The sequence below is a fragment of the Eleutherodactylus coqui genome, chromosome 8, assembly GCF_035609145.1.
Source record: "Eleutherodactylus coqui strain aEleCoq1 chromosome 8, aEleCoq1.hap1, whole genome shotgun sequence".
NCBI lineage: Eukaryota > Metazoa > Chordata > Amphibia > Anura > Eleutherodactylidae > Eleutherodactylus > Eleutherodactylus coqui.
In genome coordinates this window covers 167,847,158-167,919,246 of record NC_089844.1, presented here as the reverse complement: position 1 = coordinate 167,919,246, position 72,089 = coordinate 167,847,158, and the positions used below count along the sequence as shown (strand labels likewise).

The following is a 72,089-nucleotide window of genomic DNA, read 5'->3' as shown; positions in this document are numbered from 1 at the left end:
CCCCCCGTTGACCCTTTCTTTGCCCCAGGCACCTTGCCCTTCGCTTCCCCCTCAGAGGAGGAAGAGATGTCTTGAAGGGCCCGGTACCTATTGGAGTGTCCAACTGGAGGCGAGCAGGCTTCTCCTTCCAGTACTTGGCCCAGGGTGGGAGAAGATCTTGAATCCCCCCTTCGCTTTCTTCTAGTGGCACCTAGCTTACGCCGTTTCTCTAACCACCTCTTTCCTTCCTCATCCACACTCTCATAGTGGGAGGAATCTGAAGAGTTGGTCTTTCCCTCCTCCCTCTGGATCCTCCTGTCCTCTTCATCCACTTCGCTGTCCCTCAAAGCCTCAGCCACGAGATTTGCTTCAGGAACAGGGGCCACCATTAATCCATCTGCTGTGGGTGCTCCTGTCAGCTCCCTGCTCCGTCTGCGTTTGTCCTGACGCCTCTGCTCAGCAGGCGTCTTTTGCTGGTTCTTCCCTGGCTCCTGAGCTCCTCCACCTCTGCTAGTCCCCTCACCCCCAGAGGCCGCACCATGGCCCCCATCCGTGGGGGATGAGACCGCATGGGCAAAGGAGCGTGGACAGCGACTGAATGGGTGACCGAGATCACCACACAGGTTACACCTAATCTCCGCACAGGAGGCGGCTAGATGACCCAGACCCCCACACAGAGCGCACTTCAAGGTCTTACAAGCGGCGCTCAAGTGTGAGGGGTCGCCGCACCTGTGGCAGAGCTTCGGCTGCCCCTGGTAAAAGGCCAGGATACGATCCCTGCCGAGGAAGGCTGCAGATGGTATGTGTGCCACTGAGTTACCTGAATGCTTCAGCTTGACCATAAACGTCCAGGCCCCAGACCAGATGCCGTGCTCATCCCGGTTCTTTCTGGGCATGTCTGTCACCTCTCCGTATCGACCGAGCCACGTCATTATATCAAAACAAGAAAGCGACTCGTTACGAGTCAAAACGGTCACCTTTTTGACTTCGTTCTGGCGAGACACCACCTGAACGGCAAAGTCTCGCCAGCCGGGCTCGCTTTTCATCAGCTCATAATTCCCCCAGAAGAGTTTTAGACCCTCTGGGCGAACGAAACTGATGTCAAACTCAGACGTGCCGAAGGGATGGATCAGGGCAAAGATGTCCACTGCCCTAAAGCCCATCTTCAGTAGAAGCTCCACTACCCTCGGGGGGCATGTATCATTGCCCCTCCAACGAAGACGGACCACATTCCTACGACCTGCGTCCTGCCCAGGTGTTGGTAGGGACCATACGGTCTCCCCCCTTTGCTCTCGGAAGGCTCCTAAGCCGTGTCTCTCTGTCCAAAGAGATAGGTTCACCTCTCTTCCTCCAACTGTGATTGAACTCTCCCCCTTCCGTAGAGCCCCCAGGAGGCGCTGTTGCAATACGCCCTCTCTAGAGCCTGGAGACAAGGAGGATCCCTCCCCTCTAGCGTCGACACTGGCATAACTCCTACCAGCTATGGTCGCCGCCGGAGGGGCGACTGAACCTGTGATACGCCCTGACTATCCCCAGAACCTGTGCCTATATTTACAGTAGGTGTCCCTGTGCTGGGAACAGTAGCTGCAGCCCGTGCCCCTGAGCGCGTCGGAGCATCAGACTCGCGGGCTGCACCAGACACATCCACACCTTTCATACCAAGACCTTTCATACTAAGACCCTCTGGACCAGACTTTGGGTTAGAAGCAGCTTTTTTATTTTGGGCCTTGGTAGACCTGGGTGGTGGCACTGCTGCCCCATCTTGCACAGCTGCAACCACCGTAATGACCCCCCCATGGTCAGCACTCTGTATTCCGGCACTATTAGTATTTTTATTTTTGCTTTTTCCTTTACTTTTGCCAGCAGCCTCCACATCACTGGGTGCCTGGGACCTAGGCTGGTGCCTAGACTGAGGGACCCCTGCAGACCGACCTGTTGCACGGGGAACCCCCAATCCCGACCCCGCAGCACCCTCCACATCACTGGCCTTACTGGCGCTGGCAGTTCCGCCACTGCCAAAATCTTTTGCCACCGTGCCTTGTCCTGTGCTGGCCGCCCTGCTGGCTGTTTCTGTCACTGCACTAACTGAAACAGGGACAGAGGACCCGGCCAGTTTAACTCCTTTATCCCTGTTCCCATGTTCAAAACCCACTGCAGAGTCAGAAACCGGGGTTCTCAGGGTGGGGGTGCCCTGATCCGACTTTGCAGCCAAACCAGTGCCCCCCGTCACATACACATATTTCTCCTGCACCAAATTCTTTTTTTCCCCTTTTTTCGTCTTGATTTTTACATCCTCCTCTGGTAAATCACCACCAAAATGAAGGCCGCTCATATTAGGGGGGGATTCCAACAGCCGTATCTGCTGCATTATTAAAGCGCCCCCATCGCTTTTATTTTCCTCCGCATCCGAATCCCCGGAGGTTTCAGGCAGCGCCACCTGCTCCGGCCGGAGGCTGCTGGTGGTTGTAGTGCCCCTCTGGGTCTGCTCTCCTGAGCAGACAGGCTGCTCCCTCAGGCTATCCTCAAAGGCATCCTCGTCAGTACTGTCACCACCGCTGTCTCCATCGCTGGAGTGATCAGCCTCCTTGTGACCGCTGTGTCCTGACGCCATTTTGGAAAATCTATCACTATTAAGTAACTTTTCCTTAAAGGGACCGCTTTGCTCGAGAATCCTGTCCCTCTCCTCCTTGCACATTTGTATGCAGTCTTTACAGTCCTGTATGGACTTGCTGATTGCATCCCTTTTTCCTTTAGCGGCGGTCTGGTCCTTCAGTGACCTGGCTGACCGCAGCTTCTCCTTCTGCAGGAGGATTTCTCTCCCCGCACGTTCATAATCCGCCATATTCGTGGCCAGACGGGAGGCCAGCTCTACCACAGACTCCCCTTTGCGACGATCGCTCCACTGTGGCTTACCTCCTTTGCCGAGCATTTGGCTGCGAGTTTGACTGCGGGTCATCATCTCGCTTCCGGCGCTGTCAGATGCGGCTGTACCAACCTGCTGGGCCATGTCACTGCGCCTGCGACCCGGACCCTCTCTCTTCGCAGCTTTACTAGCTGCTCCGGCTTTCCTGGTTGTTGCTGCTGAAACCACGTATGCCGCCAGCGCCGCTGATGGTGTTGACGCTGCCTTCACAGCACTTCCCCCCTCCGACCGAAGCCGGGGGGGGAGTTGCAGGACTCCATAGAAAAGGAAGCCCAGCTACGTGCTCTGATCCTGGGATCCAAAACAAGCTTCCAGCTGGGACTGCAACCACACCCTGGTTCTCTGAGGAGCTCCAACAAACCACACCTTACTCCAGAGTTGCACTCACTATTCTGCTGGTGGAGTCACTGTGTACCTACATTACTTATCCTGTACTGATCCTGAGTTACATCCTGTATTATACTCCAGAGCTGCACTCACTATTCTGCTGGTGGAGTCACTGTGTACATACATTACTTATCCTGTACTGATCCTGAGTTACATCCTGTATGATAGAAAAGGTACTATTTAGTGGGCACCACTTAAAAATATAGATTCAACATAGGTGCTAAGCATGCATAATCAAATATGAACTGTAACACAAAAGACAAGGATGCGTGAACAGATGGCGCACTAGTCTTTCTAGCAGGGACACAAATGAGACACAATTAGAAACATAATTGCTAAACCAAGGAATCATCCAAAAAAGCTGCTGCTGGCATAGTGCGCAAGACAATATGGAGGAGTCTAGTTTACAATGCCATTCCCATCCTTAATCATCAAAATGAAAAGTAGTGCTGCGTGTCCCTGATGGGGGTCTATCAAGTAAATAGACCCCCATCAGGGACACGCAGCAATATCTCATTTGCGCCCCTGCCTGCTGTATTCATTCATACTTCTCCATGATTAGTTGGTTCTGGGTTAATGAATTGGAATTAGTTTCTGGCTATGTATCTTGATCAGACCCTTGTCATGGAGTAGAGTGATATCAGTCTGTTTTTGTGATGCCCTCACAGATGGGCACCCTTAAAACTCAACTTTTAATAAGTTAAAACTAAAACCTCCAGGCCATAAAAAGATAGACATGTCATACAAATCAGCAAACAAAAGGTATCCCCCTGGGTCAGTAACCAGGGTTACCCAAAATGAGCCTCTACCAGCGCCCACTCATTGGGGGAACCATTAATAGATACATAAAGTCAGGCTATAGGAGTCTCCCAGTAGGAGGAGCACCCCAGGAGGTAAGGGTATAGTCTATTCTAGAGTGCCCAATATAGAGAGTCCCAAATATATCACCAGGCACTATGACAGAATACATAGGTACACCAATTATATGGAATCAGTTCTGAAGCTCTAGCAGGTAGATGAAAGGCTTCTCAATAACCCACATTCTTACGTCTTCTTCCTGCTTATCACCTGAGTGCCTAGTTGAGCCACTAAAAGAAGAACCACCCTATCAATTAGGGCAATAATCTGATACTTCCAGGAAGTTAGAAGAAACAGTTCTTTATCTTGGCACCTTCCAGTGTACACAAGTGGCCAAGATTACATCTTATCTGTCGGCGCCCTTTGCCTCTCACATTTACTTTGTGGGCACTGCCCAGTTCCCGGAAACTGCAGATACCACAGTGAAATTCCCAAGAGATAGGCAGTGATGGGTGCCATATGGTACCCGGATGCAAGAGGATCCTATATAATACAAACAATAAGAGTCACAGTCACATCCCTACAGACTGATACCAGGTAAGACGCTCATCCGATATCTCTAGGACTGGACAGGAGGGAACTATATACAGTATGTGGGGTTATACATGCCCTAGGGGGCCACACTGACCCGGGCAGCATAGGGGCCTAAATAGTAAGTATCCCAGGATATAGATTTGACATTGATTCTATAAAAATGTCAATTATTGTAGTATCAACAAAGGGGGTATTCTCGGAGGTGTGTCATTCAGTGTAGCAATGGGGGTTACTCTCAGCGGTAGATATCATTCATCATAATAACTGGGGTAGTCTCAGAGGTATATTAGTATACTAATATATATATATATATAGTAAGCTAAGCACAATGTGAATGTAGCTTTATACTAGATATATTAGTATAAAGCTACATTCACTTTGTGTTTAGCTTTTATGTCCAGGGGTCCCTATTAACATCCCAAATCCTGAAAATAGGATCAGGATTGCTCCCCTGGATGTAATCTACCACAGTCATTATTGACAGCTACTGAAATGCAGACCTCTAGGTCTCTTTTTTGGCAAGTTGATATTCATAGTCAAGCACACTATTCTTCTTGACAAAAGTGCTGGAAATTAACATAAACTTGCTGAAACTGAGATCTACTGGTCTCCGTTTCAGCCGCTGTCAAAAATGGTCAAGATAGACTATATCCAAAGGTCTTGGCCTGATCCCATTTTGGGGATTTTAGACATTAATCAGGACAAGACCCCTGGACATAGAGGCTAAAAGCAATCAGAATGTAGCCTAACAATAGGGGTATTCACAGTGCACAGTGATGCATCACTAACAGTCTAACAATGGGGGGACTGTCACTGGAACATCCCCAGTATAACAATGTAGGTACTCTCAGTGGTAGATCATTATCAGTATAATGGTAGAGGTACTCACAATGATGCATCATTATTAGAGATGAGCCAGTATACTCGCTAAGGCTAACTACTAGAGCGAGTAGTGCCTTAGTCGAGTATCGGCCCGCTTGTCTCTAAAGATTCGGCTGCCGGCGCAGGGGAAGGGGAGCGGCGGGGGAGAGCGGGGAGAAACGGAGGGGAGATCTCTCTCTCCCTCTCTCCCCCCTGCTCACCGCCGCAACTCGCCTGTCACCCGCGCCGGCATACGAATCTTTAGAGACGAGCGGGCAGATACTCAACTAAGGCACTACTCGCTCGAGTCGTTTGTCTTAGCAAGTATACTCGCTCATCTCTACTAATCATTATCTGTTTTTAACTACATTTTATGTATATCTTATCTCCTGCTTGTAGCTCTGAACCAGCGACACCTCTAGGACTGCTGCGCTCACCTCCCTGCATAATGCTGGCTCTGCTGTGCCTCTGTCTGCTCCTGGGCTCCTCAGTGGCCACTAGTGGTGAGTAACAGTCATTCCGCTTCTCCATCATTTACCTCTGCTGTACGAAGGGTTCTCCTTTAATCTTCTCATCCTGCAGTGAAGTCCCGTAAGTTTTCCTTTGTGGGCGAATATGGTGCAGGAGGGGGCACTGCCTTTTCGTTCTCCTCGGAGCAGCTGAACGGGCCAATAACCGGTCTGCGAGTGCGGGAGCATCCAAGTTATATCTTGGGGTAAGATACTTTATAGTTTGCTATTTCCTTTCCTTTTTATACCAACGCCGAACAGATAACAAATTTTAAAGTAAATTCCAACTGATTGAACAAGAACTGCAGAGATCATGTGTGCCGCAGTGAGTATGTCTCAGCGCAGTGAGAGGGACTTGATTGCCAGGAAGATCTGTCTGGAGGGGGGTGGGGGGCTCTATTAGTACTAGGGCTACTGTAGGGGTCACGGTTACTACTGGGGTCGATATAGAGGATACTATTAGTAATAGTGTCTCCTATATCACCCCAGTAGTAATAGTATTACTACTGGGGCCACTGTGGGGGGTCAATATTACTACTGGGGCCAATATAGGGGACACTATTACTACTGAGGCTACTCTGCATGTGGCAGCATAACTCTACCTGACTTAGGGTATGTTTACACGTTGTGGAAATGCTGCAGAATGTCTGCAACAGAAACGTCTGCTGCACATGCCGCAGCATTTCTGTATCCAAAAAACAGTCAAAATCTGTACCATTTGTGCGTATTTTGTCTGGAAATCAGCAACTGATTACATACTATGCGGCGCTCCCCTCACCTCCTCCGAAGGCTTCTCACAGTCAGCGCTCCCTGGCTTCTGATTCCCAGCAGCCTGGTCAGGTGCGCTGCTGCTGCTCAGGTGAGGCCACTACAGGCCGCTGGGAACCGGAAGCCAGGGAGCGCGGCAGCGTGAAGCCTACGGAGGAGGTGAGGGCCGCATAGTATGAAATCGGCTGCAGATACCAATGGTATGGATTTTGACAGTTTCTTGGATGCAGAAATGCTGTAGAATTTGCTCCCTGTCTTATGTGAAACCGCCCTGTACTTTTTATACTGACAGAGGTAAAATTATACATTGTGATAAGCCCCGCCCCTGACCACACCCCTTTGTCCCACTTTGACCCTGAGAAAGTCTGGTCCCATTATACTATGCAATGCAAGAAATCTGCTCTGAAATAATTTTTTTTAGTTTCAAATAGTTTTATTAATTTTTCTCACATTATTACAATATAGTAACTATAGATCTACCCCTCGCAGGGGGATTTCAAGACGAAAAGGTTTATAAAACATAACATAAGCAAGCTCAGTCAAGTATCCAGGCAAACCATGTAATATATTTTTGGGGTTAGTTCTGCTGCTATCTATGCTTTCCATAGGGCTACTGTATATCGCTCTCCCCTCCCCAACTTATCACTGGAGGGCCTCTGTGAGACCTGGAACTCCTAAGTAGACGGACCACGGCTGCCATGTTTTCAAGAACAGCTCCATCCTGTCTTCTCTGATAGCTGAAAGCTTCCCATATGCCATCATCAGCGAGATTCTAGCTTTGACCGGGCCAATCTGCAATACGGGCGATACCCATTGTGAGGCTATGTATACTCTGGTTGCCATACAGATGTTTTGAGCCAGTTTATGCTGTTGATTGTTGAAGCCTAATTGTTTATCTGCCAGCAAACATGTCGCTGGAGATTGGTCAAAGGGCTTACCGATCACTGATCATACTAGGCCAGCTACCTGTCTCCAGAGGGATGTCACCCTCGGACAGGTCCACCAGGTGTGCACAGTAGAGCCTAGTTCCTCACAGCCTCGAAAGCAGGACGATGTACGGTTCTGATCGTATTTGCTGATTATTTCAGGGACCAAGTAAGATCTGTGAAGAATCTTAATTGAAGTCTCCGCCAATGTCACCTGGTGGCTGCCCTTAGATGCAAATGTGCAACAATGATGCCAACGTGGCAAAAAAAGAGAAATATTAAGGTCTCTTTCCCATCCAATCATATCCGGAGGTTTTCTGTCGAGAGGTGGTTGGTTCATAGATGCATATAGACAGGAGATGGTCCCCGGTTGAAGGGGGGTCTATAGGCATATCCTTTCGAATGTGGTGTTATTGGATATAGATGTCGACCTAGGCAGCAATGCTCTAACAAAACTGTGGATCTGAAGTTTGAACCATCGATTGTTGGGAATGTCATACTTCTCAATGATCTGGGGAATGCTAAGGAGCGTTTGGAACTGTAGGAATCAGTGTAGGTGTGTTATACCCTTGTTTCTCCTCCACCGGAAAGCCCCCTGTTGGGTACTCAAAGGGAAATCCTGGTTAGGGATAACGGGTAAAAAGGGCGGGAAATCTGTCATCAAGGAGTATTTGAATCTAGTTTTTCTCCAGATGTCAAAAAAATGAGCTGTCAATGGGGACAGTAGTCGATAATTTCAAGACCCTGAACCCTCTATCCCTAAAGACTCTATGGAGGTCCACTGGGGCTATCAAAGAGGCCTCTAGTTTTGCCCAAATTGGTGCTCCCGAACCTGCGAATATCGGGGGTATCTGAGACAATTGGGCCGCCGTAAAATATTGGTAGTGCATAACGTTTTGCCTGATTCTTGGTCTCTTTCCCCTCCAGATAAATTTTGGATCTCTTTCAAATCTGCCGCCGGAATGTTAATGGGGAGGCATCTGAAAAGATAGAGTAGTTGTGGTAGTATTGTCATTTTGATAGCATTTATGCATCCAATCCAGGACAAGGTGGGCTGGTCCCATCTCCTCAGATCTGCCTTAACGGATTTAAATAATGGGGGGTAGTTCTACCTGTATAACGAGGCTAGATCGGGGGTTAGTTTTATACCTAAGTATGTAAGAAAGTGTGAGGGAGTGTGGAACCCAAAATTGAGGTCTATCAGCTTTTTCATCTGGTTGGGGATATTAATAGGGAGTCTCAGTCTTGTCTATATTCACCATTAAGCCTGACACCTCTGCAAAGGAGTCAAGAGATCTAATCAGGTTGGGTAAGGAGGTTAGGGGTCTAGTAAGAGATAATAAAATATCACCTGCAAAGAAGCTCAGTTTAGATTCCCTTTCCCCACATCTAAAGCCCGATATATTCGGATTTTGTCTAATTAGGCAGGCCAGAGGTTCCATCGCGAGTGCGAATAGGGGCGGGGATAGTGGGCAGCCTTGTCTTGTCCCTCTCTGGATAGGAATCGAGTCATTCTCTGAACCGGGGAGCTTCAGTCTCGCAGTCGAACGGGAGTACAGGGATCTCAAGGCCGCCACATATGGGCCTCTCACACCCATCCTATCTAAGACTGCAAATAGATATTCCCATGACAAGCTATCGAATGCTTTTTTTATGTTAAGTGCTAGGAGGAGAAGTGGGGACTTTTGAGTTTGTGAGATGTGGACTAGGTTCAAACTTTTTCTGACGTTATCTGGGGCTTGACGCGGGGGTACAAAACCAACTTGGTCCTTGTGGATCAGGGTGGGGAGGAATTTATTTAGCCGGGTGGCAAGGATGCTAGTGAATATTTTATAGTCAAGGTTTAGGAGAGAGATGGGGCGGTAGTTCTTCGGGGTGGTGTGATCTTTATTGGGTTTAGGAATTACTACTATGTGAGCGTCTAAGAGTTCTTTGGGTATGTGTTTTCCTGATAGGATGTCGTTGTACAGGCTGACTAGGGGGTCGGAAAGGGATTCTGCAGACGTTTTATAGTAGAGGGCAGTCAAACCGTTCGGCCCCGGGGCCTTGCCCAGTTTTAGTTTTTTTATTGTTTCTTCCACCTCCTCTGTCGCAACGGGCTGGTTTAGATCAGATTGTTGATTAGGATCTAGCTGAGGTAGGAATAATCCTTCCAAGAAGGATTGTGGAGCTGATGGGTGTCTTTGTGGTTTATGTTTATAAAGGGAGCTGTAGAACTCCCGGAATGTCTGGGCTATTGTGTGGGGGTTTCAGGTGCACGTCCCATTATTGGATCGTATAGAGTAGACTGTGTGGAGCCTCTCTCTTTGCCTGAGCTTGGCGGCTAGTAGTTTATCAGGTTTATTAGCCAGCCGGTAATAGTGGGCCTTCGTCCACTGGAGGGCTTTCTCAGCTTGGGATGTGTAGAGTAGGTTTAATTGGAGCTTTATGTCTCTTATTTCTTTAATTAAGGCTAGGCTTGGAAGCTGTTGATTGGCTAGCTCCAAGGTGCCTAGCCGTCTCTCTAGGTCAGTTATTTTTCCAGCTTTCTCTCGCTTAATATGTGATGCAATTTTAATGATCTGTCCCCTCATGAACGCTCTGTGTACTAGCCAAACCCAGATCGGTTGTAAATCGGGGGTGACATTAGTAGTTAAATAGGTTTTGAGTTGATTGAAATATTTTATTTTAATGAGCTTAAATGCAAAATGCAATAAAAAAAACTGAAGCAAATCTAAACTGAAACTGAAAGCAGTCATTTTTTTTCAAAACCCATGGGAAAAACTACTGATCTTTTTGTTTTTTCAGCTTTAGGGCTTGTTCACGCTCCTGCTAGCCTCACCAACTATTTCTGTTTCTCTGTTCTGTTTGTGGAACAGAGAAATGGAAATAAAAACAGTCGTAACGTTTCCTTTTTCTTCCACTATGATTTCAATGTTCTGTTGTTGAAATATTTCCGTTTAAGTCCGCGCCATAGTAAAAATACGCCGCAGGATTAAAGCTCCTGCAATCAAGCAGGAACAGGTCAGGTCCTCGGTAGTCAGTAACAGCAGAGGACCCAGAAGAGAAGGGAGAAGCATTTTTTTAACCGTTTCTGCCTTCTCTTTTGTGAGCTACATAATGCTCAATGAGCACTATATAGTGAAAACAGAAAGCAGAAGGGCAGCTTTCGCTATTTGACACAGCGATCACATGACCGCCGGGAGCCCCCTGGTATGTCAGAGCTGCAGGGTCTTAGTAGACACAGATCAGTTCTATCAGTGACTAATGTCACTACTGAGGGATGTTTTCCCCTGTAACTGGGTCTCCTATAGATGCGGCTCCTATGGATGCCCCAGCTACAGTGGAAAAGTGTGAAATAGGAAAAATGACAGTGTGAATGTCCCCGGAGGTCTGATATGACGTCATTAGGGACATAAATGTAAAAAAAAATAGTTCCAAATATTAAATTTAAAAAATTACATAATAATAAAAAAAAGTTATATATATATATATATATATATATATATATATATATATATATGTAAAGTTCCCTGGTGCAAGCACCAAGTCATGAGTGACTCCTAGGGTGGTTTGCCATTGCCTTCCTCAGTCATCTTTTACCTCCCAGCAAGCTGGGTACTCATTTTACCAACCTCAGAAGGAACCATGCAGGAATTGAACCTACAACCTTCAGGTCATTTCTGCTGCCCTAACACACGAGGCTGTCAAAGCTGCAGGCATCATGTTATAGAGCAGGAGGAGCCGAGCAGTTGGGTATATAGTTTTATGGGGAAAGATTTAGTATAACTTGTATTTTAATAATTCTGAGCTGAGCAGTCCCGTGGGCGGTCCTATCAGTGACTGACAGCTGTGTGTGTAGGACTGTACATACAGGGGAGGTTGCCAATCACTGATAGCTCCGCCCACTGGACTGTTCAGCTTAGAATGTGCAGAGATTGAAATCAATAAAATACAAGTTCTCCTGAATCTTTCCCCATCCGATATACCCATCCGCTCAGCTCCTGCTCTATAATATGATGCCTGCAGTTTGGACTCCATGTTCAAGCTGACAGTTTCCGTTTTTAATACATTTTTCCCATCTGGCGGCACCCGACAAAAGCTTACACCAGCTCCGCTGGCATGTTTCTGTTATTTTGTATGCCAGTTTTTGGCATGCATTATAGTAAATGTGATGTCACGTGTGGCTCCGCCCCCTAAATGTAGTCGTACCCAGTCTTTGCAAAAGTGGCTGGGTCTGGCATAAAAGGCCAAAAAGAAAACTGGCATACAGGGCATAATACATATGCCTCAAAGTGCTTTAAACTCAATGTATTTTCCCTGCAAAGTGCTTCTTCTAGTCATACTCTTGTCTTCTCCAGGATCCAGTTCCGGTATGGCAGCACCTGGGGACCGTATTATGGGAGTTCAGCAGGAACTCTCCATGAGGTTTTACTGCATAAGGGAGAGAACATCACACAAGTATCCGGGAAGTGGGGCTCATACGTGACCGAGCTGATCTTTGTGACCACCCAAGGAAGAATGCTCAGGTTTGGTCAACCCTCCGGCACCAGCTTCAACGATTTTCCCCTGTATGCCGGCACCGTCCTATGTGAGTGGCCGGTACTCAAGCAGCTATCTAAACAGCATTGGTTTCCATTGGGGAGTCAACATAAGTTGAGTTCATTGCAAAGAAGAGTCCAAATGATAGGACCCTCTACAATGGCTGATTTCACAATGATCTAGAGGGCCCTAGAATCCAACCTATGAATGACGACGTAGCTATGACTGCGTCCATAAATCTGTTCTACTGCAAATAAAGATGCATTAATTACTGCTTCTGTCTCTCTTTTCACTTTATATGTCTCTTCTAGAGATGAGCGAGCACCAAAATGCTTGGGTGCTCGTTGCTCGGGTCGAACTTTTCGTAATACTCGAGAGCTCGTTTCGAGTAACGAACCCCATTGAAGTCAATGGGCGACTCGAGCATTTTTGTATGGGACCAATGCTTTGCATAGGTGATGACTTGTCAAACACCAGAAAACATCAGAAAGTCATGGAAACACAACAGAAACGGATAGGGAAGGGCAGGTGCAGCATGCATGGCTGCATCTGAGGCTCACAGGTCCCACTATTAAGCCAAAATGGGGGGGGGGGGGGGAGAGCCGTGCGGTCACCCCCCTAACTATTTACTTGGGCCAAACCTTCATTAGCAAGACACACTCGCTGGCAGACCTTAGCTAAGCACCACACTACCTGGAACCAAGGACAATCACTGCCTGCGGGTGACACTGCTGCCTCTTCTCTTGGGTTACATGCTGGCATTGCTTTCTAATCCCCCCGCACGACCCTGCATCCACAGCGTTCAGCTGCCCTCATGCCACATGCTTGCTTCATAGCCACACCACCCTCATGTCCATTTATAAGTGCATACTGGATGAGGAGGAACCGGAGGCACACACTGCAGAGGGTTGGCAGGGCCAGGCAGCGATCCTCTTTGAAAGTGTGGGCGATAGCCCACAATGCTGTTGAGAAATGATGATAAATTGACGTACGATCATCATTCCAATCCTGTGCCACCTCCGTCGCAAAATTGTCAGGAGCCGCAAACGTGGGCATAAAGGGGACTTAGGTGCCAACACTTCTACACATCTCCACAATGCAGCAAGCACGTGAGCGCGGCCAAGGTCAGACTCGGTCCCAGCCTCCATCTTGTGTGACCCATGGTGCCGCGAGTTACATAGCAATGGGAAATCCATGTGTCCACACACAATTCATTCTCTGTCGGTGTCAGATAGCTCAACACCACAATGGGAAGTCTTTGAGATCCTTGGTCTCGCCTATGCTGTGGGTGCACAAAGATGGTATTACACAGGAAGAAATCAGAGTGCCCAAACATGGCAGAGTTTCACACCACCAAGGACCTCGGCCTCAGCCAACATTTGTGTCCAAGTCAGTCACTGTATTTGTGCCAGACAGGTAAAACACCGCTATGGGAAGTTTTTCTGCACCCACAGCATAGGCAAGGTCAAGCAACTGAACTATGGTATTACACATGAGGAAATCAGAGTGCCCAAACATAGCAGAGTTTCACCCCACCAAGGACCTCGGCCTCGGTCCACATTTCTGACCTAGTCAGTCAGTGTATTTGTGCCAGACAGGTAAAACACCGCGATTAGAAGTCTTTGTGCACCCACAGCGTAGGCGGACCCCAGTAACATTTCTGTAGCAAGAGTATAGGCGGACCCCTGTAACATTTCTGTAGCAAGAATATAGGCAAACCCCTCAAACCTTTCAGTAGCAATTGTTAGGCGGACCCCAGTAACATTTCTGTAGCAAAAGTATAGGCGAACCCCAATGGGTCAGAGGATGACAGGATCGAGGCCTACCTCGACAGTTGTGCTCCTGATTTCATAGATTTGGAGGAGTTGCTGGATCTCGAGGGGGACTTCACAGTTTCCGAAATAACAGCAGTAATTAAGGAACTTAAGGTGGGGAAGAGCCTGGGCCTGGATGGGTACACTTCAAAATTCTACAAACTCTTTAAAGATGAGTTATCCCCGTTAATTCTTAGGGCCTTCAATGCGATAGCCAGAGGGTGCGCATTCCCGTCCCAGGCCCTTCAGGCCCATTTGGTAGTATTACCCAAGCCAAGGAAAGACACCACGGTGTGCGAAAATTATCAACCCATTTCACTTATTAATTTAGATATAAAGCTATTTGCCAAACTATTAGCAAATAGACTACAACCGTTTATACCGAGACTGATACATCGAGATCAGGTGGGGTTTGTCCCAGGAAGAGAGGGCAGGGACAACATGATCAAATCTATGTCATTGGTGTCGAAGGCCAGGGGTGAGGGGTCCCCGCTTTGTCTCATGGCGGTTGATGCCGAGAAAACCTTTGACAGAGTAAGATGGAGGTTTCTGGAGTTTGTTCTGCAGATGGCGGGGTTGGGGACCCGAATGAGGAAATCAATAATGGCCCTCTACACAAACCCTTCAGCTCGAGTTAGGGTCACTGGATTCCCGTCGGATACGTATACCATTCAAAGTGGAACAAGACAGGGGTGCCCATTGTCATGCTTATTATATATCTTAACAATGGAAACCTTGGCCAATGCAATCAGAAAAAACAACTCCATCCATGGAGTGCAGGTATGTCACACGGATTATAAAATATCACTATTTGCGGATGACCTTCTCATCTACCTGTCATGTCCGAGGGTGGGGATCCCGGTCCTGATGCAGGAATTTGATAGATTTAGGTAAGTCAGCAACTTTAATATTAACATGCAAAAAACTGAGATCCTGAACGTTACCCTCCCAAAGTCTGAGGAGCGACTTTTACAGGGACAGTTCCCTTTCAGGTGGCAAGACACCTCCATTAAATATCTAGGAGTCAAACTCCCAGCGGATCCATCACGAGCGCTTGCCCTTGATTTCAAACTATTTTTATCAAATTTAGAAAACGTTTTAAATAAATGGAGTCCACTTTTTCTATCTTGGATTGGTAGAATCAATTTGAGTAAAATGCACACACTTCCAAGATTCCTGTATCTATGCCAGGCATTCCCCATCAAACTGCACAGACCCTTCTTGACGTTCTTGACGCACATCCGCTCCCTGATCACCAGATTTATTTGGAGAGGCCGCAGACCCAAACTAAAATATAATACACTTACTAGGGCCAAGGACTCAGGAGGTCTTGGCATGCCGGACTTTTCCATATACTATAAATCCAATATAGAAAATTGTGTGTTAAACCTTCTCAAACATCGGGATTCTAAGTTATGGGTCAAAATCGAATACGACTTAGCCCCCAGGCTTACACAGGGGGGGTTCTGGATTCCAGGGGGTCTGCTTAGGGACTTCCCTGGTTTATCTCCCCTACTTGCCCAATTGGTAGATGCTTGGGTGGGCTTTGCTGTAAAGAGCTCACTGGTGTCGGTCCCAGGTCCTCTCACGCCACTGCTGGCTAATCCTCAATTCAAAGCCTTTGCGCAAAATGGGACCTTGCTGCTTGCCCCCATGATCTCTTTTCCGCACCTGAAAGACGTGGTGGGTCAATCGGGGTTGAAATCATTAGCAGAATTCTTCGTAGAATCCCGTCCCCTACCTGAAGCGTGGATGACTTATTTACAATTGAGGGGCTCGGTGGATTCCCTGACACCCGGGTCCGGTCTGACTAAAATCCTTACTCTTTTTGAGGTTATCTGCATGTCCTCGGAATATCCCAGGCACTTAATTTCACTCCTTTACAAGATGCTGCTGGAGGTGGGGGATGGTCGCCCTGGCTATGTGCAGTCATGGGAGGAAGAAGTGGGAACACATTTCCCTTTGGTGACCTGGCAAAAGGCCTTTACCCTAACACACAAGGGGACAGCATACTCCAGGTTACAGGAACTCAACTTCAAGATCTTGGCACGTTGGTACAGGACCCCGTAGCAGATACACAAGATGTTTTCTCAGTCCTCCCCCGCATGTTGGTGCTGTCCCGGCAGCAGGGGAAGTATGCTCCATATCTGGTGGGAGTGCCCCCGCGTGGCTGCGCTGTGGGCAGACATAGTGGGGCTATATAATGTTATATGTGGCCTATCTGTGGTCCTCACCTTCGAGATGGCGGTGCTGTCCATGTTCCCGGGATCCGTTGCAAGCGTAAAGAAAGGCCTGTTGCGTTTATTTATCTAGGCGGTTCGACAGGTAATCCCGAGGTTCTGGCGTTCCAGCTTGCACCCCTCCAGGGTCCATTGGATGGAGGCTGTCAACATTTTAGCCTGGTATGAGGAGATGAGGGCAGATAAGGACATGGCCATTGAAGGCTTTTATGCAGTTTGGCAGCCTTGGTTTGACTTTAGGACAACAGCTAGAGCTGGGGAATGGGTATCCTCAGGGCCAAATACGACCTAGTCTCCCTGCCCTCCCTCTTCTCCTTTATTACTCGGGGTGCTTGACGCTCTTTGTGTGGGGTTGGTCAAGGATTGTGACCCCCTCTCTCATTACTCGGTTTATATTTCACCAGGCCAGTGTTTTGTGAAAACAGAGAGCACTGGCGAACAATTTCACATATGTGTTATAGTGATTCATCTTGGACCCCAAGCCCTCCTCCCTTTTTCTATCCTTCCCTCCCCAGGCTTCAAAGTCATGATTTCCCTTTTTTTTTTAGTTAGATAACAGTATAGGCAATGGCCAGAAAAATTGGTGTACCAAGAGTACAAGTGTGATTGTTCTCAGCAAGAGAAACGACGTAGTCTTGTAGATATGATGCCTTTTAATGGCTAACAAAAATACATGATGTAATAATAGCGAGCTTCCAAACCAACACAGGGTTCTTCTTCAGGCTTATGGATTGGATCTGAAGAGGCATGCATATTTATACATACTTATAACATACATACTTATGCCAAGGCACAGATATGGTTGTGATTGGTTCGCACTTAAAAGGAATTCTGCAACAGCAAACAAACTTTTTTTGTCTAGCCACTCACTTCTGTGGGGTGGGATAGGGCTGGAACGTCACAGGAGGAAGTTGTAATGCCTTCCCTGCATGTCTATTAGCCAGAAAATGGCGCAAATTACTCAGGGAAGGAAATATAATTGACTCGAGTACCGTGTGGTGTTCATCTCGAGTAACAAACATCTCGAACACCCTAATACTCGGACAAGTGTGCTCGCTCATCTCTAGTCTCTTCCTATACACCTAGTGAAGGGTGCCATTGTGCAGTATTGGTGCTAATATTTAACAGCTGCCAACATCAGAATATATTATTTTATACAATGTGCCTTAAAATCCTGCAATGACCACAGAATGGCGCTGTCCTAAGCTGTCAAAATAATCAATAAATAAATGACTTTAGAGAATAAAGTCAGTCCCACCAACAGCACTAAACAATCCCTTACCAGGGTCAGGCAATCAAAAAATGCAAAAGCCAGTTAAGAGCCAAAAAAACAGAAAGGCTCCAGATAAATGTCCATATGAATGATGAACTGGCAGCATAAACGGATGTATGAAGGTATAAAATCGTTTTATTACCCCATTACAAATGAATGCGACGTTTCGGCACTGTTGTGCCTTCCTCAAGCTTGAGGAAGGCACAACAGTGCCGAAACGTCACATTCATTTGTAATGGGGTAATAAAACGATTTTATACCTTCATACATCCGTTTATGCTGCCAGTTCATCATTCATATAAATAAATAACTTTACTGATAAGTTGTAGCTGTGTGTCCATGTAATGCTCTGAAACCGCACAGTCATATATTCACTGCATTAAATTATATCCTGTATCTGTTATTAGAGAAGTAGAAAACATGAAATACCAAACTGTAACAATAACAACAGCATAATTGTATAACATGGCCACGGCTGTGACGGGCTCTGCAAGCAGAATACCGCAGCGGAGTCCTTCATGGCAGCCCCCCAAAGTCCCCATATTCATCCGCTGTGAGAGTCCTGCATGACGCGCATGCGCAGTACAGCACGTGATGCGCCAACAGTGTCATATGACACGGCTGGCAGTGGGTGGGGAACGTATTCACGCTATACTTCCGCTGTGCTCCCACTCCCCCAACTCCCCACCTAACCTACCTACCACCCAAAACGTGAATATATGCAAACATATAATAAGCTCCAATTAACCAATATACATATCATACACTTTTCATCGTCACACTTCCATGGCTACTCAGTTGCCAGATTTATTGCCAATAGTACATGTATGGGACCATCTGGGATGCCAGTGTCTGAACAAAAATTTCTGAATAGTGTGTGAAGTAAGTGAAAAAATGAAAGGGCAACAAGATGGTGTTCAGTAGAGACGATGGTTTCTTTCAATAATCCTCCCTTTTGCGACTTTTTCCTCATGTCAAGCCATGCATCCCTGCACAAACCTGGTCACAGCATTATTGAACCCTGGGACAATCCAAGCAAAGCACACTACACCCCACATTACCTTTTAGACTTGTGTTGGTTTCGTGGTTCAAATGTGACATCATAGAGCTTTTGGGGGAGGCACAGGTGTTTACTTTGCTTCACACTCCCTTCTCATCAGGTGCCACTCCTCATTTTTACCTCTAGGGACCAGTTCATGCAAAAGGAACAACAAAGAGAAATCCAAACCTTATTCAATTGCAACCACCGGGATGTCTGATGTATCCAGTGGGAATAGGGCTGCTGCTCTGTTTGCTGCATCTGCCCTTCGATTCCCTAGGGTTGCCGCAGTGACTTCCTTGGTGTGAGTCTGGATCTTGATGACAGCTACCTGTTTAGAAAGAGCTAAAGCTTTGTGCAACAGAAACACTGCTTATGAGTTCTGCATTAGTTTGCCCGATGATCCAACAAAATTTCTACTGCAAGATCCATGTAAACCCGAATGAGATTCCAAACACGTTCCTCGACATTAACAGTCTTACCTTCAGCCTGGTTACACACTTCAGCGAGCACCATCAACTCTATCCTCCTGAGCAGGTTCCCAGGAAGGGAGTGGTTTTCTACAATTGCCTCATAGTTACATAGCATATGTTTCCTGCCTATTTTCAGGCACCTGAAGCCATCTACCAAAAGCTCAAAATTCACATTAGCAATCAGAGTTTCAACAACATTTTAAAGACCCCTAGTTTCACTTCCATTAATTTCAGACAATCATGAGCTTGAAACTCTGACCCTACAAACCTCATCCCCCCCTTTCCAAATTCAGCAGAAATAATGAAGCTGTATTTAGAACTATTTAGATTGTGTTGTGAGGGTGGTACCAGGATGGTCTCGTATTTAGTGAGTATAGTAGCTGCAGGATGTTTAGCTTGTGCTCTATGCAGTATTTCCATGATGGCATGAGGGACCATAGCAGTAAGGGACCCACAACACCTCTGGTACTCTGCTGCAAATAGAAGGAAGAATTATCATTACAATCTGCAACCATAAAAACTGCAGAAGTTCATTAAAGGCCTAATACCATTTGGGGTATATTCAATTACTGCTTGTATCTCTGCCAGCCTATCTGCCCCTAATATTGCAACTGGGCAGGTCTCTGACATTAAAAATCTACCAACATTTTAAATGTGATGAACCTGTTACTAATGTAATTCTATTTGTAATATACCTATCAGACTTGTCAAGTACATAATTATCTTATTTTAGCATGATAATTCTATACTATTCAAAATAAGTAAGCTAAGGGAAAGCCAACTAGCTAATCCCAGATCTAGCTAGGGGTGATGGACAGGTGTGAAAGCAGGTTAGAGTGCATTCTGCACAGTCATATAGTGTTAGGTGGTAGAAACACCAAAGATTAACCCATTATTAACAATTTAAAGTAATATACACCTAATTTCACACATTTACAACTACCGTGTTTCACCAGAAATAAGACCCTGTGTTATATTTTTTTTGCCTCAAAGAGGCACAGGGTCTTATTTTGGGGGGCTGTCTTATACCCACCTAGCAGGCACCATTTGCATCCCTCTCGCTGGTCACCAGCGCTCACTCCAGTAGGCTTCCGTGTAGTCCCCAATACAGACAGAGTATCTCTTCCTGATAACGGGGCTTGAATACTCCAGCAAGTGATTGCTCCGATTGGTTCACGGGTGTCGCCTTGGGCCAATCAAAGCCCGCGCTCAATGAACCAATCACAGCCATTCAATGATGTCATTCAATAAATAGCTGTGATTGGTTCATTGAGCGCCAGCTCTGATTGGTTCACGAGTGCTGCCTCAGCCAATCAGAGCGATCGCTTGCTGGAGGCGGGGTACTCAAGACCCATTAACAGCAATAGATGTTCCGTTGGCATTGAGGACTGCATAGAAGCCTGCAGGAGTACCGGAGGCCGGCGTGAGTGACCTGGACGGCACCTGCTAGGTGAGTATTGCTTTTTTTTAATGTAGTGTGGCTAGGGCTTAATTTCAGGGTATGGCTTATATTTCAAGCCCCTTCCCCCTTACCCGAAAATTGGAGTGGTACTTATTATTGGGGTAGGTCTTATTTTTGTGGAAACATGGTATATATACACACTTTACATGAGGTAGCAATAGCAGTGCTGTGGGGCCCCAACTCTGGGGGAAATATACTAATCAATAACAGTCTTTCACATAACCCCTATCATGAGAGCAATAAACAAACCTCCAAGTATAATCAAAAAAATCATCTCTAGTTTAGGTCTCAGTCAGACAATAACTATCATCTTTCAAAGCTAGCCCTCCCAGATAGTAAAGGTTAACAGATAGGGCTTACGGTTTCCTCTCAAAGACAAGGTAACACTACACACATAGTAATTCACTTAATTACTCTGTCATCACCAATCTTCACTGCTAGCAGTCAGGTCTTACATTTACTGGTCAGGGGATGTCATTAAAACAACACCGTATTTCCCCTTTGTGTCACACTGCAAACTCTACAGTACAAATAATAGCAAGAATAGACCTTCTATCTTTGGACAAGACACAAACACAACACTAGTGTCCTATTCTGCCCACAGGGCTACTGTCATTGACTTAGTATAGGGAGGGACAGATATAAGTGTAAGTATATGCTTCTTACCTGTGGATCCAATTAATCTGTCAGTCCCAATGAAGGAGCATGGTTTTAGTGTCCGGTGGATAAAAAAAAAATTCTGCCTTATCCTGGGTTTTGGCACCAAGTTTTGTTATTGCAATGGAGCTCTACAGGTATATTTTTGTTTTCCAAATTAAGGGTTAAAATTCAAGCAGCTTGGGGAATCACTAAAACTCCTCACACAGCGCTTGTGTAAATTCGCAAATGATTCTGTTTACTTTGTTAACCAGCCAAAGAATTTATAGTCCTTCCAAAAAAAGTCCTCTTTATTACTGATTAGTAGAGATGAGCGAACACCAAAATGTTCGGGTGTTCGTTATTCGGAACGAACTTCCCGCGATGCTCGAGGGTTCGTTTCGAACAACGAACCCCATTGAAGTCAATGGGCGACCAGAGCATTTTTGTATTTCGCCGATGCTCGCTAAGGTTTTCATGTGTGAAAATCTGGGCAATTCAACAAAGTGATGGGAACGACACAGCAACGGATAGGGCAGGCGAGGGGCTACATGTTGGGCTGCATCTCAAGTTCACAGGTCCCACTATTAAGCCACAATACCGGCAAGAGTGGGCCCCCCCCCCCTCCCAACAACTTTTACTTCTGAAAAGCCCTCATTAGCATGGCATACCTTTGCTAAGCACCACACTAGCTACAACAAAGCACAATCACTGCCTGGATGACACTCCACTGCCACTTCTCCTGGGTTACATGCTGCCCCCCCTCCCCCCCACAGCGCACACCAAAGTGTCCCTGCGCAGCCTTCAGCTGCCCTCATGCCACGCCACACTCATGTCTATTTAGAAGTGCGTCTGCCATGAGGAGGAACCGCAGGCACACACTGCAGAGGGTTGGCACGGCTAGGCAGCGACCCTCTTTAATAGGGGCGGGGCGATAGCCCACAATGCTGTACAGAAGCAATGAGAAATAGAATCCTGTGCCACCGCCATCAGGAGCTGCACACGTGGGCATAGCAATGGGGAAGCTATGTGCCACACACTATTCATTCTGTCAAGGTGTCTGCATGCCCCAGTCAGACTGGTAATATGCACCTTAACAGTAACCGCGTTGGTGGTAATGTGGTGGTGACTGCGGACCTAGTAGCACGGTTGTATTTTGTTGGTTTTCGGAATGTGGCCAGGATTAAGTGGGCCGTGGCGGGGGGATGGTGTGGGGTCTCTCTTGTTGTGTCGGTAAAGGTGAAATTCTTGGACTGCCACCAGACGAACCAATGCAAAGGCATTTGCCAAGAATGTTTTCCCTGTTGGAGGAGGAGGGGGATGTTTTTGAGGCACTACGTGTCCTCTCCACGTGTCCGTTCCATGTCAGCAATAGTAGCACTCAGGACAGGCCCCATTAACAATTCTGAAGCAGCAGTATAGCGGGAGCGCAGTCTTCGTTCCATGTAAGCAATAGTAGCACTCAGGACAGGCCCCATTAACAATTCTGAAGCAGCAGTATAGCGGGAGCGCAGTCTTCGTTCCATGTAAGCAATAGTAGCACTCAGGACAGGCCCCATTAACAATTCTGAAGCAGCAGTATAGCGGGAGCGCAGTCTTCGTTCCATGTAAGCAATAGTAGCACTCAGGACAGGCCCCATTAACAATTCTGAAGCAGCAGTATAGCGGGAGCGCAGTCTTCGTTCCATGTAAGCAATAGTAGCACTCAGGACAGGCCCCATTAACAATTCTGAAGCAGCAGTATAGCGGGAGCGCAGTCTTCGTTCCATTTCAGTAGCCTTAGTATAGCCAAGGCACAAGTTACATTTATGTAGCTAAACTGTAGGCCAACCCCACACACCTTTCTGTACCATGAGTGCAGGCGAAGAACATAGAAATTACTATGATTACACTGTAGGTGAGGGCCCCAAAAAATTGGTGTACCAACAGTACTAATGTACCTCAGTAAAAATTGGCCATGCCCAACCAAGATGGCAGGTGAATCGCTTTGGTTAATGTGGCTTAAGTGGTAACTAGGCCTGGAGGCAGCCCAGTGTAACGAAAAATTGGTTCAAGTTAAAGTTCCAACGCTTTTAAGCGCATTGAAACTTATAAAAATTGTTCTGAAAAATTATTTGAGTGAGCCTTGTGGCCCTAAGAAAAATTGCCCGTTCAGCGTGATTACGTGAGGTTTCAGGAGGAGGAGCAGGAGGAGGAGGAGGAATATTAGACACAGATTGATGAAGCAGAAATGTCCCCGTTTTGGATGGTGAGAGAGAACGTAGCTTCCATCCGCGGGTGCAGCCTACGTATTGCTTACGTATCACTGCTGTCCGCTGGTGGAGAACAGAAGTCTGGGGAAATCCAGGCTTTGTTCATCTTGATGAGTGTTAGCCTGTCGGCACTGTCGGTTGACAAGCGGCTACGCTTATCTGTGATGATTCCGCCAGCCGCACTAAACACCCTCTCCGACAAGACGCTAGCCGCAGGACAAGCAAGCACCTCCAGGGCATACAGCGCTAGTTCAGGCCACGTGTCCAGCTTCGACACCCAGTAGTTGTAGGGGGCAGAGGCGTCACCGAGGATGGTCGTGCGATCCGCTACGTACTCCCTCACCATCCTTTTACAGTGCTCCCGCCGACTCAGCCGTGACTGGGGAGCGGTGACACAGTCTTGGTGGGGAGCCATAAAGCTGGCCAGGCCCTTAAAGACTGTTGCACTGCCTGGGATGTACATGCTGCTCGATCTACGCACATCCCCTGCTACCTTGCCCTCGGTACTGCGCCTTCTGCCACTAGCGCTGTCGGCTGGGAATTTTACCATCAGCTTGTCCGCAAGGGTCCTGTGGTATAGCAACACTCTCGAACCCCTTTCCTCTTCGGGAATCAGAGTGGGCAGGTTCTCCTTATACCGTGGATCGAGCAGTGTGTACACCCAGTAATCCGACGTGGCCAGAATGCGTGCAACGCGAGGGTCACGAGAAAGGCATCCTAACATGAAGTCAGCCATGTGTGCCAGGGTACCTGTACGCAACACATGGCTGTCTTCACTAGGAAGATCACTTTCAGGATCCTCCTCCTCCTCCTCAGGCCATACACGCTGAAAGGATGACAGGCAATCAGCCGGTGTACCGTCAGCAGCGGCCCAAGCTGTCTCTTCCCCCTCCTCCTCATCCTCCTCATGCTCCTCCTCCTCCTCCTGTACGCGCTGAGAAATAGACAGGAGGGTGCCCTGACTATCCAGCGGCATACTGTCTTCCCCCGCCTCCGTTTCCGAGCGCAAAGCAGCTGCCTTTATGGTTTGCAGGGAATTTCTCAAGATGCATAGCAGAGGAATGGTGACGCTAATGATTGTAGCATCGCCGCTCACCACCTGGGCAGACTCCTCAAAATTACCAAGGACATGGCAGATGTCTGCCAACCAGGCCCACTCTTCTGAAAGGAATTGAGGAGGCTGACTCCCACTGCGCCGCCCATGTTGGAGTTGGTATTCGACTATAGCTCTACGTTGTTCATAGAGCCTGGCCAACATGTGGAGCGTAGAGTTCCACCGTGTGGGCACGTCGCACAGCAGTCGGTGCACTGGCAGCTTAAAGTGATGTTGCAGGGTGCGCAGGGTGGCAGCGTCCGTGTGGGACTTGCGGAAATGTGCGCAGAGCCGGCGCGCCTTTACGAGCAGGTCTGACAAGCGTGGGTAGCTTTTCAGAAACCGCTGAACCACCAAATTAAAGACGTGAGCCAGGCATGGCACGTGCGTGAGGCTGCCGAGCTGCAGAGCCGCCACCAGGTTACGGCCGTTGTCACACACGACCATGCCCGGTTGGAGGCTCAGCGGCGCAAGCCAGCGGTCGGTCTGCTGTGTCAGACCCTGCAGCAGTTCGTGGGCCGTGTGCCTCTTATCGCCTAAGCTGAGTAGTTTCAGCACGGCCTGCTGACGCTTGCCCACCGCTGTGCTGCCACACCGCGCGACACCGACTGCTGGCGACATGCTGCTGCTAACACATCTTGATTGCGAGACAGAGGAGGAGGAGGAGGAGGGTGCTTTAGTGGAGGAAGCATACACCTCCGCAGATACCAGCACCGAGCTGGGGCCCGCAATTCTGGGGGTGGGTAGGACGTGAGCGGTCCCAGGCTCTGACTCTGTCCCAGCCTCCACTAAATTCACCCAATGTGCCGTCAGGGAGATGTAGTGGCCCTGCCCGCCTGTGCTTGTCCACGTGTCCGTAGTTAAGTGGACCGTGGCAGTAACCGCGTTGGTGAGGGCGCGTACAATGTTGCGGGAGACGTGGTCGTGCAGGGCTGGGACGGCACATCGGGAAAAGTAGTGGCGACTGGGAACTGAGTAGCGCGGGGCCGCCGCCTCCATGATACTTTTGAAGGACTCCGTTTCCACAACCCTATACGGCAGCATCTCAAGGCTGATGAATTTTGCTATGCGGACGGTTAACGTTTGAGCGTGCGGGTGCGTGGCGGCGTACTTGCGCTTGCGCTCCAACAGTTGCGCAAGCGACGGCTGGACGGTGCGCTGAACTACACTGCTGGATGGGGCCGAGGACAGCGGAGGTGAGGGTGTGGGTGCAGGCCAGGAGACGGTAGTGCCTGTGTCCTGAGAGGGGGGTTGCATCTCAGTGGCAGGTTGGGGCACAGGGGGAGAGGCAGGGGTGCAAACCGGAGGCGCTGAACGGCCTTCGTCCCACCTTGCGGGGTGCTTGGCCATCATATGTCTGCGCATGGTGGTGGTGGTGAGGCTGTTGGTGTTGGCTCCCCGGCTGAGCTTTGCGCGACAAAGGTTGCACACCACTGTTCGTCGGTCGTCAGGCGTCTCTGTGAAAAACTGCCAGACCTTAGAGCACCTCGGCCTCTGCAGGGTGGCATGGCGCGAGGGGGCGCTTTGGGAAACACTTGGTGGATTATTCGGTCTGGCCCTGCCTCTACCCCTGGCCACCGCACTGCCTCTTGCAACCTGCCCTGCTGATGCCCTTGACTCCCCCTCTGAAGACCTGTCCTCCTGAGTAAGCGTTGCACACCAGGTGGGGTCAGTCACCTCATCGTCCTGCTGCTCTTCCTCCGAATCCTCTGTGCGCTGCTCCCTCGGACTTACTGCCCTTACTACTACCTCACTGCAAGACAACTGTGTCTGATCGTCATCGTCCTCCTCACCCACAGAAAGTTGTTGAGACAGTTGGCGGAAGTCCCCAGCCTCTTCCCCCGGACCCCGGGAACTTTCGAATGGTTGGGCATCAGTGACGATAAACTCCTCTGGTGGGAGAGGAACCGCTGCTGCCCAATCTAAGCAGGGGCCCGAGAACAGTTCCTGGGAGTGTTCCCGCTCCTGAGCAGGTGTTATTGTAGTGGAGTGAGGAGGCTGGGAGGAAGGAGGAGCAGCAGACAGAGGATTCGGATTGGCAGCAGTGGACGGCGCAGAACTGCGGGTAGACGATAGGTTGCTCGAAGCACTTTCTGCCATCCAGGACAGGACCTGCTCACACTGCTCATTTTCTAATAACCGTCTCCCGCGTGGACCCATTAATTGGGCGATGAATGTGGGGACGCCAGAAACGTGCCTCTCTCCTAATCGCGCAGCAGTCGGCTGTGACACACCGGGATCAGGAGCTCGGGCTGTGCCCACACCCTGACTTGGCCCTCCGCGTCCTCGGCCGCGTCCTCTAGGCCTACCCCTACCCCTCAGCATGCTGTATTACCAGTGATTTGATTTCACAGGCAGGAAATAAATTGGCGCAAGACTGCAGGCCAAATATAATTTTTGCCCTTTTTGGAAAACGAAAGGCCCCACTGCCTCTAGCTGGGTGCGTCTGATTTAGCAATGTTGTTCACGCAGCTCACACGTGTCCACAGCCCTTAGGACGGACAGAGGCTGGACAAATAGATTTGTTTTCAGTTTTTTTCCACCAAAAGGCAGCACTGCGTATATTCAATGAACATGAGAAGTTTAATAACTGTGCTGTGTCCCTGCTTATGTGTCACAGAACGTGAGGGTAGCAGAGTTATTATAACTCTGGCAGAGCAGGTATTTTTTTCCCAATTAAGGAAAGCAAATGGCGAAGCCAGCAGTAAAGCGTAGCTGGGTGCGTCTGATTTAGCAATGTTGTTCACGCAGCTCACACGTGTCCACAGCCCTTAGGACGGACAGAGGCTGGACAAATAGATTTGTTTTCAGTTTTTTTCCACCAAAAGGCAGCACTGCGTATATTCAATGAACATGAGAAGTTTAATAACTGTGCTGTGTCCCTGCTTATGTGTCACAGAACGTGAGGGTAGCAGAGTTATTATAACTCTGGCAGAGCAGGTATTTTTTTCCCAATTAAGGAAAGCAAATGGTGAAGCCAGCAGTAAAGCGTAGCTGGGTGCGTCTGATTTTTACAGGTTGCAGACGCAGCTCACACGTGTCCACCGGCGTTAGGCCGGACAGAGGCAGGACAAATTTAATTATTTTCCGTTTTTTGGCACCAAAAGGCAGCACTGCGTATATTCAATGAATAACAACTGTGTTGTGGCCCTGCCTATACAATTCTTTCCCTGCAGTATCAATGGAGGGTGCAATGGTCTGCAGAGGCGATTTTGAGAAGCAAAAAAAAATGCAGCACAGCTAACAGCAGCCTGGACAGTACTGCACACGGTTAAATATGGCCCTAGAAAGGACCGTTGAGGTTCTTGAAGGCTACACTCACTCCTAACACTCTCCCTGCCTATGCAGCACTTCTGTCCCTAATGCCAGGTGCAACGGTCTGCAGAGGCGATTTTGAGAAAAAAAAAATTGCCACTGCTAACAGCAGCCAACACACAGCTATCAGTGGCCCTAATAAGGACCTTTGGGGGGTCTTGAAGCCTACACTAACTACCAATTCTTTCCCTACAGCAGCTCCGGTACAAACAGCACTGTCCCTCATCTAACTCACACCGCATCTGAGGCGAGCCGCGGGAGGGGCCGACTTTTATGTTCGGGTGACACCTGATCTTCCCAGCCACTCACAGCAGGGGGGTGGTATAGGGCTTGAACGTCACAGGGGGAAGTTGTAATGCCTTCCCTGTCTTTCAATTGGCCAGAAAAGCGCGCTAACGTCTCAGGGAAGGAAGTGAAAGTAACCAGAACACCGCATGGTGTTCGTCACGAATAACGAACATCCCGAACACCCTAATATTCGCACGAATATCAAGCTCGGAAGAACGCGTTCGCTCATCTCTACTGATTAGTGAACTTAGCATGTGCAGTGATGTTGGTCTCTGGGCAGACCTCTTCTCTCTAGTCATGCGCTGTCTGAGATCGTTATTTGGTAAACTATAAGTATTCCTTAGCTTAGTAAAAATTTATATATGTATAGAAGATCAAATAAAGTAAAACAAATAATAAAGGGTTTTATTTACTAACACATTTCTACGACAAAATCCGTATTTAGTCAGCTGTGGCTACAGATTTGAGTGAGCGAAGATCAGTTGCAGCTTTTTTCTTCTCCTTCAGGCCTTGCAATCTTCTGAACAAAAAAATCTAAATAGTGTGTCAAGTAACTTAGAAAATGGATGGGAAACAAGGTGGTGTCCAACAGACAATATGGTTTCTTTGACAGTAAGGATCATCCCCATAGTAGCAATTCTAGGCCCATGCAAAAGAAAAGTGAGCTAGTGCTGAATGGCATGCTTGTTGATCGGCACTCAGTATACTGGGGCAAGAATTGGCCCATGTGAAAGGAAACTTACTATTTCACAGCTCCTGATATCACATCTATGCTGCTGTATAATGTCCTTATTGTTGCTGCTGCTTTTCTGTATGTAAATGGGAGATGGAATACTGCCTCCACACCATTTATTGCAAGGTGGCTACCCTACCCTGTACATGTTAGAGATAGGGGAGTACAATTTTCTCTTCTTTATGTGTTCTGTGTATGGGAGAGACAGAGTTAGGGGAGCAGGATCTGCTTTTCTCTGTTGTGTATGGGAGAAATAGTGAAAAGGGAGCAGTATCTCTACAGTATATGGAAGACATGGAGATAAGAGAACAGGATTTCCTCTTTTCTATGTGTGTACAGTGTATGGGAGGGATACGGGAGCAGGATCTCCTGTATGTGTGCAGTGTATGGAAGACATAAAGATAAGAGAGCAGGATCTCCTCTTCTCTATGTGTGTGCAGTGTATGACAAAGATAGTGAAGCAGTGTGAAGAAGCTTTATTGGTAGAACTAAATGAACATTAGCATTGCCCAAACAAGTGATTGAGGGATAGAAATTAGGATTTTGGGGACAGGTACACATTCGGGGTGGGGGTATAGAAGTCTATGGTTAATCATGCTTCCTTCGGTCTATGGCAGGCACGAACATATTGTGCCATGCCATAAAATATTTTATTAAGGACTTATTCACACGAGCGTATAGCGGCCGCCGTTTTCACGTCCGGCGATATACGCTACCATCTGATGCATTGGAATCCAATACATCAGATCACATGGGGGTGTATTTCCACGGTGTAAAATTGACCATCCAGGTCAATATAACGCTATGAGCTTTTACGCCGGCCAGGAAAAATCGTCCAGGAACTATCTTTCTGTCTGGAATATGTCGGCGGCTGCATAGACTCCTATGGGAGCCAATGACAAATGCCGGAGAAGGGAGGTGGGAGGGGGTTTAGCAGCGTGACTGCTAAACTCCCACTCCCTTCCCTCCTCCTCTCCACCCCTTGATGGCTGTTTGCAATGGGAGGGGTGGTATGGGGGCAGAGCTAGCTGTTAAGCTCCTATCCCGTCCTGCCTCCTCCCCTTGCCGAGAGCCAGCTAGGGAGAGGGAATGAGAAGACAGTTTTTGCCACTGGAGCTGGATGAGGGATTGTTGTTAATGAATGACTTATAGTTTTCAGTTGTACGATTGTGGTGTACATTGGATTTTCTGATAATACAGTTTTATATCATTGATCATTATGGATGCGGTGAAACCAATTATGTAGTTTTATTTATCTAGGATTTTAAAAAAGGAGCAAAAATACATTCTAGGATTTAAATATGCTGAACTATAGATCAGGATAGAAGTCAGGCTTAATGGAAGGTTGAGGAGGTGAATACTTTGCCCAAGCTTTATTGTACATCATTTAACCTCCTGCTTCCTGACCTGACAGGAAGAGGTGCAGGGACATGTATCTTCTACTAATTACTGCCCTCCCTGCCAAAATTGTTAGGTGGTGTCATGTCCACCCAGGACGTGATGGATCTGTAACCCGCAGATCTCAAACATAAACACACAAACTGCGTCAAAACAATAATAAACATGGGAACTCTTTCCCTATCTAAATAATCTCAGGGATGAAGACCCGGCAATTCGCCCTGACAAGGACGTATCTGACCTCGTACCTCCGTCCTTAGATAACCCTACGTAGGACAAGAAAATAGCATAAGAAACACAGAAGAAAAGAAACACAAACTTAGCTTTGTGATACAGCAGGCAAATGACTGAGATCACAATCAGAGCTAGACTGAAGATTCAATGGCAGTTCAGTCCAGCCTCAGCCAGACTAAATAGCCGTGACAATTAACCTCAGGTGCGGCTAAGCATGTCTCACCTAATAGCAAACCCAGCAGGGCCAGAAGATGGAGAGCCACCTGCAAAACCAGCATGGTAGCAATCCCTAAACTGCTGCAACAGGTGGGATGGATGGATGGATGGATGGATGGATGGATGGATGGATGGATGGATGGATAGATAGATAGATAGATAGATAGATAGATAGATAGATAGATAGATAGATAGATAGATAGATAGATAGATATTATGCACTTTAGAATTTATTGTACCCTGAATGATCTCAAGGGGTCCACACTCAAAGAGCAGAGCAGCCCCAAAATATGGTGCCTTCTCCACCAGAGCCTGCAATCATGATGCCCTCTCTAGCAGAGCTTCCAACCAGGATGCCCCCCTTCACCATAGCCCCAAACCATGATACCCATAGACCATAATGCCCCTTCACCATAGTGTCAAACCATGATGTCCAAAACCATGATACTCCCTCCAGCATAGCCCTAAACCATGATGCCCCTCCACCATACTCCCAAACCATGATATCCAAAACCATGATGCTCCCTCCAGCATATCGCCAAACCATGATGCTCCCTCCACCATATCGCCAAACCATCCCACAAAATGCAGCAACCAGCAGCACACAGTATAACCCAACTTGGGTAGGACAATAAGGAAGACCAGTAATGCAAGAGCTGTAAGAAAAGGGAGTCCAGATCCTCCCTCCCCAAAGGTATATACATGTATATGGCGGAATAAAGACCTTTTTTCATTTCATCTTTTTGGCACTTGTATATGCTGCTGTGAAAACCTTCTTTAGATATCGCCAAACCATAATGCCCCCTTTACCATAGTTTCAAACCATGATGCCTCCCCCACCATAACCCCCAAACCATGATACCCCTCCACCATATTACCAAACCATGATGCCTCCTCCACTATAGCCTCAAACCATGATGCCCCCTACCCCACATCACTAAACTATAATGCCCCTCCACCATAGCCCCAAACCACTATGCCCCCTACACCACATTACTAAACCATAATGCTCCTCCACCATAGCCCCAAACCACTATGCCCCCACCACCACATCACTAAACCATGATTCCTCCACCACCATAGCCCCAAACCACTATGCCCACTAAACCACATCACTAAATTATAATGCCCCTCCACCATAGCCCCAAACCACTATGCCCCCTCCACCACATCACTAAACCATAATGCCCTTCCACCATAGCCCCAAACCACTATGCCCCTACACCACATCACTAAACTATAATGCCCCTCCACCATAGCCCCAAACCACTATGCCCCCACCACCACATCACTAAACCATAATGCCCCTCGACCATAGCCCCAAACCACTATGCCCCCACCACGACATCACTAAACCATGATGCCTCCACCACCATAGCCCCAAACCACTATGCCCCCTCCACCACATCCCTAAACCATGATGCCTCCTCCACCATAGCCCCAAACCATGATGCCTCCTCCAACATAGCTCCAAACTATGATTCCCCTCTACCATTGCCCCAAACCATGATGCCTCCTGCACCATCCCTCATAGTTGGGGTGGTGCAGGGGGCATCATGTTCTTTCTCTAGCATTGTGCATTTGTGATAAAAAGTTATGCTTTTGTCTCATCCGTCCATAGAACTTTTCGCAGAAGCATTGTGGAACATCCAGATGGTCTTCGGAAACATGAGACCGACCGCAGTCATGCATGACAGGTTTAGATACAGCAACTCAGCAGACACTATCAGACTTGATAGAATTAAATACACGGCTCAGCAGCTTAGTGTTCTGTAACGTTGCCCGCTCTCACATATTATCAGTCGGTCTGTACGCACCTGTCCTGTTCACACGTCACAGATTACGTGTCTTGAGAACATGGCTCAGCTCCAGTGTACAGCACCCGCCTCTTGTCCTCTGACCCATCATGCAGATACGCCGCTGTGATGATAACTGTACTGATGCTGTAATGGTTACTGCCCTGTAGATCCAGTGATCTCTGCTCCCCGGCACCAGTCTGCAGCTTTGGGTCATTTCACAGCCCCATGCATTATCACTGCGCCCAGCATCTCCAAATATAGGATTTTATATCAGCCATAATTACGGTGGCCTGGTCCGGGTCTCAGATCTGCTTCTCTTGAGGAAAATTACTGAAAGCACTGAAATCAAACACCAAGTCCTGCAGTAACCAGTTACCAAAATGGCGCTGCTGCACCTGATAGTAAGCGACGAAGCAACACATAATCAGTGCCAGGACTGGATTACATATCAGCATCTCAGCCCCAGAACAGGTCGGATATGGAGGGCTCACAGTCTATCTCTCTATCAGGAATTTGAAAAGTCTTCAGATTTTGTTGTGTTGTGGTCTTGAGCAAATGTTTTTTTTAAATCAAGTGTTTCCCCTTCTTTCTGCACGCACCTCCCCATGATGACAAAGTTACAACAGGATCTTAGAAATCTTTGTAATTTTTAAGAAAAGAAGAAACTAACATTTTGCACTGATATAAGTATTCGTGCCCTTTGGTATGACACTTGAAATTTAGCTTTGGGGTCTGTCATTTCTCTTGATCATCCCTGAGATGTTTCTATATCTTAATTGGAGTCACCTGGGGTAAAATTAGTTGATTGTGTGCCAAAGGTTGTGATAGTTTCACAGGGACATGAAACACTGGACTTGTGTATGGCTGGAGGCCTAGTCCTTGTCACGGTGTTGCCAAGTGGTAATGTTTGTAGAAGTATATATCACGTCGTGACATCATCATTCCCACACTGTTATTCTATACAGCGGAGTAATAAACACAGAGACTGATGTCTCGTACCTCGGGTCCTCGGGAACAGTTGATATCCAGTAAAACGTTACTTGGAATGAACTTTGCAAAACAGGCAGTTACAGGTACAATTCACTCACATTAAATTACAGGCAGAAGCTCAGAGGTTGGGAGGATAGCACAGGAACTATACGGCCCTGTAGTCCACGTTATCTATATGTCACCGGTCCTGGAAATTAAATATACTCCGGAGAAGATAGAAGGTAGGGAACACTCCACATACACTCTGGTGGCAGAAATTACTTAAAGAGATAGCTTAGCCTAGATGCACCTTGAACATCATCCTCGTGGTTGTCAAAATTACGTACCTCCGTGTGGTGATCCTAATAGTGGACGGCCACACAGGAAAAATAATGCCTGTAGTGTGAGCGGGTACCTGTTTTAGTGAAACTGGGAATTGATATGCTCTCTCTCTCTCTGGAAGGGACTCACTCCTTTCACATCCATTCTCTATGTGCCATGGGATGTCGTTCTTCCTCCTCCATCTTCACCAACATGGAAGCTGATGGTGCTTCCATGTGGCTCTGTGTTAGCATCCAAGATGAAGACCGAAGCCGCTTCCTGCTCTCAGACATTCACACTTATAACCTCACTTGTATCACATGACACAGTAGGAAAGATACATTCAGCAGCAGAGCTGATAGGCAATGATTTTGCAAGGATGTTGTTCTCGGAAACCTCCCTGTCTATATAAGGTCTCACTGCTCATAATGCATATCAGAGCCAAAACCAAGCCATGAGGAGGACAGAACTGCTTGTAGAGTCCAGAGACAGGATTGTGTGGAGGCTCAGATCTAGAGAAGCTACAAAAACATTTTCAATGCACTGAAAGTACCTAAGAACGCAGCAGCCTCCATAATTCTTACATGGAAGAAATTTAGAACAACCATGACTCTTCCTAGAGCCGCTGACCCACCGAACTAAGTCATTGGGGAAGAAGGGCCTTGGTAAGAGAGGTGAGCAAGAACCCAACGGTCACTCTGGCCGAGCTCCAAAGATCCTGTGTGCAGATTGGAAAAACTTCCAGAAGGTCAACCATCACTGCAGCCTCCACCAATTTGGGCTTTATGGCGGAGTGGCCAGAAAGAAGACTTCTCAGTAAGACACATAAAAGCCACCCAGAGTTACCAAAAAGCATCTAAAAGGACCTCAGACTGGGGAACAAGAGTCTCTGGTCCGATGACACCAAGATGGAAGTTTTTGGCCTCAATTCTTAGTGTTCTGTCTGCAGGAAACCAGGTGCCGCTCATCACCTGCCCAATACCATTCCTACGGGGAAGCCTGGTGGGGGCAGCATCATGCTGGGAAAGTAGAGACCGGTCAGGGCTGGTGGAAACCAGGCACCGCTCATCACCTGCACAATATCATCCCAACAGGGAAGCCTGGTGGTGGTAGCATCATGCCGGGGGAGGAGGACTGGTCCGGGCTAGAGGAAACGAGGCACCGCTCATTACTGACCCAGTACCATCCCTACAAGAAAGCCTGGTGCTGGAACATCATGCTGGAGAGACGGGAGACCGGTCAGGGTGGGTGGAAACCAGGCACCGCTCATCACCTGGCCAATACCATCCCTATAGTGAAGCCTGGCGGTGAAGCATCATGCTGGGGGAGGGGAGACCAGTCAGGGTGGATGGAAACCAGGTGCCGCTCATCCCCTGCCTAATACCATCCCTACAGTGAAGCCTGGTGGTGGAGCATCATGCTGAAAGGGGGTGTGGGGGACCGGTCAGGGTGGATAGAAACCAGGCGCCGCTCATTACTGGCTCAATACCATCCATACAGTGAAGGCTGGTGGTAGAGCATCAAGCTGGGGGAGGTCAAACTGGTCAGGGCTGGTGGAAACCAGGCGCTGCTCATCACCTGCCCAATACCATCCCTACAGTGAGGCCTGGTGGTGGAGCATCATGCTGGGAGAGGGGAGACCGGTCAGGGCTGGTGGAAAACTGAATAGAACAAAGTACAGAGATAATGAAAACCTGATCCAGAGTACAAGGGGCCTCAGACCGGGCAGAAGGGTCACCTTCCAACAAGACAAATACCCTAAGACCCCAACCAAGACAACACAGGAGGAGCTTAGGGACAACTCTGTGAATGTCCTTGAGTGGCCCGGCCAGAGCTCTGAACGCAATGGGAGATCTCTGGAGAGACCTGAACATGGTTGTCCACAGCCAGCCCTCATCCAACCTGACAGTGGGCAGAAAATCCCCAAATCCAGGTGTGCAACCCTTGTGGCATCATAACAAGATGACTGGAGGCTGGAATCACTGCCAAAGGGGCTTCACCTACGGAGTACGGGATGTGAATACTTACGGCATTGCTAAATGGTGGTTTTTAAATTTTAAAAAATGTATAAAGCTTTCCCCCATTCTGTTGTCACTTTCTCATTATGGGGTACCGAGTGCAGAATGATGGGGAACACAAGGCCACAACGTAACATTAAAAAAGAAGGGTATACTCATATAAACGAGTGCAATGTAGGTCTGGGAAAAACGGACTGTTTTACCAGTGATTTCAGTGCAATTTTAATGCATGATGCATTTATTTAGGTAAAAACATACGATTTGCATCGGATATTCATTTATCTCACTCTTAAAAAAAAAAAAATCAAATGTGGTTCTAATAGCAAATTCTTTAAAAATAGATCACAGTCCCCAACATAGGACATGCAGGGATTTTTTAACTCAATTGAACAAAACTCGCTAGGAAAAATGGTCTGTGTGAATACACCCTTGTAATGGCCAACTAAAACCTGCACATGGGGACATCTAGTGGCTGTTCTATGAACTGCCGCTATATATTTCTGCCATAATCACATATACCATACATACCATGTATGATACTGTCTCACAGAAATAAACAGCTGTACATCCTATCCTATGATACACAGTATGATACAGCCTGATGAACTGTATCTAATCCTGACCAGTCTCTGGTGCGTTAGAGTCTTTTGCATATAAGAAACAAGAAAACATGAAAAATATGACAAAGAACACAGAGCCGTGTCTCTTACGTAAAGAGTTCTTTCAGTAGACAAATATAATCTTGGACTTCCTAAATGTTTGGGAACATACATCCCCCCAGTCTCAGACTCTGTAGACCAGCCCGAGGGAGACAGCAAATTTTCCCATGAGGTGATCCCTATGGACGCCCCCTGAGGGCGAACTGTCGGGATCACGGCGCTGTCTCTGCACCTTCTTAGATGATGTGACTGGCATGTCCGGCAAGTCTGGCATCTGTACTTCTGTAAGTCCGGTCAGCGGCGGCCTTAACTCTTTCCAGAGGAGAAGATGCTCTCTGGCACTGAAGTGCACTTTTACCCCCGGGTCCTCAAAATCCCGTATCAGGGGATGCAACAGCGGGGTATCAGTACGCGGGCCAGCTGGTTATCCTTGTGGACCACTATCCACAGGAGCAGGATAGTGGCCACAGCAGCGGTACTCGCCTGGGTCTTTGTGGATCTATGGGCGGGATGGCCGGTAGTGGTGTGGCCTCCTCCACAGGCTTCTGTGGTCTACATGGCTGTAGTGTCCCCGGAGGGATGAATCTCATTTTGAGTGGCAGTCCCGGTGTGATTTCTTTCATTACCTCCAGGAGGTCTGGCTCATCACCCCAATAGTGGCGGGGTTCAGGTAGTGGGTAACCCGATGTCACCCCACGAATCATACAGCTGTTTGCATCTGTAGCCGAAGCCATGTTTCTCACTCTCTGGCCAATAATGCTTTGGGCCCAGGAGTCTGCAGCTGCAGTTATCTCCTCCCATTTTGGGCATCAGCAAGTCCATGAAGCAGGGGTAGTCCCCCTCTACTTTGCTTCAAGCCAGGGCGTTGTCAGTTTGGCGCCAAGTAACTTTGTGGAAGTTACTTGGTGGGACTGTGTCACAGAGGAGAGCATGAAAATATAATGGCCGTCATCATGGGTGGCCTTATTGGAACTTGTATAGTAGCCCATTAACTTAGTTAGGCACATCAAGTCAAATCCTGTTCATGGGACGCCAAAAATTGCCACAACGATGTTCGGGGGTCCCGTACGCCCCCCCCCCCCCCCTGCCCCGCGGTCATAGCTGCCTTCTGAAAGGCCCAAGGGCTGCCTTGAGAGACTGCCTATCTGGCTTGATTGGCTGCCTGTGAGAATGAGGTATGACGTAATGCTATAGCATTACATCATACGGCAGGAGCGATCAAAGTATCGCATGTTGTAGTCCCCAGGGGGGCTTAAAAGAAAAGTAAAAAAAAGATCAATAAAGTTTTATTAATTGTAAAAAAAGAAAAATAATAATAAAAGTTTAAATCGCCCCCCTTTTGCCATATCTATAATAAAAAAATCAAAATAAAAAAGGAAAATACATATTTGGTATAGCCGTGTCCGTAAAAGTCTGATCTATCAAAGTAGCACATTATCTTCCCCGCACGGTGAACGTCGTCCGAAAAAAATAAATAAATAAAGAACACCAGAAATGCATTTTTTCAGTCACCCTGTCTCCCAGAAAAAACGCAATAAAAAGCGATCAAAAAGTCATATGCATTCCGGATTGGTACTAACGGAAACTACAGGACATCCCACAAAAAATGAGCCCTCAGTCAACTACGTCGACGGAAAAATAAAAAAGTGCACACAAGATGATGGCAGAAAATAATTGAAAAAAATTAATATGGCGTTTGCCATATTTGCAAAAAAAAGAACGCCAGAAATGCGCTTTTTTGGTCACCCTGTCTCCAAGAAAAAAATGTAACAAAAGGCAATCAAAATGTCATTTGTATACAAGAATGGTACCAATGGAAACGTCAGGACGTACCGCACAAAATAAGCCCTCAAACAAGTATGTCGACAGAAAAATAAATAAGTTATTGTGCGCAGAAAATAGAGAGAAAATAATAAAAAAAATAAAATACCTTTAAAAAAATACAAGTAGTACAGAAAAAAAAACTATATAAGTTTGGTATCGTAGTAATCATACGGACCCATAGAATAAAGTTATGTCATTTTTGCTGCAGTTTGTGCGCTGTGGAAACAGGACGCACCGAAAGATGGCGGAATGTCGTTTCTTTTCAATTTCTCTCCACTTAGTATTTTTTTTCAGTACATTATATAGTACTAATTAAAAAATACAACTCGTCTCGCAAAAAACAAGCCCTCACCTAACGTGGATGTATAAATAAAGGAGTTACGATTTTTTAAAAGGGGGGAGGAAAAAACGAAAATGGGTAAAAAGCAAAATAGCTCCATCACTAAGGGGTTAAGTTAATTGCAATTCTGCAAATTCTTCCCATTACTTTATCACGCTTTGCTATGTTTTTAATAGAGATGAGCAAGCATACTCGCTAATTGCAATTGCTCGATCGAGCATTGCCCTTAGCAAGTACCTGCCCACTCGGGAGCGAAGATTCGTCTGCCGGCGGCGGGGATCGGGAAGGAACGGAGGGGAGATCTCTCTCTACCTCTCTCCCCCGCTCCCGCCTGCTCAAGGCCGCAACTCACCTGTCAGCCGCGCCGGCAGCCAAACCTTTTCTTCCGAGCGGGCAGGTACTCGCTATGGGCAATGCTCGATTGAGTAATTGTCCTCAACGCGTATGCTCGCTCATCTCTAGTTTTTAACTTTTATTTTAAAAACCATCTGCAGTATCTAGTCCTAGCATGCGTGATACTTCGATGAAGTCTAGAATCCGGATCAGCAGATTGACATATTGAGGTATATGTAGGAGAAGTGACGACTACACTGACCGTTGTTTGTCACTCTGCATGCCTCCCTCTTTCCCTAGCCAGCTGCTACCCGGGCATGACTCTTGATGGTGGGTATAACTGTCCCTTACACATGGGTCTGGCCCATCAGCGGATGGAGGAGACATCAGACACAGGTTGCACCTTCAGATTTTATTTTGCAGATGATATACATTGATAAATGACAGGTAGAAAAGGCTTATCAGGGCCGGCTCTGCCCGCGGTGCCAGTCAGGGGCACATAGTCTTGATTCTGATTTAAAGGGGTGAAAGATTGAAAGAGAAATACAAGTCTGGAGAAAGGAGTCAGGCGACTTGGTGGAATCCACTGCAGGACGGAGCAATGCTCTGATTCTTTACTGCTTACAATGTACTCAGTCACTGCTGGGATTGTCCCAGTGGAAGCCGATGGCGTTAATCAGAAGCCCAGACCTGCCACTGATGAATCGTAGGACGGTGTGGGGGTGCAGGGGGACGGCATTGAAACTGGTCCCGTAATCTTTTCCAAAGGGAAAATTACGCCCTTTATTTGTAAAAAACACCAACTTCGTCAGGTAAGTGGTATGTTTCCCTGATACCTGGATGATATCCTCCCCAGGGCGCAAGAAGATCTCCTCTAAGTCACCTAATATGCTGTCCCCCCTATATTCCGACCAGTTATTGCCATACCGGATCTGTATCCTGTAAAGAGAAATTCAGATATGAAAATCCTACCAGATTCACAAACTTATCTTCTACATAGGGGGCAGTATAATACCAGTTATATTCTTGTATGTAGGGGGCAGTATTATAGTAGTTATATCCTTGTACACAGGGGGCAGTATTATAGTAGTTATATTCTTGTACATAGGAGCAGTATTATAGTAGTTATATTCTTGTACATAGGAGGCAGTATTATAGTAGTTATATTCTTGTACATAGGGGCACTATTATCGTAGTTATATTCTTGTACATAGTGGGCAGTATTATAGTAGTTATATTCTTGTACATAGGGGGCAGTATTAGGCCTTAGTCACACGGGCGTTTTTTCGTGCGATTTGCGCATCGCATGACGGATGCGCATGCGCAAATTGCGTGACCGGGGCCGAATAATCGCCCGAAAATCTGCTCCTAGCCGCGTTTCATTAGAAACGGGCCGGAGCTTTCCAGCGCATTGCATTCAATGGAGCCGGCAATACAGCCGGCTCCATTGAAAGCAATGCGCTGCGGGCGAGCGCGGGATGAATTGTCGGGAAGGGCTTAAATATATAAACCCTTCCCTGCAATTCATCCAGAAAGGTGTTAAAATAAAAAAAAATTGTATACTCACCGTTCCGCTGCAGCCGGAGTTCTGCCATGGCCGCTGTCACTTCTCCTGAACTGCTTCTCGGCACTATTCAGCCGGCGGGGCTTTAAAATCCCCGCCTGCTGAATGAGTTGCCTCTGATTGGTCAGGCTGTGACCAATCAGAAGCAACTCATTCAGCAGGCGGGGATTTTAAAGCCCCGCCGGCTGAATAGTGTCGAGAAGCAGTTCAGGAGAAGTGACAGCGGCCGTGGCAGAACTCCGGCTGCAGCGGAAAGGTGAGTATACAATTTTTCTTTATTTTAACACCTTTCTGGATGAATTGCAGGGAAGGGCTTATATATTTAAGCCCTTCCCGACAATTCATCCTGCGCACGCCGGCAGCCCATTGCTTTCAATGGAGCCGGCTGTATTGCCGGCTCCATTGAATTCAATGGGCAAACATCGTTCTTCTCTGCCACAGCTGTTACAGCTGTGGCAGAGAAGAATGATTTGTCTTCTATATGTTCTCAATGGGGTCGGAGCTGCTGCCGCCGGCCCCATTGAGCGCATATAGAGAAGAGAACAGGAATCGCAGATCGTAGATAGGTGCGATCTGCGATTTCTGTTCTATAATTTATCGGACGAGCGCATAAAAAGCGCTCATGTGTCTGATACCATTGCAAAGCAATGGTTTTATAAAATCGCCGGACACATGCGCATGCGCAAATCACGCGAAAAAACGCCCGTCTGACTAAGGCCTTATAGCAGTTATACTCTTGCACATAGGAGCAGTATTATAGTAGCTATATTCTTTTACATAGGGGCAGTATTATAGTGGATATATTATTGTACATAGGGAGCAGTATTATAGTAGTTATATTCTTGAACATAGGAGGCAGTATTATAGTAGTTATATTCTTATACATGGGGGGCAGTATTACAGTACCTATATTCTTGTACATAGGAGGCAGCAATATAGTAGTTATATTCTTGTACATAGTAGGCAGTATTATAGTAGTTATATTCTTGTACATAGGGGGCAGAATTATAGTAGTTATATTCTTGAACATAGAGGCCAGGATTATAGTAGTTATATTCTTGTACAAAGGAGGCAGTATTATAGTAGTTATATTCTTGTACATAGGGGGCAGTATTATAGTAGTTATATTCTTGTACATAGTAGGCAGTATTATAGTAGTTATATTCTTGAACATAGGAAGCAGTATTACAGTAGTAATATTCTTGTACATAGGGGAAGTATAATAGTAGTTATATTCTTGTAGATAGGAAACAGTATTATAGTAGTTATATTCTTGTACATAGGGGGCAGAATTATAGTAGTTATATTCTTGTATATAGGAGGCAGCATTATAGTAGTTATATTGTTTTACATAGGATGCAGTATTGTAGTAGTTATATTCTTATACATAGGAGGCAGTATTATATTAGTTATATTCTAGTGCATAGGAGCAGTATTGTAGTAGTTATATTCTTATACATAGGAGGCAGTATTATATTAGTTATATTCTTGTGCATAGGAGCAGTATTGTAGTAGTTATATTCTTGTACATAGGGGGCAGAATTATACTAGTTATATTCTTGTACATCGGGAGCAGTATTAAAGTAGTTATGTTCTTGTACATAGGGGGTAGTATTATAGTAGTTATATTCTTGAACATAGAGGCCAGGATTATAGTAGTTATATTCTTGTACAAAGGAGGCAGTATTATAGTAGTTATATTCTTGTACATAGGGGGCAGTATTATAGTAGTTATATTCTTGTATATAGGGGGCAGTATTATAGTAGTTATATTCTTGTACATAGTAGGCAGTATTATAGTAGTTATATTCTTGTATATAGGGGGCAGTATTATAGTAGTTATATTCTTGTACATAGTAGGCAGTATTACAGTAGTTATATTCTTGTACATAGGGGGCAGTGATATAGTAGTTATATTCTTGCACATAGGGGCAGTATTATAATAGTTATATTCTTGTACATAGTAGGCAGTATTATAGTAGTTATATTCTTGTACATAGGAGGCAGTGTTATAGTAGTTATATTCTTGTACATACGAGGAAGTATTTTAGTAGTTATATTCTTGTACATAGGAGGCAGTATTATAGAAGATATATTCTTGTACATAGGAGGCAGTATTATAGTAGTTATATTCTTGTACATAGGGGGCAGTATTATAGTAGTTATATTCTTGTACATAGGAGCAGTATTATAGTAGTTATATTCTTGTACATAGGGAGCAGTATTATAGTAGTTATATTCTTGTACATAGGGGGCAGTATTATAGTAGTTATATTCTTGTACATAGGAGGCAGTATTATAGTAGTTATATTCTTGTACATAGGGGGCAGTATTATAGTAGTTATATTCTTGTACATAGGAGCAGTATTATAGTAGTTATATTCTTGTACATAGGGAGCAGTATTATAGTAGTTATATTCTTGTACATAGGGGGCAGTATTATAGTAGTTATATTCTTGTACATAGGGGGCAGTATTATAGTAGTTATATTCTTGTACATAGTAGGCAGTATTATAGTAGTTATATTCTTGAACATAGGAAGCAGTATTATAGTAGTTATATTTTTGTATATAGGGGCAGTATTATAGTAGTTATATTCTTGTACATAGTAGGCAGTATTACAGTAGTTATATTCTTGTACATAGGGGGCAGTGATATAGTAGTTATATTCTTGCACATAGGGGCAGTATTATAATAGTTATATTCTTGTACATAGTAGGCAGTATTATAGTAGTTATATTCTTGTACATAGGAGGCAGTGTTATAGTAGTTATATTCTTGTACATAGGAGGCAGTATTATAGTAGTTATATTCTTGTACATAGGGGGCAGTATTATAGTAGTTATATTCTTGTACATAGTAGGCAGTATTACAGTAGTTATATTCTTGTACATAGGGGGCAGTGTTGTAGTAGTTATATTCTTGTACATAGGGGCAGTATTATAGTAGTTATATTCTTGTACATAGGAGGCAGTGTTATAGTAGTTATATTCTTGTACATACGAGGAAGTATTTTAGTAGTTATATTCTTGTACATAGGAGGCAGTATTATAGTAGTTATATTCTTGTACATAGGAGGCAGTATTATAGTAGTTATATTCTTGTACATAGGGGGCAGTATTATAGTAGTTATATTCTTGTACATAGTAGGCAGTATTACAGTAGTTATATTCTTGTACATAGGGGGCAGTGTTGTAGTAGTTATATTCTTGTACATAGGGGCAGTATTATAGTAGTTATATTCTTGTACATAGGAGGCAGTGTTATAGTAGTTATATTCTTGTACATACGAGGAAGTATTATAGTAGTTATATTCTTATACATAGGAGGCAGTATTATAGTAGTTATATTCTTGTACATAGGAGGCAGTATTATATTAGTTATATTCTTGTACATAGTAGGCAGTATTATAGTAGCTATATTCTTGTACATAGCGAGCAGTATCATAGTAGCTATATTCTGGATCATAGGAGGCAGTATTATAGTAGTTATATTCTTGTAAATAGGGAGCAGTATTATAGTAGTTATATTGTTGTACAAAGGGGGCAGTATTATAGTAGTTATATTCTTGTACATAGTAGGCAGTATTATAGTAGTTATATTCTTGAACATAGGAAGCAGTATTATAGTAGTTATATTTTTGTATATAGGGGCAGTATTATAGTAGTTATATTCTTGTACATAGTAGGCAGTATTACAGTAGTTATATTCTTGTACATAGGGGGCAGTGATATAGTAGTTATATTCTTGCACATAGGGGCAGTATTATAATAGTTATATTCTTGTACATAGTAGGCAGTATTATAGTAGTTATATTCTTGTAAATAGGAGGCAGTGTTATAGTAGTTATATTCTTGTACATACGAGGAAGAATTATAGTAGTTATATTCTTGTACATAGGAGGCAGTGTTATAGTAGTTATATTCTTGTACATAAGAGGCAGTATTATAGTAGTTATATACTTGTACATAGGGGGCAGTATTATAGTAGTTATATTCTTGTACATACGAGGAAGTATTATAGTAGTTATATTCTTATACATAGGAGGCAGTATTATAGTAGTTATATTCTTGTACATACGAGGAAGTATTATAGTAGTTATATTCTTATACATAGGAGGCAGTATTATAGTAGTTATATTCTTGTACATAGGAGGCAGTATTATAGTAGTTATATTCTTGTACATAGGGGGCAGTATTATAGTAGTTATATTCTTACACATAGGAGGCAGTATTATATTAGTTATATTCTTGTACATACGAGGAAGTATTATAGTAGTTATATTCTTATACATAGGAGGCAGTATTATAGTAGTTATATTCTTGTACATAGGAGGCAGTATTATATTAGTTATATTCTTGTACATAGTAGGCAGTATTACAGTAGCTATATTCTTGTACATAGCGAGCAGTATCATAGTAGCTATATTCTGGATCATAGGAGGCAGTATTATAGTAGTTATATTCTTGTAAATAGGGAGCAGTATTATAGTAGTTATATTCTTGTACATAGGGGGCAGTATTATAGTAGTTATATTCTTGTACATAGTAGGCAGTATTATAGTAGTTATATTCTTGAACATAGGAAGCAGTATTACAGTAGTAATATTCTTGTACATGGGGGAAGTATTATAGTAGTTATATTCTTATACATAGGGGGCAGTATTATAGTAGTTATATTCTTGTAGATAGGAGGCAGTATTATAGTAGTTATATTCTTGTACATAGGAGGCAGTATTATAGTAGTTATATTCTTGTACATAGGAGCAGTATTATAGTAGTTATATTCTTGTACATAGGAGGCAGTATTATAGTAGTTATATTCTTGTACATAGGAGGCAGTATTATAGTAGTTATATTCTTGTACATAGGGGGCAGAATTATAGTAGTTATATTCTTGTATATAGGAGGCAGTATTATAGTAGTTATATTCTTATACATAGGAGGCAGTATTATATTAGTTATATTCTTGTGAATAGGAGCAGTATTGTAGTAGTTATATTCTTATACATAGGAGGCAGTATTATATTAGTTATATTCTTGTGCATAGGAGCAGTATTGTAGTAGTTATATTCTTATACATAGGAGGCAGTATTATATTAGTTATATTCTTGTGCATAGGAGCAGTATTGTAGTAGTTATATTTGTTTGACACTTTTTGAGGGCCACACCACAGATATTAAACTTCTTGTTTTTCATTGAATACACGCAGTGGGGTCTTCCCTTTGCTAAAAAGGAAAAAAATTATATTTGGCCTGCCTGTGTCAGTTCTAAGGTCTCCGTGTACGTGTGTGCTGCGTGTACAACGTACAAAAATCAGACGCAACCAGCTACGCTTTACTGCAGCCTAGCGCCATTGTCTTTCCTGACTGGCAAATACCTGCTCTGCTAGAGTTAATAACTCTGCTACACTATACTTGTGTGACACTTTTTGAGGGCCACACCACAGATATTAAACTTCTTGTTCATTGAATATACGCAGTGGGTGCTTTGCAAAAAAGGAAAAGAAATTATATTTGGCCTGCCTGTGTCAGTCCTAAGGTCTCCGTGTACGTGTGTGCTGCGTGGACAACGTACAAAAATCGGACGCAACCAGCTACGGTTGAGTGTAGCCTTGCGCCAATTTCTTTCCTGCCTGGGAAATCAAATCACTGGTAATACAGCATGCTGAGGGGTAGGGGTAGGCCTAGAGGATGTGGACGCGGCCGAGGACGCGGAGGGCCAAGTGAGGGTGTGGGCACAGGCCGAGCCAGTGAGGTGGCCAGGGGTAGAGGCAGGGCCAGACCGAATAATCCACCAACTGTTTCCCAAAGCGCCCCGTCGCGCCATGCCACCCTGCACAGGTCAAGGTGCTCTACGGTGTGGCAGTTTTTCACAGAGACGCCTGACGACCGACGAACAGTGGTGTGCAACCTTTGTCGCGCCAAGATCAGCTGGGGAGGCACCACCAACAGCATGCGCAGGCATATGATGGCCAAGCACCCCACAAGGTGGGACGATGCCCGTTCACCGCCTCCGGTTTGCACCACTGCCTCTCCCCCTGTGCCCCAACCTGCCACTGAGATCCAACCCCCCTCTGAGGACACAGGCACTACCGTCTCCTGGCCTGCACCCACACCCTCACCTCCGCTGTCCTCGGCCCCATCCAGCAATGTCTCTCAGCGCAGCGTCCAGACGTCACTAGTGCCACAGTTTGAGCGCAAGCGCAACTATGACGCCACGCACCCTCACGCTCAAGCGTTAAACGTGCACATTGCAAAATTGATCAGCCTAGAGATGCTGCCGTATAGGGTTGTGGAAACGGAGGCTTTCAAAAGCATGATGGCGGCGGCTGCCCCGCGCTACTCTGTTCCCAGTCGCCACTACTTTTCCCGATGTGCCGTCCCAGCCCTGCACGACCACGTCTCCCGCAACATTGTACGCGCCCTCACCAACGCGGTTACTGCCAAGGTCCACTTAACAACGGACACGTGGAAAAGCACAGGCGGGCAGGGCCACTATATCTCCCTGACAGCACATTGGGTGAATTTAGTGGAGGCTGGGACAGAGTCAGAGCCTGGGACCACTCACGTCCTACCCACCCCCAGAATTGCGGGCCACAGCTCGGTGGTGGTATCTGCGGCGGTGTATGCTTCCTCCACTAAAGCACCTTCCTCCTCCTCCTCCTCCAACGCAACCTCTGTCTCGCAATCAAGATGTGTCAGCAGCACGTCGCCAGCAGTCGGTGTCACGCGGCGTGGCAGCACAGCGGTGGGCAAGCGCCAGCAGGCCGTGCTGAAACTACTCAGCTTAGGAGAGAAGAGGCACACGGCCCACGAACTGCTGCAGGGTCTGACAGAGCAGACCGACCACTGGCTTGCGCCGCTGAGCCTCCAACCGGGCATGGTCGTGTGTGACAACGGCCGTAAGCTGGTGGCGGCTCTGCAGCTCGGCAGCCTCACGCACGTGCCATGCCTGGCCCATGTCTTTAATTTGGTGGTTCAGCGCTTTCTGAAAAGCTACCCCCACTTGTCATACCTGCTCGGAAAGGTGCGCCAGCTCTGCGCACATTTCCGCAAATCCCACACGCACGCTGCCACCCTGCGGACACTGCAACATAGGTTTAATCTGCCAGTGCACCGATTGCTGTGCGACGTGCCCACACAGTGGAACTCTACGCTCCACATGTTGGCCAGACTCTATGAGCAGCGTAGAGCTATAGTGGAATACCAACTCCAACTTGCGCGGCGCAGTGGGAGTCAGCCTCCTCAATTATTTACAGAAGAGTGGCCCTGGTTGGCAGCCATCTGCCAGGTCCTTGGAAAATTTGAGGAGTCTACCCAGGTGGTGAGCGGCGATGCTGCAATCATTAGCGTCACCATTCCTCTGCTATGCATCTTGAGAAGTTCCCTGCAAAGCATAAAGGCAGACGCTTTGCGCTCGGAAACAGAGCCGGGGGAAGACAGTATGTCGCTGGATAGTCAGAGCACCCGCCTGTCTGTATCTCAGCGCGTTGAGGAGGAGGAGGAGGAGCATGAGGAGGATGAGGAGGAGGGGGAAGAGACAGCTTGGCCCACTGGTGAGGGTACACATGCTGCTGGGCTGTCATCCTTTCAGCGTGTATGGCCTGAGGAGGAGGAAGAGGAGGAGGAGGAGGATCCTGAAAGTGATCTTCCTAGTGAAGACAGCCATGTGTTGCGTACAGGTACCCTGGCACACATGGCTGACTTCATGTTAGGATGCCTTTCTCGTGACCCTCGCGTTACACGCATTCTGGCCACTACGGATTACTGGGTGTACACACTGCTCAACCCACGCTATAAGGAGAACCTTCCCACTCTCATTCCCGAAGAGGAAAGGGGTTCGAGAGTGTTGCTATACCACAGGGTGCTGGTGGACAAACTAATGGTAAACTTCCCATCCGACAGCGCTAGTGGCAGAAGGCGCAGTTCCGAGGGCCAGGTAGCAGGGGAGGCGCAGAGATCAGGCAGCATGTACAGCGCAGGCAGGGGAACATTCTCCAAGGCCTTTGCCAGCTTTATGGCTCCCCAGCAAGACTGTGTCACCACTCCCCAGTCAAGGCTGAGTCGGCGGGAGCACTGTAAAAGGATGGTGAGGGAGTACGTAGCCGATCGCACGACCGTCCTCCGTGACGCCTCTGCCCCCTACAACTACTGGGTGTCGAAGCTGGACATGTGGCCTGAACTAGCGCTGTATGCCCTGGAGGTGCTTGCTTGTCCTGCGGCTAGCGTGTTGTCGGAGAGGGTGTTTAGTGTGGCTGGGGGAATCATCACGGATAAGCGTACCCACCTGTCAAACGACAGTGCCGACAGGCTTACACTCATCAAGATGAACAAAGCCTGGATTTCCCCAGACTTCTCTTCTCCACCAGCGGACAGCAGCGATACCTAAGCAATACGTAGGCTGCACCCGCGGATGGAAGCTACGTTCTCTCTCACCATCCAAAACGGGGACATTTCTGCTTCATCAATCTGTGTCTAATATTCCTCCTCCTCCTCCTGCTCCTCCTCCTGAAACCTCACGTAATCACGCTGAACGGGCAATTTTTCTTAGGGCCACAAGGCTCACTCATAATTTTTCTAAACAATTTTTATATGTTTCAATGCTCTTAAAAGCGTTGAAACTTTAACTTGAACCAATTTTTCGTTACACTGGGCTGCCTCCAGGCCTAGTTACCACTTAAGCCACATTAACCAAAGCGATTAATGGGTTTCACCTGCCATCTTGGTTGGGCATGGCCAATTTTTTGGATGTACATTAGTACTGTTGATACAGCAATTTTTGTGGGCCCTCGCCTACAGTGTAATCAAATGAATTTTTAGCCCACCTGCATTACAGCTGACGTTACATCCGCTGTGTTGGGCAATGCAATGAGATATTTTTGTGTATCGCCGGTGGGTTCCAGGGAGCCACCCATGCTGTAGGTGCACACGGAGTTTAACCTACATCTGTCCACTTGTAAAGAACCCCAGTCTGACTGGGGCATGCAGTGTGGGCCGAAGCCCACCTGCATTAAGCACGACATTACTACCTCAGCTGTGTTGGGCAATGCAATGGGATATTTTTATATACCGCCGGTGGGTTCCAGGGAGCCACCCATGCTGTAGGTGCACACGGAGTTTAACCTACATCTGTCCACTTGTAAAGAACCCCAGTCTGACTGGGGCATGCAGTGTGGGCCGAAGCCCACCTGCATTAAGCACGACATTACTACCTCAGCTGTGTTGGGCAATGCAATGGGATATTTCTATGTACCGCCGGTGGGTTCCAGGGAGCCACCCATGCTGTGGGTGCACACGGAATTCCTATTGCGGAGTTGTACCTGCCTGTGACTATTTATAAAAAAACGCGGTCTGACTGGGGCGTGCAGACACCTTGACAGAATGAATAGTGTGTGGCACATAGGTTCCCCATTGCTATGCCCACGTGTGCAGCTCCAGATGGAGGTGGCACAGGATTGGATTTCTCATTGCTTCTGTACAGCATTGTGGACTATCAGCCCGCCCCTTTTATGGGGGGTCGCTGCCTAGCCATGCCAACCCTCTGCAGTGTGTGCCTGCTTTTCCTGTGGCAGACGCACTTATACATAGACATGAGGGTGGTGTGGCATGAGGGCAGCTGAAGGCTGGGCAGGGACAGTTTGGTGTGCGCTGTGGACACTGGGTCGTGCGGGGGGGGGGTTGGGCAGCATGTAACCCAGGAGAAGTGGCAGCGGAGTGTCATGCAGGCAGTGATTGTGCTTTGTTGGAGGTAGTGTGGTGCTTAGCTAAGGTGTGCATTGCTAATGAGGGCTTTTCAGAAGTAAAAGTTGTTGGGAGGGGGGGGGCCCACTCTTGCCGGTATTGTGGCTTAATAGTGGGACCTGTGAACTTGAGATGCAGCCCAACATGTAGCCCCTCGCCTGCCCTATCCGTTTCTGTGTCGTTCCCATCACTTTCCTGAATTGCCCAGATTTTCACACATGAAAACCTTAGCGAGCATCGGCGAAATACAAAAATGCTCCGGTCGCCCATTGACTTCAATGGGGTTCGTTACTCGAAACGAAACCTCGAGCATCGCGATAATTTCGTCCCGAGTAACGAGCACCCGAGCATTTTGGTGCTCGCTCATCTCTAATTCTTATACATAGGAGGTAGTATTATATTAGTTATATTCTTGTGCATAGGAGGCAGTATTATAGTAATTCTATTCTTGTACATAGGAGCAGTATTATAATAGTTATGCTCTTGTACATAGGGGCAGTATTATTGTGGATGTATTCTTGTACATAGGGAGCAGTATTATAGTAGTTATATTCTTGCACATAGGGGCAGTATTATAGTAGTTATATTTTTGGACGTCAGAAAAGCATTATGGTAGTTATATTCTTGTACATAGGAGGCAGTATTATAGTAGTTATATTCTTGTACATAGTAGCAGTATTATAGTAGCTATATTCTTTTACATAGGGGCAGTATTATTGTGGATGTATTCTTGTACATAGGGAGCAGTATTATAGTAGTTATATTCTTGTACATAGGGGCAGTATTATAGTAGTTATATTCATATACATAGGGGGCAGTATTATAGTAGTTATATTCATGTACATAGGGGGTATTATTATAGTAGTTATATTCTTGTATGTAGGGAGCAGTATTATAGTAGTTATATTCTGGTACATAGGGGGCAGTATTATAGTAGTTATATTCTTGTACATAGGGGGTAGTATTATAGTAGTTATATTCTTGTACATAGAGGCCAGTATTATAGTAGTTATATTCTTGTACATAGTAGGCAGTATTACAGTAGTTATATTCTTGTACATAGGGGGCAGTGTTATAGTAGTTATATTCTTGTACATAGGGGCAGTATTATAGTAGTTATATTCTTGTACATAGTAAGCAGTATTATAGTAGTTATATTCTTGTTCATAGGAGGCAGTGTTATAGTAGTTATATTCTTGTACATAGGAGGAAGTATTATAGTAGTTATATTCTTGTGCATAGGAGGCAGTATTATAGTAGTTATATTCTTGTACATAGAAGGCAGTATTATATTAGTTATATTCCTGTACATAGTAGGCAGTATTATAGTAGCTATATTCTTGTACATAGCGAGCAGTATAATAGTAGCTATATTCTGGATCATAGGAGGCAGTATTATAGTAGTTATATTCTTGTAAATAGGGAGCAGTATTATAGTAGTTATATTCTTGTACACAGGGGGCAGTATTATAATAGTTATATTCTTGTACATAGTATGCAGTATTATAGTAGTTATATTCTTGTACATAGGAAGCAGTATTACAGTAGTAATATTCTTGTACATAGGGGAAGTATAATAGTAGTTATAGTCTTGTAAATAGGAGGCAGTATTATGGTAGTTATATTCTTGTACATAGCAGGCAGTATTATAGTAGTTATATTCTTGTACATAGGAGCAGTATTATAGTAGTTATATTCTTGTACATAGGGGGCAGTATTATAGTAGTTATATTCTTGTACATAGGGGGCAGAATTATAGTAGTTATATTCTTGTATATAGGAGGCAGCATTATAGTAGTTATATTGTTTTACATAGGAGGCAGTATTGTAGTAGTTATATTCTTATACATAGGAGGCAGTATTATATTAGTTATATTCTTGCACATAGTAGGCAGTATTATAGTAGCTATATTCTTGTACATAGCGAGCACTATAATAGTAGCTATATTCTGGATCATAGGAGGCAGTATTATAGTAGTTATATTCTTGTAAATATGGAGCAGTATTATAGTAGTTATATTCTTGTACATAGGGGGCAGTATTATAGTAGTTATATTCTTGTACATAGGGGGCAGTATTATAGTAGTTATATTTTGGGACGTCGGAAAAAGTATTATGGTAGTTATAGTCTTACATAGGGAGCAGTATTATAGTAGTTATATTCTTGTACATAGGAGCAGAATTATAGTAGTTATATTCTTGTACATAGGGAACAGTAATAAAGTAGTTATATTCTTGTATATGAGGCAGTATTACTGTAGTTATATTCTTGTACACAGTAGGCAGTATTATAGTAGTAATATTCCTGTACATAGGAGGCAGTATTATAGTAGTTATATTCTTGAACATAGGGAGCAGTATTATAGTAGATATATTCTTGTATATATGAGGCAATATTATATTAGTCATATTCTTGAACATAGGGGGCAGTATTTTAGTAGTTATATTCTTGAACATAGCAGCAGTATTGTAGTAATTATATTCTTGTACATAGGGAGCAGTATTATAGTAGTTATATTCTGGTACATAGGAGGCAGTATTATAGTAGTTATATTCTTGTACATAGGGGCAGTATTATAGTAGTTATATTCTTGTACATAGGGAGCAGTATTATAGTAATCATATTCTTGTACATAGGAGGCACTATTATAGTATTTATAATCTTGTACATAGAGGCAGTATTATGGTAGTTATATTCTTGTACATAGGGGCAGTATTATCGTAGTTATATTCTTGTACATAGGGGGCAGTATTATAGTAGTTATATTCTTGTACATAGGGGGCAGTATTATAGTAGTTATATTCTTCTTGTACATAGGGAGCAGTATTATAGTAGTTATATTCTTGTACATAGGAGCAGTATTGTAGGAGTTATATTTTTGTACATAGTGGGCAGTATTATAGTAGTTATATTCCTGTACTTAGAATTAGTATTATAGTCGTTATATTTTTGAACGTCGAAAAAGTATTATAGTAGTTATATTCTTGTACATAGGGAACAGTGATAAAGTAGTTATATTCTTGTACATGAGGCCGTATTACTGTGGTTATATTCTTGTACACAGGAGGCAGTATTATAGTAGTAATATTCCTGTACATAGGAGACAATATTTTAGTAGTTGTATTCTTGTACATAGGGGGCAGTATTATAGTAGTTATATTCTTGTACATGGGGGCAGTATTATAGTAGTTATATTCTTGTACATAGGGGGCAGTATTATAGTAGTTATATTCTTGAACATAGAGAGCAGTATTATAGTAGATATATTCTTGTATATATGAGGCAATATTTTAGTAATTATATTCTTGTACATAGGGAGCAGTATTATAGTAGTTATATTCTGGTACATAGGAGTCAGTATTATAGTAGTTATATTCTTGTACATAGGGGCAGTATTATAGTAGTTATATTCTTGTACTTAGGGAGCAGTATTAGAGCAGTTATATTCTTGAACATAGGGAGCAGTATTACAGTAGTTATATTCTTGTACATAGAGGCAGTATTATGGTAGTTATATTCTTGTACATAGGGGCAGTATTATCGTAGTGATATTCTTGAACATAGGGGCAGTATTATCGTAGTGATATTCTTGAACATAGGGGCAGTATTATCGTAGTGATATTCTTGAACACAGGAGGCAGTATTATAGTAGTTATATTCTTGAACATAGGAGGCAGTATTATTGTAGTTATATTCTTGTACATAGGAGCAGTATTATAGTAGTTCTATTCTTGTACATAGCAGGTAGTATTTTAGTAGTTATATTCTTGTACTTAGGTCGCAGTATTATAGTAGTTATATTCTTCTACATAGGGGGCATTATTATAGCAGTTGTATTCTTGTACATATGGTGCAGTATTACAGTAGTTATATTCTTGTCCATAGAAGGCAGTATTATAGTAGTTATATTCTTTTAAATAGGGGCATTATTATAGTAGCTATATTCTCGTGCGTAGGGGGCAGTATTATAGTAGTTATATTTTCGTATGTAGGGGGCAGTATTAGAGCAGTTATATTCTTGTACATAGGAGCAGTATTATAGTAGTTACATTCTTGTACATAGAGTGCAGTATTACATTAGTTATATTCTTGTCCATAGGAGGCAGTATTATAGTAGTTATATTCTTGTCCATAGGAGGCAGGATTATAGTAGTTATATTCCTGTACATAGGGGCAGTATTATAGTAGATATATTCTTATACATAGAGGACAGTTTTATAGTAGATATATTCTTGTACATAGGGGGCAGTATTATTGTAGTTATATTCTTGTACATAAGAGCAGTATTATAGTAGTTATATTCTTGTACATAGGGGGCAGTATTATAGTAGTTATATTCTTGTACATAGGGGGCAGTATTATAGTAGTTATATTCTCGTACGTAGGGGGCAGAATTATAGTAGTAATATTTTCGTACGTAGGGGGCAGCATTATAGTAGTTGTACTCTTGTACATAGGGTGTAGTATTATAGTAGCTGTATTCTTGTACATAGTGAGCATTATTAGAGCAGTTATATTCTTGTACATAGGAGCAGTATTATAGTAGTTATATTCTTGTACATAGGAGGCAGTAATATATTAGTCATTTAGTTGTACGTAGGCGCAGTATTATAGTAGTTATATTCTTGTACATAGGGTGCAGTATTACAGTATTTATATTCTTTAACATAGGAGGCATTATTATAGTAGTTATATTCTTGTCCATAGGAGGCAGTATAATAGTAGTTATATTCTTGTACATAGAGAGCAGTATTATACTAGTTATATTCTTGTACATAGGAGGCAGTATTATGGTAGTCATATTCTTGTACATAGGAGGCAGTATTATAGTACTCATATTCTTGTACATGTATGGCAGTTTTATAGTAGTTATATTCTTGTACATCGGAGGCAGGATTATAGTAGTTATATTCTTGTACATAGGAGGCAATATTACAGTAGTTATATTCTTGTACATAGGAGGCAGGATTATAGTAGTTATATTCTTTTACTTTGGGGGGCAGTATTATAGTGGTTATATTCTTGTACATAGGGGGCAGTAGTATAGTAGATATAGTCTTGTTCATAGGGGACAGTATTATAACAGACATATTCTTGTACGTAGGGGGCACTATTATAGTAGTTATATTCTTGTACATAGGAGCAGTATTATAGTAGTTATATTCTTGTACATAGGAGGCAGTATTATAGTAGTTATATTCTTGTACATAGGAGGCAGGATTATAGTAGTTATATTCTTGTACTTTGGGTGGCAGGATTACAGTAGTTATATTCTTGTCCATGGAAGGCAGTATTATAGTAGTTATATTCTTGTACATAGGGCCATTATTATAGTAGTTATATTCTCGTACGTAGGGGGCAGTATTACAGTAATTATATTCTTTAACATAGGAGGCAGTATTATAGTGGTTATATTCTTGTACATAGGGGCAGTATTATAGTAGTTATATTCTTGTCCATAGGATGCAGTAGTATAGTTGTTATATTCTTGTACATAGGAGCAGTATTATACTAGTTATATTCTTGTACATAGTAGGCAGTATTATAGTAATCATATTCTTGTACATAGGAGGCAGTATTATACCAGTCATATTCTTGTAAATAGGAGGCAGTATTATATTAGTTATATTCTTGTACATAGGAGGCAGTTTTACAGAAGTTATATTCTTGTACATAGGAGGCAGTATTATAGTAGATATATTCTGGTACATAGGGGGCATTATTATAGTAGTTATATTCTTGTACATAGGGAGCAGTATTACAGTAGTGATATTCTTGTACATAGGGGCAGTATTATAGTAGTTATATTCTTGCATATAGGAGGCAGTATTATAGTAGTTATATTCTTCTTGTACATAGAGAGCAGTATTATAGTAGTTATATTCTTGTACATAGGAGCAGTATTATAGGAGTTACATTTTTGTACATAGGGGGCAGTATTATAGTAGTTATATGATTGTACATAGGGAGCAGTATTATAGTAGTTATATTCTTGTACATAGGGGGCAGTATTATAGTAGTTATATTCTTGTACATAGGGAACAGTAATAAAGTAGTTATATTCTTGTATATGAGGCAGTATTACTGTAGTTATATTCTTGTACACAGTAGGCAGTATTATAGTAGTAATATTCCTGTACATAGGAGGCAGTATTATAGTAGTTATATTCTTGAACATAGGGAGCAGTATTATAGTAGATATATTCTTGTATATATGAGGCAATATTATATTAGTCATATTCTTGAACATAGGGGGCAGTATTTTAGTAGTTATATTCTTGAACATAGCAGCAGTATTATAGTAATTATATTCTTGTACATAGGGAGCAGTATTATAGTAGTTATATTCTGGTACATAGGAGGCAGTATTATAGTAGTTATATTCTTGTACATAGGGGCAGTATTATAGTAGTTATATTCTTGTACATAGGGAGCAGTATTATAGTAATCATATTCTTGTACATAGGAGGCACTATTATAGTATTTATAATCTTGTACATAGAGGCAGTATTATGGTAGTTATATTCTTGTACATAGGGGCAGTATTATCGTAGTGATATTCTTGTACATTGGGGCAGTATTATCATAGTGATATTCTTGAACATAGGAGACAGTATTATAGTAGTTATATTCTTCTTGTACATAGGGAGCAGTATTATAGTAGTTATATTCTTGTACATAGGAGCAGTATTGTAGGAGTTATATTTTTGTACATAGTGGGCAGTATTATAGTAGTTATATTCTTGTACATGGGGGGGCAGTATTATAGTAGTTATATTCCTGTACTTAGAATTAGTATTATAGTCGTTATATTTTTGAACGTCGAAAAAGTTTTATAGTAGTTATATTCTTGTACATAGGGAACAGTGATAAAGTAGTTATATTCTTGTACATGAGGCCGTATTACTGTGGTTATATTCTTGTACACAGGAGGCAGTATTATAGTAGTAATATTCCTGTACATAGGAGACAATATTTTAGTAGTTGTATTCTTGTACATGGGGGCAGTATTATAGTAGTTATATTCTTGTACATAGGGGGCAGTATTATAGTAGTTATATTCTTGTACATAGGGGGCAGTATTATAGTAGTTATATTCTTGTACATGGGGGCAGTATTATAGTAGTTATATTCTTGTACATAGGGGGCAGTATTATAGTAGTTATATTCTTGAACATAGAGAGCAGTATTATAGTAGATATATTCTTGTATATATGAGGCAATATTTTAGTAATTATATTCTTGTACATAGGGAGCAGTATTATAGTAGTTATATTCTGGTACATAGGAGTCAGTATTATAGTAGTTATATTCTTGTACATAGGGGCAGTATTATAGTAGTTATATTCTTGTACTTAGGGAGCAGTATTAGAGCAGTTATATTCTTGAACATAGGGAGCAGTATTACAGTAGTCATATTCTTGTACATAGGGAGCACTATTATAGTAGTTATATTCTTGTACATAGAGGCAGTATTATGGTAGTTATATTCTTGTACATAGGGGCAGTATTATCGTAGTGATATTCTTGAACATAGGGGCAGTATTATCGTAGTGATATTCTTGAACACAGGAGGCAGTATTATAGTAGTTATATTCTTGAACATAGGAGGCAGTATTATTGTAGTTATATTCTTGTACATAGGAGCAGTATTATAGTAGTTCTATTCTTGTACATAGGAGGTAGTATTTTAGTAGTTATATTCTTGTACTTAGGTCGCAGTATTATAGTAGTTATATTCTTCTACATAGGGGGCATTATTATAGCAGTTGTATTCTTGTACATATGGTGCAGTATTACAGTAGTTATATTCTTGTCCATAGAAGGCAGTATTATAGTAGTTATATTCTTTTAAATAGGGGCATTATTATAGTAGCTATATTCTCGTGCGTAGGGGGCAGTATTATAGTAGTTATATTTTCGTATGTAGGGGGCAGTATTAGAGCAGTTATATTCTTGTACATAGGAGCAGTATTATAGTAGTTACATTCTTGTACATAGAGTGCAGTATTACATTAGTTATATTCTTGTCCATAGGAGGCAGTATTATAGTAGTTATATTCTTGTCCATAGGAGGCAGGATTATAGTAGTTATATTCCTGTACATAGGGGCAGTATTATAGTAGATATATTCTTATACATAGAGGACAGTTTTATAGTAGATATATTCTTGTACATAGGGGGCAGTATTATTGTAGTTATATTCTTGTACATAAGAGCAGTATTATAGTAGTTATATTCTTGTACATAGGGGGCAGTATTATAGTAGTTATAATCTTGTACATAGGGGGCAGTATTATTGTAGTTATATTCTTGTACATAAGAGCAGTATTATAGTAGTTATATTCTTGTACATAGGGGGCAGTATTATAGTAGTTATATTCTTGTACATAGGGGGCAGTATTATAGTAGTTATATTCTCGTACGTAGGGGGCAGAATTATAGTAGTAATATTTTCGTACGTAGGGGGCAGCATTATAGTAGTTGTACTCTTGTACATAGGGTGTAGTATTATAGTAGCTGTATTCTTGTACATAGTGAGCATTATTAGAGCAGTTATATTCTTGTACATAGGAGCAGTATTATAGTAGTTATATTCTTGTACATAGGAGGCAGTAATATATTAGTCATTTAGTTGTACGTAGGCGCAGTATTATAGTAGTTATATTCTTGTACATAGGGTGCAGTATTACAGTATTTATATTCTTTAACATAGGAGGCATTATTATATTAGTTATATTCTTGTCCATAGGAGGCAGTATAATAGTAGTTATATTCTTGTACATAGAGAGCAGTATTATACTAGTTATATTCTTGTACATAGGAGGCAGTATTATGGTAGTCATATTCTTGTACATAGGAGGCAGTATTATTGTACTCATATTCTTGTACATGGATGGCAGTTTTATAGTAGTTATATTCTTGTACATCGGAGGCAGGATTATAGTAGTTATATTCTTGTACATAGGAGGCAATATTATCAGTAGTTATATTCTTGTACATAGGAGGCAGGATTATAGTAGTTATATTCTTTTACTTTGGGGGGCAGTATTATAGTGGTTATATTCTTGTACATAGGGGGCAGTAGTATAGTAGATATAGTCTTGTTCATAGGGGACAGTATTATAACAGACATATTCTTGTACGTAGGGGGCACTATTATAGTAGTTATATTCTTGTACATAGGAGCAGTATTATAGTAGTTATATTCTTGTACATAGGAGGCAGTATTATAGTAGTTATATTCTTGTACATAGGAGGCAGGATTATAGTAGTTATATTCTTGTACTTTGGGTGGCAGTATTACAGTAGTTATATTCTTGTCCATGGAAGGCAGTATTATAGTAGTTATATTCTTGTACATAGGGCCATTATTATAGTAGTTATATTCTCGTACGTAGGGGGCAGTATTACAGTAATTATATTCTTTAACATAGGAGGCAGTATTATAGTGGTTATATTCTTGTACATAGGGGCAGTATTATAGTAGTTATATTCTTGTCCATAGGATGCAGTAGTATAGTTGTTATATTCTTGTACATAGGAGCAGTATTATACTAGTTATATTCTTGTACATAGTAGGCAGTATTATAGTAATCATATTCTTGTACATAGGAGGCAGTATTATACCAGTCATATTCTTGTACATAGGAGGCAGTATTATATTAGTTATATTCTTGTACATAGGAGGCAGTTTTACAGAAGTTATATTCTTGTACATAGGAGGCAGTATTATAGTAGATATATTCTGGTACATAGGGGGCATTATTATAGTAGTTATATTCTTGTACATAGGGGGCAGTATTATAGTAGTTATATTATTGTACATAGGGCGCAGTATTATAGTAGTCATATCCTTGTACACAGGGGGCAGCATTATAGTAGTTATATTCTTGTACATAGGGTGCAGTATTATAGTAGTTATATTCTTGTACATAGAAGGCAGTATTATAGTAGTTATATTCTTGTACATAGGGGCAGTATTATAGTAGTTATATTCTCGTACGTAGGGGGCAGTATTATGGTAGTTATATTTTCGTACATAGGGGGCAGCATTATAGTAGTTGTACTGTTGTACATAGGAAGTAGTATTATAGTAGTTATATTCTTGTACATAGGAGGCAGTATTACAGTAGTTATATTCTTGTACATAGGGGGCAGTATTATAGTAGTTATATTCTGGTACATAGGGAGCAGTATTAGAGCAGTTATATTCTTGTACATAGGAGGCAATCTTATAGTTGCCATATTCTTGTACATAGGAGGCAGTATTATAGTAGTCATATTCTTATAGATAGGAGGCAGTATTATAGTAGTTATATTCTTGTACATAGGAGGCAGTATTATAGTAGTTATACTCTTGTACATAGGAGGCAGTATTACAGTAGTTATATTCTTGTACATACGAGGCAGCATTATAGTAGTTATATTCTTGTACTTTGGGGGGCAGTATTATAGTACATATATTCTTGTACATGGGGGCAGTATTATAGTAGTTATATTCTTGTACATAGGGGACAGTATTATAGTAGTTATATTCTTGTACATAGGAGGCAGTATTATAGTAGTTATATTCTTTTACATAGGGGGCAGTATTATAGTAGTTATATTCTTGTACATAGGGCGCAGTATTAGGCCTTAGTCACTCGGGCGTTTATTGGCACAATTTGCGCATGCGCATGCGTCCGGCAATTTTTAAAACCATTGCTTTGCAATGGTATCAGACACATGAGCGCTTTTTATGCGCTCATACGATAAATTATAGAACAGAAATCGCAGATCGCACCTATCTGCGATATGCGATTCCTGTTCTCTTCTCTATATGCGCTTAACGGGGCCGGCGGCAGCAGCGCCGACCCCATTGAGAACATACAGAAGACAAATCATTCTTCTCTGCCACCGCTGGAACAGCTGTAGCAGAGAAGAACGATGTTTGCCCATTGAATTCAATGGAGCCGGCAATACAGCCGACTCCATTGAAAGCAATGGGCTGCCTCTCATTGGCTCAGCGGGACCAATCAGATTGGTCCCTGCGCTGAGCCAATGAGAGGCAGCAGACACTCACCCATTCATGCATTCATGAATGGGTGTGTGAGTTATGGCTGCCTCTGATTGGTCAGGCTGTGGCCAATTAGAGGCAGATCATTCAGCAGGTGGGGATTTTAAACCCCCGGCTGCTGAATACTATACAGAAGCAGTTCAGAAGAACTGCCGACGGCCGCGGCAGAACTCTGGCTGCAGCCGAAAGGTGAGTATACATTTTTTTTTTATTTTTTCACATTTCAGGATGCATTGCAGGGAAGGGGTTATATATTTAACCCCTTCCCGACAATTCATCCCACACTCGCCCGCAGTGCTTGCATTCAATGGAGCCGGCTGTATTGCCGGCTCCATTGAATGCAATGCGCTGGATAGCTCCGGCCCGTTTCTAATGAAACGCGGCTAGGAGCAGATTTTCGGGCGATTTACGGGCGATTTGCGCGCACCAGTCACGCGATTTGCGGATGCGCATCCGTCATGCGATCCGCAAATCGCTTGCAAAAACGCCCGTGTGACTAAGGCCTTACAGTAGTTATATTCTTGTACATACAAGGCATTATTATAGTAGTTATATTCTTGTACATAGGGGCAGTATTATAGTAGTTGTATTCTCGTACGTAGGGGGCAGTATTATAGTAGTTGTACTCTTGTACATAGGGTGTAGTATTATAGTAGTTAAATTCTTGTACATAGGGAGCAGTATTAGAGCAGTTATATTCTTGTAAATAGGAGCAGTATTATAGTATTTATATTCTTGTACATAGGAGGCAGTAATATATTAGTCATTTAGTTGTACGTAGGAGCAGTATTATAGTAGTTATATTCTTGTACATGGGGAGCAGTATTATAGTAGTTGCATTCTTGTACATAGGGGGCAGTATTATAGTAGTTATATTCTTGTACATAGGGGGCAGTATTAAAGTAGTTGTATTATTGCACATAGGAGCAGTATTATAGTAGTTATATTCTTGTACATAGGAGGCAGTATTATAGTAGTTATATTCTTGTACATAGGGGACATTATTATAGTAGTTATATTCTTGTACATAGGGGCAATATTATAGTAGTTATATGCTTGTGCATAGGGGGCAGTATTATAGTAGTTATATTCCTGTATATAGTGGGCAGTATTATAGTAGTTATTTTCTTATACATAGGGGGCAGTATTATAGTAGTTATATTCCTGTGCATAGGAGGCTGTATTATAGTAGTTATATTCTTTCACATAGGGGGCAGTATTATAGTAGTTATATTCTTGTACATAGGGGGCAGTAATATAGTAGTTATATTCTTGTACATAGGAGCAGTAATATTCTTGTACACAGGGGGCAGTATTATAGTAGTTATATTCTTGTACATAGGGAGCAGTATTATAGCAGTTATATTCTTGTACATAGGGGGCAGTATTATAGTAGTTATATTTTTGTACATAGGGAGCAGTATTATAGTAGTTATATTCTTGTACATAGTAGGCAGTATTATAGTAGTTATATTCTTGTACATAGGGGGCAGTATTATAGTAGTTATATTCTTGTACATAGGGGGCAGTATTATAGTAGTTACATTCTTGTACATAGGAGCAGTATTATAGTAGTTATATTCTTGTACATAGGAGCAGTATTACAGTATTTCTATTCTTGCACAAAGGTGGTAGTATTATTGTACTAGTATAATTAATTTCTCACCCTGTGATATAGAAGCGGTTTACCCGAACTCTCAGAGCTGTGATTGGTCCATCCATCTCGTTTCTAGATTGTGAGAAGCGTTTTCCACCAGCACCGCCATATTCCCCAGTGAAAGAGGCGCTGTGCGGCTTAGCTTGAAGGAGAAAGAGAAGATCTCTTACCATAATGAAGTCAGGGAACAGGCTTTGTGAATGGCAGGGATATATGAGAATGTAGAGTAATGCTGCGTTTTGAAAGAAAGTTTCGTTCAAAAAATTGTTCTAACGAGTGAAAGTGAATGATAATCGTTCGGTCAAGACGCAGCTAACGACTGAATGACTAACATTAATCGTTCACTTCTCGTTCCTCGTTCAGCTTTGGCCAGCATAAAAATCGTCGTTGGCTCGGTCACTCCTGGAATCGTTTCTTGTTTATTGTAAAAGGAGCAAAAGTTGCACATTAGTTTTGCCTTTTGTCCTCCTATTACAAGAAATCACATTGAAGAAGTTTGTCTAAGACGGCATCTGTGCATAATTGGCATTTAACCACTGCAGCCCGTGATTGGGAGAGTGATCACTTGAGCCATGAACGGCATGTGACCCATGCATTTGCTTCTGATCAGTGAAGAGCGCAGCAATAGTGCTAGATTGGAGGGTCATTGGATAGTTAACTATTAGAGATGAGCGAGCATACTCGCTAAGGACAATTACTCGAGCGAGCATTGCCCTTAGCGAGTGTCTCCCCGCTCGGAAGAAAAGGTTCGGCTGCCGGCGCGGGTGAGAGGTGAGTTGCGGCAGTGAGCAGGGGGGAGCAGGGGGAAGAGAGGGAGAGAGAGATCTCCCCTCCGTTTCTTCCTGCTCTCCCCCGCAGCTCCCCGCCCGCCGCCGGTAGCCGAACCTTTTCTTCTGAGCAGGCAGGTACTCACTAAGGGCAATGCTCGATCGAGTAATTGCCCTTAGCAAGTATGCTCGCTCATCTCTATTGACTATGGCTTTTTTCTACTTTACGCCTTTTTCTGCCTTCTGAAATTTTTTAAAATCCTCCTTAGCAGCTTCTCCTCACCAGGTGTAGAATTACGGAGGTAGCTTCTTACCTGCAGCGATACAGAGGACACTGATGAAGATCCAGAGCAACATTCTGCAAAGAGATGTAGATGAGTTCATGTTAAGACCTGCAGAACATTGCACCAAAAAAGAACAATACAACTTGGCTCGAGGGCTTAAAGTTACCACGAATGAGCCCTAATATCTTGGCAGCCATCACCATTCCTCCAGCACACGTTACATAAATATTGTAGTCTGGAGGCTCCTTGCTGACGTATATTATAGAATTTAACCCTTTAGTGATGATCCCATTGCCTTTTTACGTCGTAGCTTGCTGGGCCTTAATTCCTGTGGACGTAGAAACATGCTTCCTGTGGGGATTACGGTCCTGCAAGCTAAGGACGTGACAGCTCCATGCTGCCTGCTCCCAGAAGTAGCCGGCAACCTGTAGCTGCAGGACCCCCAGTCACATAATCGCCAGCATTTACCAAAGACACAGTTGAAGTTTGATGCGCCTTTTGGTTTGAGCCCTGTTGTGCATACAGACATAGTATTAGGGCCCCAATGGGTATGTTTCTGAACACAGGACAAATGGGGGGGGGGGGATCTAGTTTGGGGTGAAAGTCTTCATTCAGAGGTGTGCTGTACAAAAAAAATGTTTTTAAAATGACACAATTGCCCAAAAAATTAAAATCGTTGTTTTTTTCCTTCTGCTTTGCTCAGATTCATTTAAAAACTATGGGGTAAAAATATGCAGTACACCCTTAGAGGAATTCGTTAAGAGGTCCAGTTTTCAAAATGGGGTCATTTGTGGGGCTTCTCTATCGTTTCGGCCGCGCAAGGGCTCTACAATTGGCCAATGGGGCCTAAATCGCCTTCAAGCAAAATGTCTGTTCTAACAGCTCCCAGCTGCTCCTCTCGGTTTGGGCCCCTTTGTGCATACAGACATAAAATTAGGGCCACCATGGGTATGTTTCTGAACACAGGACAAACAGGGGGATACATTTTAGGTGCAAATCCTCATTTTCATGTGCACTATAGAAAAAAATCCCGTCTTTAACACGACATATTTGCAAAAATATGAAATTTTATTTTTTCTCCTATAAATTGCATTATTTCCTGAAAATAAAACTGTGGGGTAAAAATACTCCCTCAGTGACTACATTAAGGGGTGTAATTTTTAAAATGGGGTCATTTGTGGGGGTATCTATCATTCTGACACCCATGAGCCTTTGCATTGTTGGCTCGGTGCAGGAAAACAAAGTGTTCCTCAAAATGTTAAAAATCAATGTTAAATTTGTACGTCTCCTAAATGGTTAAAAAAAAAACTGAAGTTTTTACAATGTGCTTCCAGAATAAAGTAAACAGATGGAAATATATATCTTCTCAAAAATGTGTACAGTATGTTTGCACATATTTGAGATATTGCTAATCACCAAAGAAGAATTTTCTGAAACTAACCAACTTTATTAAAGAATTTATTAACAACTTATCAAACGGACAGACCAAAACGTATATTACCAAACTGAGACTAGGGGATTGATTTATGATAAGGTGGGGAATCTACGGGAACCGCTTATTAGCAGTGCGCTGTCTTCCTGCACACGCGGGGATTGTTAACCGTTGATGTGCAAGCCCCTGTGGATTGGTACTGTATAAATATCAGGAGACACAATCTCTGGGCCAAGGAAACAACTAATACTTGACTGCAATAGGTCCATATATGTGCCTGCTGGATCAACCACTCTCCCCTTTTCAAGTAATAATTTCTTTTTTCTCAGAGTCCTTAATAAAGGGGACTTGTAGAGGAATATAATAAGTTTCAGTCTCCCTGTTCTGAGGACCGTACCTAATTGTCGGTGGAAAAGTGTGATCCCACTTATGGAATAAATAAGGTAAAGTGGCTTAAAGCATATTGTCCGCCGAGGAATACAGCCACTGAATAAACGGGTTGTTTTACCTTGGGGACAAAGGGGTTAATTGATCCTCATCATAAATCAATCCCCTAGTCTCAGTTTGGCAATATATGTTTTGGTCTGTCCGTTTGATAAGTTTTTAATAAATTCTGTAATGAAGTTGGTTAGTTTTAGAAAATTCTTCTTCGGTGATTAGTTTCAATTTTTTTGGGAAGAAATATACTGCTTCTGTGATTAGTTATATCTGAGATATTGCAGTTGAAAATGTGAAAAAAAAGACAATTTTTTTTCAAAATGTTCCCAATTTTGGCGCTTTTAATAGATATACATAAATTCTATCGGCCTATTTTTACCGCCTAAAGGAAGTTCAATATGTGGCCAAAAAACAATGTCAGAATCACTGGGATATGCAAAACCTTTACGGAGTTATTCTATGTCAAAGTGACACATGTCAGATTTCCAAAATTTGGCCAGGTCATTTAGGCACAAACAGGCTTTGTCACTAAGGGGTTAATATATAATCTAAACTTTATAAAATCCAGTAGGTCGGACACTATAATCCAACACCATTGTACTACTCACCTGCCGGAGTGTCAAGTCTCTGGGATGAGCGCAGGATTTTGGGTATTATTTATACAGCAGAGGTTGGGTTTCTATAATGAAATCCACCTTCTGAGTAAACAGCGGGGACAGGGGGAAGGACAGCTGGGGGGCAGGAGGGTGGGGCAGATAATCAGGAGCACCTGGGGTCATGGGAAATTCTATCCATCATTGCTGTGCAGCTTATTATCTGTGTATGTTCTCTGTAAATACAGCACAGAATCTACAGAGTGTCAGCTCTGCTGCCAAGAGATAATCAGCTTTAGCTGCATGATGATGGACACTGAAATCCCACACAGTAAAATAGGGTTTGCTACTGCTATAAAGCCAACATAATAAACAATAAAGTACAATTTGTTCAGGGTGAGTAAAGAAAAATAACTGGGTTGTTCTGTGCAAATTTGACGTGTTGCCAGTGGCATCCCAAAGAGATTGTAATTAAAGGGGTTGCCCGGTTACTGGAGACCCCTGCTTCAACAGAAACCTCAATATTAAAATAATAAAGTGAACTATTTTTACCTCTCCGTGGCTGCCGGGACGCAGTGGTCCCGGTGATTGTTGTGACAGGTTATGTCACAGAGAATAAGGTGACCGCTGCAGCCAATAAGAGGCTTCAGGATGACGGTCCTGAACTCCAGGTATCGTGGCACTCAGGATATGTGCAGTGATGCCAGGAGAGTGAGTGGTGATGTTGCAGCCTCTTATTGGTTGCAGTGGTTCCCTGATATACTGTGACATCACCTGTCACACCAATCACCGGGACCACAGCAAAGCTGCATCAATGGATCCCAGTATAGTTCAAATTATCATTTTAAGGGCTTATTCACAGGAGTGAATATACGGCATGCTTTTACGTTCCACTGTATATACGCGACCGTCTGTGGCATTGCTTTTCAATGCATTCATGCACATGGGCGATTATATGGCATGTATAAACAGTGGTTCCTTATAAATAGGACATACACAACGGAGATACGTTCCGATGTTGAGATACATATACAAATATGTCCAGCGTAGGACAAAGCAGTCAGAATATATGTATTGGCCGCTAGCAAACCCGTGGGTATCCTAGACTCCTATCGGAGCTGCTGTATTGACAAGTGTTGGGGGAATGTTTTTTGCCGTCTCGCAGGGCGTGCATACAAGGCAACACTTTGCTTTGCGCTAGAGCCTGCGAAGTAGTGGTCGCAGTATTGTACCTTTTTTTCGCCATCAAGAAACTAGGTGACCTTCTCTGAATTGAGTGGCCTAATGGGCCGTAGGTGTTTTTGTTCCCGCACACAGCGGTCGTCGCAGCGAAGGTAATTCGACGCTAAATGTGCGCGCACCTGTGCATATGTGAGCGCATGCAATAAAAGGGCTGCTGGGAAGACCTCCTGTGCGTTTGTGCGTTCGCTGGTTGATATACTTTCGTTATGAATCGTCTTATTCCTGCAGTGGAAGCCAGGCCCGCTCTGTGGGATACCAGAAACAAAATTATCAGAATGTACCACGCAAGGAGGCGGTCAGCAGCAGGGGGGTACCTAAAGGCTCAGGGGCCCGGGTGCAAAAGTTCAGCTCCAGACTCTCCTCTACCATCCCGAGCCTCCACCCCACACTCCCCATACTTAGATCGTGCTGCCTTGTGTGGCGCAGAGTGTAAGCTCTCGCTTATGACCTGAAGGTTCAAGGTAGCTGACTCAAGGTTGACTCATCCTTCCGAGGTTTAATAAGAACACAGCTGGGTGGGTTGATGTAATAAATAATAATTACCTGAAAATGCTGCGGAATAAGTTGGCGGAAGAAGATAGGAGAATTCTCGCCGCGGGACCCGACCCGAGCGCCTGCAGAGACGAGCGCGTACTCACCCGCGCCTGGCGGCCCCGGCTCTTTCATGAGCCCCGCACAAAAATAGGACATGCCGTGGTTTGTTTGCCGCGCGAGATTTCGCACGGCCAAACCGCGGCCGTCTGCATAGGAGTGCGTATTGTAATGCACTCCTATGCAGGCTTTCCGTGGCGGAAATCCGGCGGGAATTCCTGCCGCGGGATTTCCGCCCGTGTGCAGGCGGCCAGAGAGAGAGAGAGAAAGAGAGAGAAGATAAGATAACATATAGATAGATGTGAGATAGGTAGATATAAGATAATATATAGATAGATGTGAGATAGATAGATATAAGATAGATAGAAAAATGATAAGATATAGATGAATAGATGTGAGATTGATAGAAAAATGATATATAGAAATAGGATAAGATATAGATAGATGTGAGATTGATAGAAAAAAGATATATAGATATAAGATAAAGATAGATATGAGATATCTATCTCATATCTACCTAGATATGAGATGGATAGATAGGAGAAAGATATGAGCAATCTATCTCATATCCATCTATCTATCAGATAGATAGATAGATAGATAGATAGATAGATAAGTAAATAGCTCATATCTATCTATGTCATATCTATCCATCCCATATCTATTTATCTATCTATCTTATATCCAGATAGGTAGGAGATAGTAGATAGATAGCTCATATCTAGATAAATAGGTAGCTCATATCTATGTATTTATCTATCTCACATCTGTCTATCTCATATCAAGATAGATAGAAGGAAGATAAATACATAGATAGGAGCTATCTCATATCTAGATGGATAAATAGGAGATAAATAGGAGATAGATAGAAAGCTCATAGCTATCTCCTATCTGGATAGACAGATAGATAGGAGATGTATAGACATAGATATGAGATAGATAGACAGATAGATAGATAGATAGATAGATAGATAGATAGATAGATAGATAGATAGATGGATATGAGATAGATAGATAGGTAGATAGAAAAAATGATATATAGATATAAGATAAGATATCTTATTTCATATTTATCTATCTATCTATCTCATATCTATCTATCCAGATATGAGATAGATGGATAGATAGTAGAAAGAGAGAGAAAGATATGAGCTATCTATCTCTCTATCTCTCATATCCATCTATCTATCTCATATCTATCTTTCTATATCATATCTAGATAGATAGATAGATATGATAGATGGATATGAGATAGGAGATAGATCGATAAGTAGATAGCTCATATCTGTCTATCTATCTTTCTCATATCTATCTATCTATCTATTTCCTATCTATCTAATATCTAGATAGATATATAGGAGATAGATGGATAGATATGAGATGATAGCTAGATAGGAGATAGATGGATAGTAGATAGATAGATATGAGCAATCTATCTCATATCTTGAAAGATAGATAGATAGGAGATGATAGATGGATATGAGATAGATAGATAGCTCATATCTCTCTATCACCTATCTATCTCACATCTATCTGTTTATCTCATATCTAGATAGATAGATAGATAGATAGATCATATCTATCAATCTATCTCATAGATAAATAGATGTGAGATAGATAAATAAATAGATAGATAGATAGATGTGAGATAGCTAGATATGAGATTGATAGAAAAAATGATATAAAGATATAAGATAAGATATGTTATCTTAACTCATATCTATCTATCTCTTATCTATCTATCGCCTATCTATCCAGATATGAGATAGATAGATGGATAGATAGATGGTCAGATAGGAGAAAGAGAGAGAAAGATATGAGCTATCTATCTCTCTATCTCTCATATCCATCTATCTATCTCATATCTATCTTTCTATCTCAAATTTAGATAGATATGATAGATGGATATGAGAGAGGAGATAGATAGATAAGTAGATAGCTCAATTCTATCTATCTATCTATCTATCTTTCTCATATCTATCTATCTCATATCTATTTATCTCATATTTATGTCATATCTATCTTTCTCATATCTATCTATCTCATATCTATTTATCTCATATTTATGTCATATCTATCTATCTATCTATCTATTTAATATCTAGATAGATATATAGGAGATAGATTGATAGATATGAGATGATAGCTAGATAGGAGATAGATGGATAGTAGATACATAGATATGAGCAATCTATCTCATATCTTGATAGATAGAAAGAAGATGATAGATGGATATGAGATAGATAGATAGATAGCTCATATCTCTCTATCACCTATCTATCTCCCATCTATCTGTTTATCTCATATCTAGATAGATAGATAGATAGATAGATAGATAGATAGATCGATCGATCATATCTATCAATCTATCTATCTAAATATGAGATATATATATAGATAGATAGTTAGAGAGGAGATAGCTCTTATCTATCTATCTCTCTATCTATCTCCTATCTAATATCCATCTATCATATCTATCTATCGATCTCTCATATCCATCTATCTATCTATGACATAGATAGAAAGATTGATATATAGATATGAGATAAGATATACATAGATAGATATGAACTATCTGTCTCATATCTATCTATCTCATATCTAGCAAGAAGCAGGGGCATCACATGATCATTGTGCCCTTCTGGCCCATGTGACTGCCTCCCTCCTCCTCCCCCTGCTCTTCCCTGCTTCCTCTCAGGCTGGCTGCTCTGCCTGACGCGTGATTGGAGCCTTGCTGCAGACGGAAGGGCCAGCCATTAATGCACTGAATGTGCATATATGTATGGCGGCAGGCGGCCGCGGGGCCCCTGAGTGCACCCCTTGACGCTACACCTATGGTCAGCATCACCTCAGCGGCGTGGAGTTTTTGGTAGGTTGTTCAGTTTTGTCTTATATGTAAAATGGAATTGCTTAATGTAACATGTTACCATGTGACCCCGTTGTTAACGTTAATGGTGTTTTGCGGAAACAGAGTAGACCAGACCATTCTGTGGCTGTGCTTGTCAATTTAATTGCAGGCATCCTTCTGCGCATTGGTACATTGCAATGCTCCTGAATGTTTGCTGGAGGGCATGAACACTCACTTGGCCACCGGACTAAGCACTGTTGCCTTTTATTGCCTCAATGAAATACATCTAGCTATGTAGCCTGCATTGGTGGCTTTCAAGTGCTTAGCAACGTATGGCTGTAATTGTAGGGCCCATGTTGCATTGGGAGTTTGAGTGTAATTTTTTTCTTCTCCCCTTTATTTTCGGTTTCTTGCTCTTGTTGGTTCACCCAAAACTGTAGTTGAGGGTGTCCAGTGAAACTGGAAGTTGGCGAGGGACCAGTATTGCCGGGAGTTCAGGCAAACCTTCCCACCAGGACAGCAGGCCTTGCAAATATTCACATCTACTTGGGTTTCTAAACATCTTGATCGAGCTGCCCCCATAAGTATAGGCCTGGGGTTTCTCCTTGCACAATTGTCTCTTGATGGAAGTTCAGTAGTGTTGTGTTTGTCGCATTGTGCCGTAGAGCTGAGGCCTTATTCAGACAGCCGTATATTGCCCTTGCTGCAACAGCTGTCTGATATACACTACCCCACTGTTGAATCGGTTAACAACTCATCGATGCACATGGGTGTATAAGCGTGGTGTAAATGCACCCGGCCAGGAGTTTTCTCCCCAGTGACGGCTGCTGTATAGACTCCTATGCGAGCCTATTCTAGGTGGCAGTGTGTTGGCTA

At 43.7% G+C, this 72,089-nt stretch overlaps 1 protein-coding gene across 1 annotated transcript; it reads right to left on the bottom strand.

The window, feature by feature from the left end:
- Positions 1-39,398: 39,398 nt before the first annotated feature.
- Positions 39,399-66,616, bottom strand: LOC136577657 (zymogen granule membrane protein 16-like). Its single transcript, XM_066577566.1, has 4 exons — positions 66,548-66,616; positions 64,100-64,143; positions 63,028-63,160; positions 39,399-39,934 (listed from the first exon to the last, which is right to left on the bottom strand). Exons 2-4 carry the CDS (start codon positions 64,140-64,142, stop codon positions 39,628-39,630), a joined length of 483 nt encoding a protein of 160 aa, XP_066433663.1. The 5' UTR covers position 64,143; positions 66,548-66,616; the 3' UTR covers positions 39,399-39,627.
- Positions 66,617-72,089: the final 5,473 nt, after the last annotated feature.

Coding starts and splice junctions, on each gene's coding strand:
- LOC136577657 (XM_066577566.1), bottom strand. CDS start 64,142: ATGTTGCTCTGGATCTTCATCAGTGTCCTCTGTATCGCTGCAG. Junction 63,161..64,099: donor TGTCCTCTGTATCGCTGCAG/GTAAGAAGCTAC, acceptor TTCTCCTTCAAG/CTAAGCCGCACAGCGCCTCT. Junction 39,935..63,027: donor AACCGCTTCTATATCACAGG/GTGAGAAATTAA, acceptor TTCTCTTTACAG/GATACAGATCCGGTATGGCA.